Source organism: Pezoporus wallicus, unplaced genomic scaffold, assembly GCF_028554395.1.
Source record: "Pezoporus wallicus isolate ANWC-B61680 ecotype Strahan unplaced genomic scaffold, APGP_CSIRO_Pwel_v1 contig_2352, whole genome shotgun sequence".
In the NCBI taxonomy this organism is placed as follows: domain Eukaryota; kingdom Metazoa; phylum Chordata; class Aves; order Psittaciformes; family Psittacidae; genus Pezoporus; species Pezoporus wallicus.
Window position 1 is genome coordinate 7145 of NW_026642489.1, and position 72089 is coordinate 79233.

Sequence of the window (72089 nt, forward strand, 5' to 3'; positions counted from 1 at the left end):
CTGTTATACCTTAGTTACCGGACTGTTCTTATTTCAACCTGTTAAGAGCTACATTCTTTCGATTCTCCTCCCCATCCCTCTGGGAGTGGGAGGAGGAAGGCAGGGAGTGAGTGGGTGGCTGCATGGTTCTTGAGTTATCAGATGGGCTTAAACCACGACAGCAATTGTTTAAATGAAATTTTCATTTTGATTGGGAGTATTGTAGATTTAGTAAAAGGAAAATCAGAACATAGTAAGATTCAGCATTGTTATTTACATAGGCTGCAGTATGAGAAGCTCAACATGACCCAATCTGTATGATTCTATGACCCTTGCAAAATTCTGTGATTCTTGCAGCCTGGAAAGCCAACCATATGCTGAGCTGTATCAAAAGGAGTGCTACCAGTAGGTCAGGGAATATGATTCTCCTCCTCTGCTTTCATGTGACGCCATCTGGAGTACTGCGTTCAGTTCCTGGGATCCCCAGTATAAGAAAGACATAGATCTGCTGAAGCAAGTCCAGGAGAGCTATGAAGAGGATCAGAGGGCTGAGGCACCTCTCCTTTGGAAACAGGCTGAGAGAGCTGAATTTTTCAACCTGGAGGTGAAAAGGCTCCAGGGAGACCTTACAGCAGTCTTCCAGTACCTAAAAGGGGCCTACAAGAAATCTGGAGAGGGACTTCTGACAAGCGAGTGGACTCATAGGACAAGGGGTAATGTCTTTGAACTGAAAGAGCATAGATTTAGATTAGATATTAGGAAAAAATATTTACCATGAGGGTGGTGAAACGTTGGAATATAAAAGTTGTAGACGCCCCATCCCTGGCAGTGATCAAGGCCAGGCTGGATCGGGCATTGTCAGCCCTGGTTAGTGGAAAATGTCCCCGGCCACGGCAGGGAGGTTGGAAGTGGATGATCTTTAAGGTTACTTCCTACCCAAACCATTTTATGATTCTATCATGATACTTTGTGCTAAATTACCCTATTATTCATTGTTTAGTAAATCTATGTGTTTTTTAAGTTCAGCATCTGTTCACATGTTTTTGAAGTCTGAGGCTAAGTACAGAAAATATAGATATGCTGATTCAGGAGTTCAATCTCTAAGTTAATATGACATTCAGAGCATAGCTCATAATTTTCAGAGGCAAATCCCTTATAAATGTCTGCATATTGCAAAATGCACAGAAATAAATACACTTTGCAGCATGCGTTACATGAATAAAAGTATGATTTTTTTGCAAACTGTCCCCTTAAAAAAAAACAAGAGCATACTTAGGTACATTTAATTATGAGGTATTTCTCATAAACTGAACTAGTGAACAGACAATTCCAGTCCTTCCCTTGCATCACCTCAAAAACATATTTTTATCTTCCTATAATTAAGGAAAAGAATGATGAACAAATTTTTCAGATAATTAGTTATCAGAACAGTCAGAAGATGAAACCTTTGAAATCCTTAACAGGTAATTGGATACATTTATTCAGTGTTTTTCCTATCACAGCACAATTCTTGAAGCAAATAAAGAATTATACCAGGAAGTCTTCCTCCCTGATCTGTTTTATCCTTCTCTATAGTCTAAAATAAATTTTATTTCTGCTTATCAGTTAAAAAAAAAGTAGTTTTTTTTTTCCCTCTCTCTCTTGCTAGAATGTAAAAAGATATTAATGACTGTTTTCATTTAAATCCAAAGACATCTTCAATCTCTTGAAATCTCATTTCCTATTCCATTCTGGTGATGCACATTTTAATGATCTCGCATATCTCTTACACCTTAAAATTTGCCTGAATTTAGGAAATCAAGAGAAAAGATATACATGTATAGCTTTTACTGCCTAACGACAAAAACAAGAGGGAACACAATTTCCTGTATCATCTGCTGAGATGGAAAACAAGAAAAAGAAAAAGCTGGGTTTTTTACTCATCTATGGCTAAAATCCACCCCTACTGAAACCTACATAATTTTTTTCCATTGATTTCACTTCTTCACTACCCTACAGTCTTCTCTATAGCCTTTCAGTGCTTCCATGAATAAGACAGAAGTCTCACATTGAAATTATTGAGATCTTTCCATATGAATGGAGTTTTTGGATGCAATCCAACCACTGTCATTTTTCTGTGTCTGATGAAATCAGTTCTTACCAACTGGAATATCTGAAGTGCAGAAAAGGGCATTCAATGTCTCACTGAGAACACTTACACAGTCCTAGTGGTCATTAATGAGTGGAGAAACATCTGACAGACAGCTGCACCATATAGGGAAACATACAGGAAAAAGCACGGGATTTTTGCAGAAAGATATGATCCTTTTTATTTCAACCTTCAAAAGGAAACAACAATACCTATGAATGCTACCACAAATTCATGATTAACAAAAAATTAGGCATTACCATTCTTGATCTAAAAAGAATTTGAAGGATCAAAATAGAAGAAACAGCGTTTCTATTTAAAAGTCCTTAAACAGTTCCGAAAGACTTCTTGGTATCAAGTTCTACAAACACCAGACAGCCCAAGAAACACAAACAAATTGGCAATCAGCCAAGGGAAGTCTGTCATTCAAAATATCTTCCACATATTTAATTATGCACTATATCTATCTGACCTTTGATGATACGATATAAATGTCATATTGTAATTACTAAACCAGTCTCACATGGAAATTACAGAGCATGTGTACTGCTCTGTTTCCATTTACTGTAAAGGATTTTGAGGTGACTAGTTCAGCTGTAAACTATTACTGACCTGAAGTTAGGAGAGATGAGTCCCAAGTTCAGTGAATAACTGAAAACAAGAACATCCAAAGAGAAAAAACCCCAAGCAACTTCCATTATAATGTGTCATTATGCTCACTAAACAACACCTATAGTTACATATTGCATTTGGGACATTAATGGCAGTGGGCATGACATTCACAAGTCTGTATTTACAGATACCTGAATCCCTACAGTAGGATAAATAACAATTTTGAGTCACAGATCCTTGTTCTGAGTAAGTCCCACAAATACAAAGTGCAATTTGATGAATTTTTTTAGGTTCTAATTTATTTTGCACACCTCTGAACACGTTTGTAACCAACAATGTTATAAAGTGTCATACTCTACATGTTTCTGTTGTATTTCCCTATTTTCTTTCATTTTAAAATGACACAGAATGACGTGTGTAAAAACTGCCCATTACCCAATGGGATATTTGGTTTTGCTTCTTCAGTCTCCTTTAGCATACCAATTGACTGAATCACTAATAAATCATTAATGATTGAATTACTGATTAAACATTACTTAATATTACAGAGTTTTAAACATTTATGGAAAATTATTTGTCTTTATAAAGCTTTCTACATATGATACTTCACACCGGCTATGTTAGCACACATTGTTACGTTGAGTTACTGGATTGGTGTGCTTCAATAAATCAAACTGATTTTCAAAGTTCTTACCATCTTTTTTCCTCCATGATCTTTTTTTAAGCTTTGTCCCAGACTGCCTCTAAAACCTCTTATTCTTTCAAGCAATTCAGACATGCTAGCATACTTTGCTTCTAAATTATTTTATCTCTTTGCTGTAACAACTTTACCCTTAAATGGATTTAGACATTCTTCCATGGATTTGCCTTTCTGTTTTGTTAGCCTAACAACTCTCATAACATTGCTGCCAGCAAAACAGAAAAATTTTTAGCATAAATACATCTAGGCATGTTGTTTTACTTCTAAGTTAACAGCACATGCTCTCTATTTAACTACTTGAGCACAACTTGGTATCAAAGCTCTGGAACAGAGTCTGATTTTACCATCCAGAGTAGGGAACTTCTGGAAAACATAACAGTTGCCTCCATATCAAGCACCTGGTCTTTTTTCCCCAAAGAAAACAGGATGTAGAGAAAAGTTCTGAATTCAGACGCCCATGTACACAGAACTGGGGCGCACATCTAGATGTGTAACATGGGAATAAATCCCATATTCCAGACATCAGAAATAACTTTAAAGAAAATAAGACAAATTCCTAAACTAGATGGCATACATATACTTTTATCTAGTACACTCTTCCAGGCACTCAGACACACATAAATATTTTATCTATTTTTGCTGTGATTCTGACAGAGTTTAAAGACCAATCACAGTCACTTTCAGTCTGTACAAGACATGTAAAAACCTGTACAGAATAATGACGAGTTGTACATGTGTACCTGAATCAATTTTTATCACACTCAAAACTTCCTTATGGGCAAAAAAGAAACTCATCTTTTATTCAGACGCAAGAATTTATCGCTAGTTTAAGTAATGTTTAGCAGTCTTTCAAAATACAAGTAGCTGTCAATCTAATTATAATGATCCTAACAGTTCTTATTCAAATTGTTAAATTATTCCCAATTCCCATAATTCAGTTAAGAGTATTTTGCACACAGACTTTCTAGTATCTTCCCGTATTCTCCGTTGCTATACTCACCTTTCTAAGCACTTGAAGTCAAAGACCGAAGGCCATTTTTCCTACCATGGGATGCTGTGGTGGCTTGCCAGTATCCAGAATCCTTTGTCAAGAGGACTATGGTATAATGGTGGCAGCTTATTTTCTTTCTTCTTCAGTCCTACCATGTGTTGTTTTTCCATGTTTCCAAAAAATCTGTTGCTAGCACTTCTTTATGCCTGATGCATAAATTTAGTTTCAATGATTATTAAGTTTTATTGACCCTCTACCATATGTGCTACAATTACTTGGATTGCATGTCTTTTGCATTTGAACATTCCTATCAGTAGTGGTTTCACTGGTTTACACTTTAAAGCAGGTAAATGAGAATCAAATCTGCCAGGTAAACCTGTCTTTCTCAGAAGTTCTTCATAATTTGTATCTTTTTTCGTATTTTATTATTTTGTGACAGAAGAAAAAAACATTTTTTAACAGTTTTGCAGCCCCTCCTATGACCCAGCTTTTATCTTTGAACTAAATGTTCAGTTGTGAATTATAATTAATTTATCTTAATATAGTGGAGGCTTTCCAACAGCTATCAGTACTGGTCAGCATGTATCCCGTTAAAATTAGTGTAAGTACAGTTATAACAAGGCTGGTTACAGCTGTGAAAACAGCACCTGTAAAGTTTGATGGCCTTTTAAAAAAAAAAAAAAAGCTAGAGTGAAGTAAATGGCCTCTACAAAGTTTGTTAGAGGAAGAACAAATAATCTGAAGATAGTAAAATATAACAAAATCCAATATAATACTTGAGATTTGTATGACAAAACGTAAGATTTATGGGATTTATTTACCTGTGTAGGAACTGTGGTTCTGTTTTTTTTTCTGTTTAGGGTTTTTCTGCCTGATGCAATTTCTTTCTTTTATAGCACAGACTGTCACTGTAATATATGTAATATAAAGCCTCTGTTAGTTTTGACAGCAGTAATTCAGCGATACTTAATACTTTCCTACAGGGACAGATTTATCAAAGAGCTACTGGAAGCATTCAGACACCCGCAGTAAAAGTCAAAGCGTTATTAGCAGATATACAGCTTAATAATACCCTATTTTTCGCTTGGAAAATTACCATAATTTACAATAAAACTTCACCATAGTAAATTTTACCAACACTGGTGAATACAAATACCACCAGCAGCATCCTGAAGACACCTGAGTAATGAAGAAGACCACATGGCACCACTTACAATATTGGACTTCATATCATATTATGCCGTAAGATATATTTGTATGGAATGTGTGCATTGTGTTTCAGGGTAACCAGAGATACACTTCAGACTGCAATGGAACTTCCATTGTAACTCAAATGTTTTGTTTTTTAATTCTATTATTAATTCCACTATAAGAATTACTTCTAAAACAGATTTAAAATATATTTTCCATCAAGTTCCCTTTAGGTTATCAAAAAACTAAAAAAACACACACACAAAAAAGAGAAAGTGTCCAGGATTTGCCTGACTGCATTTATTTGTTTATTTATTTCATGGTAAAGCTGCATGAAATCTATGGTTTGGGTTTTTTTGGGTTTTGTTTGTTTTTTAATTGATGAGTTAATTTTAGAAAGTATGATGAACTGGTTTGCTTGTTGGACTGTATAGAAACTGCCAATAAAGACAAATACAAGTCACCTTCTGTTCTTTTGCTCATGAGCAACAGCATACATCCAAATATATGGTACTGCTTTGAGATGCCCACTGAGAAAGCAGCTAGAGGGTGGAGCTAGTAATTCATGAACAGGAGCTGACACATGGAACTGCAAGCTGGTGCTGGGGCAAGCCAGCAGATTTCAACTGAAGATTTGTCCTAGAGGAAGGACTGATTTTATCTTACAGAGCTGCCTAAGCTACTTTTAAAGTAACACAACTCCATTATTTTTCTTGGTTTGGAGTCTATGTGAAAGCAGGTTTCAATACGGATTGTGTTTTTGTTAAAATGGTTGAGGCTGGAATTCATCTGCCATAACATGGTGTGGTGGTTTAAACCTGGTAGGCAGCTAAGCTTATTCCCCACTAATAAACTCTGAATGCCCCCTTGCACACACACACGAACTTCCTCCTTCCTTCTCCCCCCTCTCCCCTGCCTCCCCCCCCCCCCCCCAGCTTTTATTGCTGAGCACAACATCATATGGTACAGGATATCCGTTTGGTCATTCTGAGGCTTAACCTAAAACCTTCATCCCCAATTTACCTCCTCCCCACCAAAGCGGTATAGGGGAGGATGGAAAGAGGGGGTTGTGGTCAGTTCATAACACCTCTCTTCTGCTCCTTCTTCACACTTTTCTCCAGGTTGGCTAGGCTCTCCACAGGCAGCAGGGACCGCCTGCTCCACCATGGAGCTCCTCCTCCTCTTCAGGCTTTGGTCTGCCATCTGCTCTTTCACACTTTTTCTCCCACCTCCTGTCTCTCCGTAGCATTTTTACCCTTTCTAAAACATTTTTCTCCCGAGGTGATACCATCTTGGATGAGGGGATCAGCTATATTCTGTGGCCAGTCTATTGGAGAAGTCTGCAACAACTGTGCCCAACACAGGGCACCCCAGTCTCTCCTCACAGAGGTCACCCTGTAGACCCCCACTACCAAAACTTTGGCACCTATATCCAACACACTTTAGCAGATCTTTGCTGATTTCATAAATGGCAAGACCACCTTCTCCTCTACTGTTTGTTCCTGCAATATCCTTTGGTCCTCACTATTTTTTGTTCCGTCATGTGATGAATGAAAAATGGAAATTTATCTGCCAAAGACTATCCTCTCCCCCATCACACAGCAGGAGAGAAGAAAGAAGGCCAGAGATGAGGATCACTGCATTTAACAGCAGCACAGACTGTTGGAATGCACAAATGAAAGGAATGCAATGCTGAATTTTATGGTGGCAACTCTTCAGCATCAGTGAATAAAGACAGATAAGTAGCATACTTTCCTCATGGTTGAGTCGATCTTTCTGATATCACTCATCATTCACCTTGTTTATTCTTCCATAATTACTCTGTAAGATGATCATCTTATAACAACTCTAAATTCACACATTATGTATCATCTGGCTTGTGGATCCTTTTCACTTGCTAGGTAATGAAAACTTACATGCATTTATCAAACACACAACTTCAAAATGTTATGGAAACATTTCAGATCCAGTAAAAGAACTTCATGTCATTTATATTTTCCATTGGAAAGAACAGTAATGAGATATGCATAATGTGCCTGTTATTAATACATAGCAGATAAACCCCCTTGCATTATAGCTTTAAACACAGGAAAGGAATACTGAAAGTTCTAATGAAAGAACTGAAGACAGAGACTCAGAGGCTGATGGATAGAAGATATTTTTAAGATAAATCACCATTTTAAAGGGAAAAACAGGATAATAAAATTACATCATTTTTCATCACAGAATTATCAAAATAAAGCTTTTCATCTTCACTAAGCTGACAGTGCTATTAGAACTCAAACCAGGATATAATGAAATTGTCAGTTTTCTGTATGTTAGATCTGGTCCATCTGTCTACAAACCTGCTTGTTAAGTTTGTTATTCGTTTGTTTTTTTTTTTCTTTCATGTGCAAACTCTTTAAAAACCAAGTCAATGAAAAATCCCCCCTTTGTATCTCTACTGTATCTGGTCACATGCAGGCAGAGAACAAAAATACCTGAAGACTATCTGTAACATATTAAATGAAAGACAACTGAGTGGAATAAGAATGCAAACAAACCCTGAAACAGCAACTGTTTTGAAGAAACTGCAACAACAGAGTGATCTCTGGAGGAACATGAAGGAAAATAGTAAGCTACATAGCAGCTGATAGTCTTGATTGGCAAGAGGGGTGCTCAAGGGGCTTAAAAGCTGTTCATGTTGGCATTCTTGGTCAGCATTTCTCAAAAAAAAAACACAACCAAATTTTCCTGGCATGTGACATTCTTGCAAAATATGCAGCAATACAGAAGCCTAAAGAGCTGCTGTGTTGATGTTTCATAACATTAAGCAGTTGGAAGGAGATTTACAATAACAGCCATAGCAGTACAGTTTCTAGCAGGCTTTTAATACAAATTACCTACATTTTTTTTGTAGTCTTACATAAATATTTATTTGTGCAAGTTGAACATAGTCACATAGCTCAGTCTTGACAAAGACGTGGATTACTTCCGCAGTTCACACACACAGTATGCTAGAGATTGGAAGGGACCTCAAAAGATCATCCAGTCCAATCCCCCTGCCGGAGCAGGAACACCTAGATAATGTTACACAGGAATGTGTCCAGGCGGGTTTTGAATGTCTCCAGGGAAGGAGACTCCACAACCTCCCTGGGCAGCCTGTTCCAGTGTTCCGTCACCCTCACTGAGAAGAAGTTTCTTCTCAAGTTTAAGTGGAACCTCTTGTGTTCCAGTTTGTACCCATTACCCCTTGTCCTATCATTGTTTGCCACTGAGTAGAGCCTGGCTCCGTCCTCGTGACACTCCCTCTTTATATATTTATATACACTAATAAGGTCACCCCTCAGTCTCCTCTTCTCTAAACTATAGAGACCAGCTCCCTCAGTCTTTCCTCATAAGGGAGATGCTCCACTTCCTTAATCATCTTCGTTGCCCTGCGCTGGACTCTCTCCAGCAGCTCCCTGTCCTTCTTGAACTGAGGGGCCCAGAACTGGACACAATATTCCAGATGTGGTCTCACCAGGGCATATTAAGCATATAAAATATCTTGCATCACACACCAAGCACAAAGTACAAGGTACAACAGTTTCAGGGTATTTTTGAAACAGTCTTTGTGCATATGAGGTTAATTCTCTTTAGCAACATGAGTCTCCATCAAAATCTAGTAACTGAAGTGCTTCAGGAAAATGATCTTATAAAGCCCACCTTTAGCTGCCTGCCTCCTAGGCAGAATTGAAAACCTGCAATTGTGAATATGCAATTCATATATGATCCAGATGTAAAACTGAACAACTCAGAATGGGATCTAACACAATCTGAATGATATATAAAATCATTCAGAGCTACCTAATAGAACTCTCTTTCTCTCCTGTGACTCTTTGAAAGTTCTCAACGTTCTCTGCCAACTAACTCAAGAGTAAGAAAGGCTGATCCCTCCCCTTTGAAGAGAAGCTTATCTCTCTACATTGCCTACAAAGAAACACAAATTACAACCTAGTTCAGCTATGAGATGCTGAAGTTTAGTGGGATAAATCCCACTTCCTGTAGTAACTAGTGAACAGAAATAGAAAGATAATCTATCAAGAGAGTAACTTAATTGCTAAGTTTTCTTACGAACTCTGGATGCTCAAACTACTAAATTGATACAGAACCAAGAGCTTTTAAGGTTGAAATATTTGATTCTCACTCAATCTGACATTCTCTGTGTTCATGACAGAATCTGGAATTCAACAGTCCATATTATTCTGTTTCCTTTAATCCTTGATTTTCTGGATCTCTATGATTATCTCATAATTGAAGAATTAAAATAGGAAGGGTAGAATGAATTTACCCTAACCCAAGTGCCTAGAAGATTTACACTGGAACCTAACTCACTGTCTGTATTGCCAATGCATTAAAATAGATGTTCTTCAGAGAAGAATTCACCTCATCTCTCTCAGATTTTACTAAAACCAGAACCGTTAAGGCTAACACATAGGTTTATGCACTTAACTTTTTGTGATTTAATAATTAGGTGACACTAATTCTACTAAATCAAAATGATAGCCTTTCCTCTCACCACTGACTTGTAGTTTGAAAATGCTAATATTGCTAGTTCATGCCTTGTCTGCTCAGAGAGTAAACAGAAACACTTTATGACTAGTCTTCTGAATATTTTAATTTGTTAATCCACTGTAATGCGTTCAGATTTTTTTCTCCTCTGTTCTACACAATGTTCACGACTAAGATTTTTCTTTAGGCTTACATAACTTGGTAATGCTTTTAAAAAATGTTTATTGCATTAACATATGCAACACAGTATTTATTACCTTTGGAGATTAGAGAAGTGGCACCCAGTCACTCTAATATCATAGCATACCTGAAGAACCACTCACCCTTTGCTTTATTAGCTTTGCCCTTGAGAAATATGGTAATATGCTGGTAAATGATGGTGAAATATGATGGTAATATGCTGGCTATATGCTGGCAGCATGCTGGTAAAAATAAACCTGATGTCTGAGCTTGTGTCTATTTTATTTCCTGTTTGTTCATCTCAGAAATTATACCTGGATTACATTTAAAGTAATCTGGGTCACAAAATAAGGAGGTGGAGTATCTCATCTACTAGATAAAGAGAGTATCATGTCACCTATCTTTTTATTCCCTAAAAGCAGTTTGACTTTACAAAAGGCAGATTAATTGAGAGTGAAAATGTAATCTTGAAATACCCAGTGAGTGGCTACAAGCTTTTAGGAATGATCATAGAAATGTTACACAATTAAGAAGTTGTAAATAAGCTTTATAATTTCCCCATGCACACATCAGGAAGAAGCTGTTTGCTGTGGGAATTATTCACAAAAGATGAAAAACATCTTTAGTTTCTGTGATGCTATGATTCTCTATGTTAGCCCCCAAGGTAAGAAGGGTTTGAAATTAAATATATGGCAACTGCACGGCATCCAACATTACCTATTTTGCCTAGAAATACAGTATATAGAACAGAGAAACATAGACCTCCTTTTTTAGCTAAGAGGATAATATGGGTTTTAACTAAAATGAGGGAGAGCATTAGACATAAGTGCCTACCAGACCATGAGGAATATTGCATGAGGGAAACTTTAAAAAATGATCTTCTTTCATCTTAGCAACTGTCCTAACATATACTGAATAAAAGAATATTGCCACATGACCCCTACTTCCAGATACAACAAATCACATTTCCATTCAAATGAAAATAAAAGACAACAGATCAACATAATTAACTCCCACGTATGCGCAATGAATGAAACTAGTGTGCACTAATTTAAGTTCACCTCAGAAATGCATCAAAATTATGTTGGAAAACATAACAGAAGAGTACCTTTCAAAAGATCCTACTCTACTTTAATTCAAACCCTTCTGACCTGGTAAAACCTAGTACTTTTATTTGCTCATCACTGTTATTACCTAATCACTCATTTTTTATTTTGGATTAATAAACTAAATATTTATGTGAACCTGGTATTGTGTATTCCCACATTTAAAACCAAATACTGTGTGAATGATTTTTCTCTGTATTTCCAGTTTAGCTTTACAATATTATTTCATGCAGGACTTTTGCACTTGAATCTGTCACAGGAATTTGGTATAAAAAATATGTATGAAAAATGGAAAAAGGAAGATAGGAAAGACCGCAGTTTCTTGAACATACAGAATTTTCAGTCATCAGAGTTTCAATCAATATAATCCTGTGTGAAGCTTTTTCTCCCAAGTCTTACACAGCTGACTGCTGATGGCCTCAGAACTGAGTCAGATGCAAACTATCAGCCAGCCTCCAAAAACATTCTATAAGGCTTTTGTTTGCTAGCTTCTAGAGATGATCTAAAAGGATCTTTATATCCCAAGGAATTAAACACAGCTTCTTCAGACTAAGCAGATTGGCAAAGTTTTCTCTCTTGAATCAAGAATATTCTATATTAACCCTTTATGTCTAGTGTTCAGCCAACTGTCAAATCCCAAACTTCAGCTAGACTTGAGTTTTATTAGGCATATCTATTAGGATTCTGTTTGCAAAACTATTTGATATAAAATAAAATGTTTTAACTAGCTTAAGAGGATGAGATAATGAAATTAATTAATTAACAGGATTTTTCACAGTCTCATTACTTTAGAAGATACAAAACCCTATTTGGTTTTGATGAGTAAACTCAGAGAAGGAGGTGCTTGTGAAAACCTTCTAAAACATGATTTAACCAGTATATGTGTTTGGAGTAGTTCTAGCAAGAAGGAGAGGATGGATCTGAAAGCCAGACGGTCAAGAATGTCCTCATATGGACATTTTTTAGCTTGGTACAGCTGTTGTGCAGTTATGCACCATTTTGTAGCTTCTGTCACTGGTAACCTTTCTACTCAGAGAAGGAGATCAGTGACAAATGCTGATCAGGGTTGCAGTGTTACCCTGTAAAACAGTACGTTCATAACCAAAAAGAAACCTGTTTATAATCCGCAGCAGTAATAATTATGGTAGTTTTCTTCCCCATTATTCTTTCAGTCATCACAGACTCATGCTCATTTGAGTCAAGGCATACCAAAGTTGTCACTGATACTGGAACTCACATTGTACAGTTGGAAACACCTCTAAGATCTACAAAATTGACATGATGTACAAAAAATTAATTTATGATACAATATAAGCCATCTAAAGGTATGACGAAGGAAAAACTTATCTTTTCATTTGCAGAGTGCCTTTGTTGATTGAGGAAAGAATAAATCTTGAGCCAGCCTGGAACAGTTCATGGAACTTTTCAATGGCCCTCTACCTGCACCTGAATGTTCATCAAGGCCAACACAGGTAACCATGGAATTTCACACATGTAGCAGTACATAAAGGTATAATTTTACTAGTGTTCATAGCTTGCTTTCTCTGTTTGCTTGCTTTCATCTTTTACTCTTCCAGTTCTCACTACCTAGGCTAGGTTTCAGATTCCTAAGATGTCAGAATAGTTAGGTATTCTACTTTCTTGAGATATTCAGAAATTATTTGACAGGGCCCTGAACCGCATGCTGCAATTCTGAATTTAACACTTGTTTTAGCATAGGTATGGACTAGATGACTTCAAAAAATCATTTCCAATGTAAACTATGACTTTAAATTTTCTTCTTCAAAAATAGCAACTTACAAAAAAAAAATTGTTGAGAACCTTTGTTATTAACATCTTCAAGTTACTGTAACTGCATTGTACAATAGAATCAAGTATATTATGGAACAGCTGTTCTCAGAAATAGCTGGTGGGACAGTGAGAAGTTGTTTTTGACAGGTAACACAGATATATCTGAGAGCTGACATTTACCCAGAAGTTATTACAATAGTTACTTGAGTATTGCAATGTTCTTTGCACAAAATTCAACTAGGGACTATACAGCACTATTTCTGTATAAACAAACATGCACTGACTCATACTTCCAAATACCTCTGAAAAAAGCAGAGATGTGTAGGTTTGAATACGATTTCTCAGGTAGTGCAAGCTAAAAAGTATTCCCTCTTTAACTGTAATGACTTTTAATGCATGAATATTCATGGCAAGAAAAGTTCGCAAATTATGCAGTAAAACTTGATTTATGTTAAATGTGAAATATTTTTCATTTTTCAGTAGGGAATATACATTTTTAAATACTTTGTTCTCTTTAAGGTTCATCCTAGATAATGAACCAATTACCTATCATATTTAATCTCAGGGATATTTGTTTTCATCTAAAAAAAAACCCAGATTTAAGGAAGTTCATTTGCAATGGCAAGTGCAGTTCAGCATTTTAATGTGGAAGACTGTAACAGTAATTTATCTGAACCAGAGTTTGGTTTTGTGATTTAATAATTAATGGAAGAAAAGGATTATCAACTTCAATCATCAAAATCCTCAAATGGAGAATATTAGTCTAAATCATCATTATGATGCATAAAAGTGCTTGCAATATTGTTGATATGAAATTCATGATAATCCCTTTGTGTAAATTTTCCCAATAAATATGCGTACATTACTAAATAAAATAAGAACTATGCAAACATATTAAAAAATACACATTTCTGTTTTTACTGAGAGTTTACTTTTCTGCAGGCTGTTTGCAATTTCTTGTTATCTTCATATGTTATATACGTTCTCTATTTATTTTCCATTTTTCCAGTGTTGTTTATATTTCCTTACAGCTCCAGTTTGAATGAAATTTCAGGAATTTGTAACAAGAACAGATTTAAGAGGTAAGAATCAGGTTTGTTTCTCTTATGTTAAACTTCCAGTAATAATAAAAATAATTATTTTTCTTCTAGTAAATAAACATAAGAAGTCCAGCCCTCTCAAGTTGTCTGTTGATTATCGGTATAAATAATCGCAACAATCACAAAGTAGAGGCATTATGAGTTTTTATATTCTGCCATGGCCTCATTTTTACCTATGTTCAGCTCAACATGCAAGTATATACAGCTGCAGCTAAATTGTAACTGCCTAGATTGACTCATCCAACGGGGTCAAAGGAACACTCCTCACAGACAGACAAGAATTTTTCTGTAGTAAGTTGAAGTCTTAATAGACTAATTATGTTTATATATGTATGTAATTTGCTTAGGTCCAATTATCACAGAAAAAGAAAGAAAATTAAAAGCACTGTTACAGAGCAAAAAATTAGTAACAATGAAGTTAAAATAATTGTAAACAAGCTTCCTAGTGTCTACTCATTTTCTCTGATGTGCTCAGTCTCCCAGTATTCTTTTGTGCACTTAACAGCTGAGTTTTAAACACGTGATGAGTTTTACTGGACCATCAGTATACTGAGTCATTCTCAGAGAAGAGTGTGACGGTGATGGTGAGGTCTTCCTCCTCATTATACAATTTGTTTGGGACTACTTGTCCTGGGTTCAGCAGTAGCAGTCATGTTTCTCCTCCTTGGTAGCTGGTGCAGTGCAGTGTTTTGACTTTCGGCCTGGGAACAGAGCTGATAGCGATGTTTTATTATGGCCAAGGACTTTGTGAGCCTCATATTCTGCCAGGGAGGAGGGGAAGCTGGGAGGAAGCAGAGACAGGACACCTCACCCAAGCTAGCCAAAGAGGTACTCCATACCACAGCACATCATGCCCAGGATGTAACTGAGAGTTAGCCGGAAGGTCTGGGAGACGGCAGGGTTGGAGGAGGTATGGGTCGGGGCTTGGTTGGGCTGGGGGGGGGGGCGAGTTATCGGTCGGCTGGTGCTGAGGTGTTGTATTCTCTTCCCTTCTTATTTCCTTTATCATTGTTATTATTGGTGGTAGCAGTAGTGATTTGTGTTATACCTTAGTTACTAAACTGTTCTTATCTCAACCCATGGGATTTGCTTTCTTTTTGATTCTCCTCTCCGTCCCTCCGGGAGTAGGGGGAGGGAAAGAAGGAGGGGAGTGAGTGAACGAGTTGTCTGGTTTGGTTTAAACCACGACAGTTCTCTTGGCACCCTACGTGGGGCACGAAGGGTTGAGATAATGACAGATCTGACTGGATTAATAGTAACTTGTCACAATGCTGATCTATTGGCTCTCAGAGTTGTTCCTCTTGATCTCACAGTTTCAGAATGTAGTACATTACTTAGAGCCGGTATTTGCTGTGTTAGTGTTTATCAAGTGTGGGGCTTGGGCTAAGGTTCTTGTCTCACTGTGCTTTATGGCCATGACTTGTAATACGGGTGGGCTCCAGCAGCAGGGCGGGACGGACGTGGCCGTGGACTTGTACCTGGCCGTCCGGCTGCTCTTCACCGTCCTGGCCCTCACCCTCACCTCCGCCTTGGTGAGGCTGTGTGGAGCCGAGGGGGAGCGGCCCCGGAGCCGGCGGCTGCTGAAGTGGCCCGGGAGAGCGGCCCCGGGGACCAAACGGCGGCGGGAGCTTCCCACCTGGAAGCCCCCCGTGTCCTTCCGGGTAACAACCAGTTAGACACCCCCCCCCCCCCCCCCCAGGCATGACATGCTGTGGTGTGGAATATATATCTCTTTGGCTAGCCTGGGTCAGGTCTCTGCTTCCTCCTGGCTTCCCCTCCTCCCTGGCAGAGCATGAGACTCACAAAGTCCTTGGTCAGGGTAAACATCCCTTAGCAAGAACCGAAAACATCAGCTTCACCAACACTGTTCCCAGGCTGGAAATCAAAACACAGCACTGCACCAGCTACTACAAAGGAGAAACATGACTGCTACTGCTGAACCCAGGACATAGTCCCAGTCCCTTACTTCTATTTCTTTCTGGATTTTGCAATCCCAGCTGCACTGACCATTTTAATCAATTCTCAATTTAAACCTACCAGGTCACTGTGTTAATTTTAAAATATATTTTAATTTTTTTTCCCCTTTAAACTTGGAGTTTTCCTATGACTTCTATATTTTCATCCTGTATACCTTGCTTAAATCTTATCTTCTGCTTTGTACTACTTGTTTGCAAGTAGTTCTTAAGCTGCATTCTTGTCTTGTGTTCACAAAAGTATCTGAGTGCCTTTTGGTTCCCATATTTTGGCCAAAGGTCTTCACGTTTCTACTTTTCCACACCATTATTATTCTTCCCGCTTATATTTCCTGTTTCAATGCAGTGTATTCTGTATTCAAAGCATGCAGAATCCATGCTGGGAATACTGTGTAACAAAACAGAAAAGAAGCTGCTTCTGGAACTTCAGCTAAGATGCCGGATTGAATACTCTTTGATATATCCCTTCCTAGGAGCCTCACTATATTACTGGTTTGGACTCTTTTCTGCCCCATTCAAACAGAGAATATAGCCTGTTTCCATGTTTGATAGCCACACATCAAGTTCTTGCACCTTGTGAAAGGGACATTACATGAAAATAGTACTTTCCTAACATACTATTTAATTTCTACCAAGTACCTGATCCCCACAAATATATGCAAATACAATGTATTTAAAGGAAGATTGACAATTCAAACTCAAATTCTTGAGACTTGTGCTTTGACCTTAGCTGCTCTATTACTCCACTTTCCTCAGCTAGACAGGGGAGAGAAAACATAAAGACTTAATACTGACACACTACAAATGTTTTGCAATTCACACAGAAATTAAGTTAATGAAGTTCTGCAAGGGATAAGCTTGGTGTATTTTGGAGTGGACTTTGTCTGGATTCAGACACCTCAGGCTTAGTCCAGTTGGTTGCAGGAAGACATCTATCACCATTTTAAATTATCTTGCATTTTTCTCCTATAGCTGAGAAGGAAATGGGCTCCTTATATGTACTGTATGATCTGACACAAGGTGGATATTGCAGCTATCCAAGGACATCTCAAATGAAATACTGAGGTTTAGGAAACTGAAATCAAGCCACTAACTTTGAAGGTAGGCTTAATTTTAGATTAAGATGTCTGTGTTCAGACATTTGTATAGATTGGTAAGAATGGGAACCGAGACATCTAAGATTTTTTTAAAATACTTTTATTGCAGGCTACATTTTGGTGTCTGGTTTAGGATCATCTTATGGAGAACATATTTACAGATTAGTACTCTAAAAGTCAAAATTCTTTTCTGCATGTCAGAAACTTTAATACAGTAAGCACTGTTATATCTTACTATAAGACTAAAACTTTTAAGTAATTATTTAAATTCTAATGAGGAGATATGTTTAAAAGATAAACATGAAGTGACCCCAACACATATGACAATATACAAAATAGATGAGAGAACCAGAAATCCTAAAAAAATTTGAAAGTGTGAGGAAAATAAGAAAAAAGTTTAAAGTGAACATTGATTTAGTCTATGGGCTGTTTAGAGGCTGCTCACCTGCTAGCCTGAGAAATATTTATTCTAATACCTTTTACTCTCTAAAAAGACATTGAACTATCTTGATAGATTTGCACCTGCAGAAATATGTGGACTATAATTTACACTGTAGGTATAGCTGAAGAATGCGTGCTACACTTTTGAGTACTAAAGAATGTCAGGTAAGAGAACAGCATATTATCATGTCTGACATCTCCTGATGTAGTAACAGAGAATTCATTAGTACTTGTTCTTTTCCAAGCAAAAAAAAAATAATTCTTTGAGTATTTTCACTATAAGAAGTAGCCTGGCTGAAGGAACCTGATGATTCTGTTTCAGGTTTCTATGAGGTGGAACCTTCCAAGTAACCTTTGGACCAGAGTTGTGCTCCTCACAGCTGTTCACACAACAGAGAAACAGAGGCACAGTTAATATGGAAAGTGCCACCAGGAGAATAAATAAGAGATGCCTAAACCTCACTATCAAGAGTTGTACATAAATGAAGAATCTAGATTTTGTTAATTTAAAGACTGTGGTGTGCCATAAATACAACTATCTTGTCTTAAAACTTTGAAAAGTTCATGTTCTCTACTTTACCTGGTATGTGGTCCTAGCATACAGCTGTAAATCAATGTGCCAGTGCTCAAGTAGCACTCTGAGGAATAACATCAAGGTGAATAAACCAAGCTTGTAAGTCTCACATCTGATTTCAAGAAGTAGAACTGTTAATAAACTGAGACACACATTCCCCAAAGCAGAAACTGCCATGAGGATTTTAGTGCAGGGTAAATCTTCTCGAAAATGGCAATGTAGGTGTGGAAAGTGGTTGCATGAGACCTGGTATTTCAACTCATCTTCACTCAGGTTGTATCACATACGCTGACACCATAATATTTTTGTCTGATGATGATCACAAAGACACCTGTCGTGGTTTAAACCCAGTCAGGTAACTTGTTCACTCACTCCCAGTGAGTGGTGCCGAGCTGACAACAATCGAGGTCTGTGTCCCCCCCCCACCGGGGTTCTCCCCTTCCCCACTCCCGGAGGAACGGGGAGGAGGATCGAAAAAGTGCAACTCCCATGGGTTGAGACAAGAACAGTCCAGCAACCAATGTACAACACAAATCACCACCGCTACTATCAACTACAACGATAAGAGAAAATAACAAGGGAAGAGAATACGATACCACCGGCCAAGAAAACGAGTTCCACCTGGAAGCCTGTGTCCTTCCGGGTAACTCCCAGTCACCCCCCACGCCGGCCATGACGTGCTGTGGTATGGAATACCTCCCTGGCTAGCCCGGGTCAGGCGACCCGTCTCTGCTTCCTCCCGGCTTCCCCTCCTCCCTGGCAGAGCATGAGCCTCACAAAGTCCTTGGTCAGGGTAAACACCACTTAGCAACAACTGAAAACATCGACTTTACCAACACTGTTCTCAGGCTGGAAGTCAAAACACAGCACTGCACCAGCTACCACAAAGGAAAAAAAAACATGACTGCTACTGCTGAACCCAGGACAACACCCTAGAAAATTTTTCCAATATTTAGCTGTATTTTTTTTTTTTTTTTGCTACAGTATGTTCAAAATCTAAATCCAATGTACTTTGACTTTACGCATTCAAAAGCGTTATCAGTTCATCTCTAAATTTTCTAGTCATTTAACTATCGTAGTTTATGAACTACGAACAGTCATAATGTTTATAACACAATTTATCTTTTTTAATTTTAGCCATCTTTATTTACATTTGAACTGGTCACACTATAAGGAAAAAGTAGGGTGAACTGCAGATGTAGGTGTCCCTAATGTAGTAACAAACATTCATGTATATCACACCTTTTCTATTTCTGTGACATGGATCAATCACTGATTTATATCTAACATATGGTCTACTGTAACATCCTACATTACGATCTCTATCCAGCTTCTCTTTTATATATCACCATTAAATTTGTCCCCTTAGAGCACAGTTGTCTTTATATTGGAATTTATTGATTTCAGGTATTTTTCTTTGTATCTTGATTGTTTTGAAGTTTAAATCTCTCCCCCACGGGTACTCATTATGTAACTCAACCAGATTAAGCATATTAAAACAAACAAGGAATCAAAACCAGGCTGAACCTACTACCTTAATTTCAAATAGCCTACTCTGGTGTAATCTGTACATATGACAAACATATACTCTAGATCAGCTGAACAGTACTTAATTCTAAAGAAATTCTTTGTGTCTTGACAGACTATTTGTGTTTTCCCAAACTGACAAGTACATAACTCTATTACTTTGAGTATGTGTTTCTGTATTTTTACTTTTGAATCTCCACACTAATTTCTTTCTTATCTCTTAACGCTTACAAGACTGTCAAGTGAAATTACCACAAAATTCTGTACCAGTCATCTTAAATCAAATTAAATTCACCAGTTATTTAGGATTCTTTGAAATAACATTTTATATTCCAAACTTTGATGTCTTTCCTTTTACATTTTGCTACTGATGATCCCATACTTGTTCTGAAATACTGGTTCTATACTATATTGTAATTAGAGATCAATTAATAGTGTAGGATGAACTAGGCAGCTTCTCAGTATACTGAATTTTTTTTTTGTGGTTCGTTATGTGGCACAAATTGTTAAGTGTTTTTTGAACACAAGTCTGAAGCAAAAGTGGAACTGAAAGCAATCTGAAAATGCTCTACAACTTTCAACTTACGATGTCCACGTTTTGATTAGCATTTTAATACCTTAGCATTCTTTCCAAGCAGTGCATGTTTAAATAACTTGAACGCACTTCATAATATCTGAAAAAAGTGTACATAGTGCTCTTTTTCTGATTTCCTCCTGACCCTTCTTTTCAAACGTATCAAAAGGAAAACATTTGAATAGATAATTTTCAATCATGTTTCAACAGAAAAGGCTGACAATTTTGTACAATACATAAGGGAGTTAGGGCCTGGAAAAACGCCCTAAGATTTTGTCCTCGTCTCAGGCAAAGATTCCTGTCGAATTAAAGAAGTGATCAATTTTCCCCCTTATTATGTCTCCTCTTACTAACAAAATACACTGGCTTATGCTCCTATCAAGCTGATGGAATGACAGAAATACTGCATAATGCTGCTAATCATACATAGTTAATGGAAGGTAATGGAGCACAAAATACGTTCATTAATGAAAAGGTGGAGAAGAGATGCTTTTATATTGTTAGCCTAGAAAATCCCAAATGACTAAAAGTATTTGTCTGTAGAGTGCAGGATACATTATTAGGAATTTGGAACTACACAATGACTCACTTAAAAATGCCCTTTCCCCTTTAACTTCTCCTCTCTCTACTTGGCTTAAAGCTTTAGAAACAGTAGGTTTCGCCTTTCTTTTTGTGAAGATTTTTACCATTTAACTCTAGGGCAAGACTTGAAAGTCTTTTTTATAGTGATAACCTGTATACAAACATTCTTATTCTTGGTTTAGGGTTGTGCAGTGTATTGTGTTTAATATTGCCACTTATTCTGATTGTGATAAAATTAAAAAATTAGTATTAAATGTAAGTTTCATTCAAGACCAATCTCTGGAAAAGGTTTAACATTTCCTTTTTTTGTTGTGTTTGTTTTTTTTTTCCCTATTCTACAGTAGTTTTATTCTTATATAACATTTTATACTTGTATCATTTATAATGAAAATAAATTTACTTCCTAACTCTGTCAAACATAGCAGATTGGCTCCCTTTATGTATGCGTGAAGGGAGCAAAACTTTTTTTTGCTGGGTTATGGCTACATCATACCCATCCTTGGACTTTAACTCTGATGTCTGAGTATGAAGCCTTTTTGACTTAGATTTCCTCTTAAGTCAGTGAAATAATTGTCTGAGTATCTTTATGTATGGTAAAGAATGATAAGACTTATGTGCTCTGGCAAGTACTTCAAGTTTTTTTGTCTTTGATGAACATAAACACAGTCTGTAATTAGGAAACTAACATGTTAGGATTCTATATTAACTTCTTAAAGCAATTAATGTAAAAAGTCAACTGTCATCGAAGAAGAGATAATACATTGAGAATTGTAAACCTAGTTTGCTGGAGACTAACTTCCTTTTGTATAAAAACCTTTAGTTTTCTAATCACTTTATACTTGCGACCTTTAGATGTCATTATAATCAGAAATTTAAGAATTATGTGTATATTTCAAGGCTTCAGAGGAATCTGGGGTCTTCCGATGTTGGTATCAATGTTTTCTTTTCTTACAGATTTTATCCACTTTGTTTTCCAGTGTAGGGTGCTAGTCATCTTCCATATTTTGTTAGAAAGACTTTTGGATGACATAAAAATAAGGACTGAAAAATGCACCAGCTCTTTGCTCAAACACTGGGGCTTTGAAATATTAACAACAGAGTATTTTGAGACTTTTCTTGAGATAAATTTGATATTTGCAAAACAATAAAGCCAGAAGAGATTTAAACAGTTTAGAAAAAAAGCCATGTGAATAGTCTACAGCATTTTCCAGGCAAGTGACACTTTATTTTCTAATGTTACATTACTGATAATAAGTAAAATGTTTTCAGGCGACCTCTGTGAAACAAGAGAGTACAAATATGTGTCTGGGATTTATGTCTGTCTGTTTTAAATCAATGTTAACTAGATTTCTAAAATCTCTCATGTCTATTTTGCAAAGTTACGCTTGACGTTGAGAATGAAAACCTTATTTTCTACAGTTGGTAAAATAGTTCACATTTGAACTGCATAGTACTGTATTCTCAAAGAGATCAAAAAAACATAGGATCTCATGTTCTTTTACAAATTCAGTGATTTCAAAATGCATAATATCCATAATTCATAATATTGCAATTCTGGGCCTTTTAATTATTTTAGACTAAACTCTCTTAACTTTTCCTTTTTTTTTTTTTATTTTGAAACACAAAAGCAAAATATGAATAAAATCACAGAAAGGTATTTAAGGATGGTATGAGCTTGAGGTCCAGGGCCTACTGACCATTTCCTGGAGTTATTAACATTTTTAGCTATAAATGCTTGATCTTCAGCATCAAAATGAAGCGCTATGTTTCAAGGTCTTCTCAGGTTTTATATCTTCCCGAAATTCATTCACATAGTACAATAGTTTTTGTAAGATTTAATTCAATTAGAAATTATGTCTGAAAAAAATAGATGGTACAAGCATTCTACTTTTAACTGGCAGAAGACAGGTAAGATATCTGAGTTATTTCTTATTTGTCTGTATGCTCTAGTTTAACAAATTGAAGAAAAAAAATACATACTGAAAATGGAAACAATGAATAGCCACTTTGATTTTTTGTAAAGATCTCTGAATTGCAGTATTGTACAGAAAGCTATTTCAGTAAAACTTATTTTCTTCCCAGTAATAAAAGACCTGGCCATTAACAAGACCAATTGAGCTAAAAGGAACTAACCACAGGTGCATACAAGGAAGACCATTCTCAGAATTTCAGGGCTAAGCATCTGATTTAACTTGAGGTGTGTAATAGTAACCCATGTTAGGGTGCCTCTCTGTGTCTGTAATCTGTCTCTTTTGTGTATGCCTGTCAATTAATTTGCATGAACTCCCAGCGTTTATGGAACTTGCTACTTATCACTTGAGTGTGTAACTTGATTTCCTCTTTTCATAGCAAATTCTTTTTTTTTGCCGGCTGTCAATCAGATGTTATCTGTAGATTAATAAAGGCAACATATGTAATGTGCCAATCTTTTTTTTTCCTTCCTTTTTCTTCCAGATTCAGGGAAACACATACAATGTATTTGAAAATAGTATTTCCTGCTGCTAATAGTAACTACTATCTCACACTGCACATCAAAATGTATAAAGTATCTTCTACTTGCAAAAAAGCAAATTATTGTTTTGTCACAACAGGCGATGAACAAGCATTAAGAAAATTCAGTTATAATCAGTTACAATTCAACATAAGCAACCACTTCCTCTAGGAATCTCTTGTTACACATTACATCTTTCCTGGAGTAAGGATGGTAGCTGAAAGTACCTTCTGAGAGTTTTGGAAGTAATGTGTGAAGTCATGCAAGTATCACGCTTTGAAGAACACACAGTTCGCAAATCACTCTGTAATAGAAGTGAGAACATGTTTAAAAAAAACCCAAGCAAACATTAAATTTATTTGTAACTTCTGTTACTGGACTGGTAATTCCCTGAGGTTATTCCTCTCCAGATGCTGGACTTCTCATTTCTCCTTGTTGAGAATCGTAAGTTTCTTCTCTATTTATGCAGCCTTCCAAGGTCCCCTTAGAGGCTGCAGATGCTTGTGATTAATTTCAACAAAAGCAATAAGCATTATAACCTCCAACATCTGACCCTCAGAACAAAAAGAAGAATAAACAGTTAAAAAATGTATCTGCAGATGAATGTGGGGAATAGGAAGTAAAAAGCAGGAAGTGAAAAAAAAATGTCTAGCAAATGATTAAGAGGCAATGGAAAAGACATACTTCAGATGTTTTTTCCTAAAATATCAGTGTCAAAGGGAACAGACAGAACATGAAAGGGGACTTTAATGTTTATTTTTTCTTTTTCTATGCACTATTTGGTTGTTACATACATGAAGCTGTGTTTTGAAAAATGTCACTTTTATAGCTAGTGGTAATGTATTTTTAGAGAAAATACTATGATTGGAGAGAAATTATTCACTATCTGGAAAAAGACTGATCAAATTCAACCTGCGTTAATGTTGGGAGGAACTGCTCTGCTTTAATGACTTAATTGATTAATTAATTCATGTTAATTCAGATGTCCTCTTTTCAGGTTATTTTAAGCACCTAATGTCAGCAACTCTGACTGTGATTTAGTAGTTTTTGGGAGCTACATTAAAAAGAACATACTTGCCCAGTTCTGCCATGACATCAAGTGGTTTTATTACACCTGTTGATGGGGGCTGGCCACTAAAACCTCTAGTTTGGGCAGTATTTATTTTTAAACATCTGATGTTTACGCATAGAATTTGTTTATTTGAAGAGCTAGAAGGGAAAAGACAACCCTGTAAGAGTCAATGGTGCCTTATTTTGGTTGATAAAGGTATACTAGCAGGTCTCTGTGACCTATTGTTCAGAGCCAGGATTCGAGTCAGAGTTCCTGGTGCTGCAGATGGAGCTCAGAGGTCTATAATCTAGCAATTTGGATATAAATGTGTATATTCCTCTCTCTTGTATTTAATTAATTAAAGAGTTCAAGTTGATGATTGGAATTCATACATCCTTGTTTACTGCCTCAGATTTAGGTGTGTAAATCTATGTTTTCACTTTAGGCTCCTCTTCACTTGAAAAAGCATAATAGGCTCTTGAAAGATATTTGTTAAAAATGGACCTGACTCTGATGACATTCTTTGTTACATTTTGAGAGTCCAGTTTCATTCTCATGCGTGTGATAATAAACTACAAAATTCTCAGATGCTTCTTGAAACAGAATTTTGCTTTTATAAATCATCTTATGACTGGCCCACTGCACAGTGCAGAGCACTGGCAAAGTCTGATTTCTAAATTTATGTGTTTAGATTGCTTTACTAAACTATTAGCTTCTTGATTTTATATTTTAATGTAAATACTACCGATCTGCTATTCTATAGTGATGATTACAATTACCTAATAATTGTACAATCAGTATAACATTATATAGAATTAATAATTTGCTTTAAGTATTAGACAGACAGATGTTAATTCCTTTACAATTATGCAGTATGTGTTATTTCAGTCTCAGCCTGCATGCACATAATCCTTTTTCTATTGGAAAATGCACTTAATGCGTCTGAGAACAATACAGCAATGCTTTAGCTGTTGCAGAGTCATGTTTACCGCAATTCAAGAACTTTTCAGTCTCATGCTCGCCAATGAGGAAAGGCAACAAGAGGCTTGGAGGAAGCAGAGACAAGACACCCGACCCAAACTCGCCAAAGGGGGATTCCATACCACAGCACAATAAATGTGATAGACATGGATTGAAGGAAATGTAGTAGTTGAAAAAATCTCTTGGGAACAGAACTGTGTAGAAAGTTCCTGCATAGCTGTGTTTGGTTTTGCCACGTTCATGGAGGCATTCCAGGGCACAGTAATAACCCAAGCAGAACGTTCCTCCTTTGGCTGTTTTCCTATGGAAACTTTCTGCTGCCAGCAATAGATATACATTTAGCTGTTGAAGTTTAATGACAGATAAATCAAATGTAAAATGAAAACAGGAATTTAGTAATTCTCAACCAGTTGAAGTACTGGTGAAGTCAATGGATGGAAACTCAATGGTGGGTATATCACAAAAATCATAATGAATTCAATAGTGCTTCCTGTTCAAGGAAAACCATAAAATCTCTGTAAAGCATGCATATCTGAAAAGATAAAGAAGCAGCTATGGTGAAGTAAAGTACAGCAAAACATTGACAGAAAGATTAAATTCTTCTACCATCAGGTTTTGTTTCTATAGGGTTAGCACAGGCAAGGTGGCTGAGATAATCTGAAAATAACCCCAAAACCAAACAACACAAAAACAAAAGCAAAGAAAAATGCAACATAAAATATTCAAAATATAACATACTGGGCTTTGATGAATTAAATTAATATGAAAAGTTGAAGCTGAAACCTAACAAAACCCTATTCATTGAGTAGTTAAGTGGTGGTCGATATATTCACACTTGTACATAACAAAATTTTATAGTGCTTATAGTGGTGAAAGTTTGAAGGAATAACGCTTTTGACAGGCCTAGCTGATTGGAAATTATGTAGACTGGCAAAGCAGCAGTGGAAGTGATTTGGTTTTGACATAGAAGTATAACAAGTAATAAAAGTCCGGTGATGCATGAATATGTTATACTACTACATGGTAACAATTTTGAGACTAGACTGTTGTAACACTGAACTAAGAAATTAGGAAAATTATTGTAGCAATAAAGGAAGCAGATGGAGTATATTTGAAGTCTTTGTGACCCTGATAATATTACAAATATAAAAGTGATCTGAGTGTAAAGAAATTGTGATTTAGCTCAACAAAGCCAATGAACTAATACTGCAAAAGTATTTTGATCGATTCCTAAAAGAATATTCAAGGGACTCTGAAACTCAGTTTTAAAGTTTTTCCTTCTTAGCAAAGAAAGCCTTCTAAAATGATATTGAGAAAATCAAGTGCTTTTTTCATTCACTGCCTCTGCATTTAGTAAACTGACTACGCAATTCAGAGCTGTTTTTAGCACAAGCATCTATAAAAGCTAAACTGTTTCTTAGTTGAAGTAACAAGTTAATACAACCAACTTCCGCTCTGAAGTTTACAGTATTATGCAAAATAAAATAGTAACCATATATTTAAACAAATTCTTGTATTATATTTTGGCTTAAATTTTTAAGCATCAACCTCCATTCATTTCAAGAGAGCGCTATTTTAACGTCAGTTTTATGCTGGAAACCAGCGGTTTCAAACGGATACAAAAAAATGTTATTGGACAGCTGATTGCTGGATAATATGAAATGAGGAGAGTCTTGTTTCCCCTTCAGGCATGAACATAAAAATCTCATGCACCTTTGAAGACTCAGAAATAAGAATTCAGCAGGATTTATTAATCTGATATAGTATTTTAATGAAAACCCTGTAAGTAATGGGGCGGTCAGCTGCATATTTCATGTCTAATGGTTTTACTTTCTAGTGAAAAAAAAAACACCAAAATAATAATTAAAAAAAGCAAACAGAAAATTTAAATAAAAGGAAAAAAAATGAAGCTGTCTTAGGTTTATCCAATATATCTGAATTGTAGATAAAAGAAATAAAAAAATGTAGAAAGCAAACAAAAAATAAAAAAACCCAAACAAATAAAAAAACCACAAAGACAAACCCTGAAACCTACTACAATAGAGAAAAGGAGACGAGCAAATTTTAGTCATAGGCTTTCCATTTGAAAGACGTGTAGTTCAAAGGATATTGAACAGAGAGATAAGGATCCTCGCATGGTATATGCTTGTCAGAAGTTTGGAGATGAGGCTTTAAGTTCATTTAATAACGTAGCAAATAGAATTAGTATCTTGCAAATAATTCTAGTTGAAACAGCCACTATAAATCTTTCAAAGATAGTATTAATGAGCTGTCTCTTAATACTGAAGGCTAAAAGATGAGCTGAGGAGTTTTGGACATGCTGTAATCTGGAAATAACTGCACTCAGCAACTGTAACAGACAGAATTCCAATCATCTATTCTTGTAAATAACATGCAAAATACATAAATAAATTTTACAAAAAATAGTAAAAGGCATAGTAGCCTTCATAAAACCTGGAATAGAAAGACTTGAACAAAGGTACTTATAGTAGAGAATCAAACACTGTTTCTTATACTACTTTATCACATGTTATCCAGTAAAAAATTTGGCACCAGACCTGTGAATTTTTTAAGGTCTTTTTAACTGTGAGATCTACCCTGACAGTGATTTATGAAACTAGTGTTCTAAGTGTATATCACTACAGGCAAAAGCAGGGCTTTGTCTTGTGCTGATTATACACTATTTGTGTACATTATACACATTTCTATTTGTTTCATTCTGAAATAACTGAGTTACAAGAAAAGTGGAATGGGTCTGTTGTACAGGAACAACTCGGATGCTAATCAGCCTTTTCAGATCACATCTCACCTTTCCAAAACATTGAAATGTTCCGAGTTCTTTCTTTCATCTTTTCTTATCTAAAATTGCTTGTGCTATCTGCTGGTACCACAGGTTTTTCCCTTTTACATCTTCTTGAATCTCATACGGTAGTATGTCCAACGTGTTGTACTTCTGGAATGACACGTGTTTTATCAGGAACTTAGAGAAACGTGCTAATTTGAGTTGTTTAACTTTATTTACTTATTACAAAATTTCAAATTTGGGTTTTTTGGTAAACTTCTTAGACTTACTTTTCCTTGGACAAACTGAGGAGAGTGAGTCATGCTGGCGTTTTATCCCCAGTTGATGTAACTATCTGCTTGATGATCTGTGCTGTCATAAATAACATGAAACAGAGAGTGGACTCTAAAAGGCCCTTGCAAAGCAAAGGACAAGAAGGCTTTTGTTGTTGTTCTAACAGTCTTGCTTCTCTTTACTAGGCATTTGCTTACACCACCGTTGAGCTCTTGCCTGTGAAGAATGACAGCCGTACCATGCCTTTCCATAATCAAATACATGTCCAGATTTAACCAGCTCCTTCAGAAACTGTTTAGCTGCACTGCTGAATTGCTCAAAATTTCTGATGCTATCAGTGGTTCACCAGTTACACCTCTCAAATTGCCACGTACTAGCAGAAAGATTCTTATTTTCATATACTTAAATTAATTTCAAATTGGAGTAGTGGGTTGTTGCTTTTTTTTTCTTAATGGTTACTGCCTCTATGCTGTACTGGAATACAGAAAGCTAGTTTAAGTTCTCTTAGCTCCCTAAACCCAAGAATTAGAAGCTCCAATCATAGAGCTACACAGTAACATAATTACTTCTACACAGGTAGAGCAAGATACCTGGTCTCCAAACACCAAACCAGAAGCAGTAAATAAGTATATATTATATATATTTCTTTAACATTGCTAGTGCAGCTTTAAAGAATACTATTATGATACAGAGAAATATATTTTAATTGTGATTTATCTTCAGATGTTGTGAAGTACAAGAAAATATCTGATAAATTTTAAACTAAGAAGAAATTCTTATATAAGTGTCTAAGAGTCTTGATCAATCATGCTCTGGAGATACACATTTCTCTCTATTGACAAAAAGAACTCTAGGTTAATTCTGATTTAAAGTCCCACTTACTGATACATAAAGTAGAAGAGTTGAATCCCACCTCTCACTTTCATTTTTTTTGTGTTACACACATATTTAGGCTTGCACACATGTACACCTTGCCAGGCACACATAGAAAGAAAAATAGATAAAAGAAATAAAAGACATTTGAAGGGTATCTTCAAGAACTAATACACAGCTTATTCAAAATATTACCACCTTGGATCTTTGAGGACTTTTTTTTCTTGCAGCTTCTATTCCCACGCATATATAAACATGCTACATCCTGACATGTTCTCGGAGTAGATGCGTAATTCCTTTGCCCTTGCTCCAAATCAGTCAGAAGCTTGCGCAACCCCATTAGTGTGTCACAGAGCCCGTGCTAATATGCTTTATTTCTTAGCACTTGAATGTGGGTTTTTTTGCCTTCAGGTACCACCTTCAGAACAAAGGTTGTAAACTGACGTCCTTGAAGAGCTGAGATGAAATCCTGATGTCATCTGAACCTCTGCTGACTTTGTTATGGTCTAGATTTCTCTTGCACACTTTCAACTACTTAGAATAATTTATATTTGAGACAACTACTGAAATTATTGCTGAGATGTGGAAATTAAGAAAACTGTAGCACTCAAAATTTTGGTTTCTTTTAAAACATGTTATACTCAAGATAAGAAATATCATTATGCAAATTCAAACCCAATCATTATTCCTAACATATTGTTTGAATCGTAATACCATATGCCAAAGACAAATATCAGAGAAAAATGAGGAATTAAACTGTTAAAGCACCACACACTCAAATAAAAATCAAAAATAAGAGAAAAGCAGAATTATAAATAGAAGACACAAAGGTTTTCACCACTAAATTCTACATAAGACTTGAATAGTAAACTTTCTGCTAGACAAAATTATATGTATCTTATGTATTTATAGTTTGCAAAAAACTCTGTATGATTACATCTGAGTGTTTGAAGGGATTAGTGTTTGTCAGATTTATGGAAAAAGAAAAACCAACTATAATATGACAATTGATTTTTTCCTTTGACCTTTTCAGAATGACACATTGACTATAAATGCTAAAATATTAGTAGCAATAAATCTTGGTGTAGAAAGTTATATTAGAAATGTAACACTTTATTAATAATAGACTAGCTGGAATTCAGCAAGATTAACAAACAAAAAGTCAAATAACACATCCTGGGTTTAGTTAACATGTTACTGAATAAGGGCTTTGTTTTTGTTTGTGAGGTTTTTTTAGGGTGTTTTTTGGGGGGAGGGGTTGTTTCATTATAACTGACTGAATAAATACAGCATTTAAATATGGTAATTTACTAGTGGATGGGTGCCACGAATCACTAATCCTGCTTGCATCCTAACACCAAATGTCTGAGAAGTCACTGAAATCAGAATCCAACTGAGGTGCCCTGATACCCATTGTTTTTAATTATTCTGGCCTTTTAGAGTAATTTTTTACTGGATTTAGGGAAAGATGCACATACGTGTGGATCCTGGTGCTCATTTGGGTAGAAAGGTTTGGGAATGGCATGAAATGCACATGCAAAACTTAAGAAGAAGGAAAGTGAATGGAAGGGGAACTGAAAGAGAAGGGGATTATTCAATAATGAGTTAACACAACCAAATTGTTAAAATTATTTGCATTTTGTGGGTGATCAGGTTTACTGTGATATAAATAGAATGAAAATGTGACATGTGAAGAGATTATTGGAGCCATGTTTAGGATGTTTCTTCCTTCTCCTAAATACCCAGCTTCTGAGGTTTCCTTGAGAATCTTGGGAAGGTTACCTCATATGCAAGTATCTGACTCTTAAACTACAGTGTGAAGTGCGAAGCCCTTCAGACTATATAAAAACAAGAGAGAAAAAAATCCTGGGTCAGGCATCCCGTCTCTGCCTCCTCCCGGCTTACCCTCCTCCCTATCAGAGCATGAGACTCACAAAGTCCTTGGACAGGGTAAACATCACTTAGGAACAACCAAAAACATCAGTATCACCAGCACTGTTCCCAGGCTGGAAGTCAAAACACAGCACTGCACCAGCTACTAAGAAGGAGAAAAATGACTGCTACTGCTGAATCCAAGACAGTTGCTCACAGCCTTGAGGCCTCTACTATTGCCCCACTCCCCTGCTTCGAAGGCCTTTGCTGTCAAATACCTGCACTCTTTAAATTGCAGTTTTATCCTAAGCATTGTAGGCAGTTCATGCCATAAAGAGTAACTGGATTTTATTACTATTTGTGTAATAAATGTAAAAGCATCATACATTTGTAACACAACAGTAGAAAAATGAAACAAAACCTAAAAGAAATATATAATATTTAGCTGCTCATTTTGGAAGGAGCTGTTATAACTAAACAGACTAAAGCAAATCTTCAAGCAAAAGCAGACCAGCCCAAGTTCAGATAAGGCAAGCCTGACAATTCCTTTTCTAGAAGTCTTCATGAGTTAGCACAAAGCTTATTACGACAATAGCAGTTCTGCTTTGGTACTCCAGTAGACTATAATATGTTGTCTCTTACAGACCTTATAGATTTGTCATGAATTCTGATTATCAGGAAAAATGTACACGATCTCAAACATCTGTCACTAATGTGTGTGTGATCATTAACAAACTACAGTCACTCAAGACTGTTTTAGGATTGAGAAAAAAACAGTAATGATAAAGTTTTGCATTATGTCTTCAGTACCTCCCTGAGAATAATCTTTGCTTTAGGACATTTATAGCAGCTGTTAACATACAATACCACATGGTGCACTCGTATAATACTTTCATACTCATTTCAGTCATGGAAATTTAAATACCATCATGTCACATTTGGAAGTGATCATGTGATGAGACTGTTCCTCCAGTTCTCCAGATTGCTAGCCCTAAGGTTCTTATGTGATCAAATCTGATTTTGCAATTAAATAACCAGTCCCTAAGATGTTTTAGTTTTTCATGGTACACATCCATAGTTTTATGCAAATGGTCTCCCAGATCATGATGTTATATTGCACATTCATATTCCCCTAAGTAACCTTTAGCTGCATAGGTCTTAACAAGATGTAATGTCTGTTATGAAGGAAACCAGAACTTAGGAGGAAGAGAGAAAAAAGCTGAGAAGATGGAAAGAGAATGATGGAAAGTATGATGGTATGATGCATATTCAGATCTCATGCCCAGCATGGATTAGAACACAGCAGGTGTATACAGACAAAAAGCTGAATAATGATACTTAGCTCTATGCCTATAAATACAGGAATTTTTTTTTTTGAGTTCATAGTTTAAACAATGCTTGTAGAACAAGCTACTATTTTTACCTAATCACTCAAATGTGGAGGCAAGTTGAAGTTTTGGCAGTACTTTATAATATGAGAGCCACAGAGGTCAGATTTAACATTGAAATTGAGTAAAGTTCAAAGAACATGCACAGTGTGAGGATGTACTCAGGAAAGAATGGGATGAGAAGGAGAATCAATGAATGTCTCAGACATCTGAGCAAAGCTTCAGATGTCTAAACTCTTTTTTCTGGTACTCAGGGGTGTACTCCTTTTACATTTTCAGTGAATTTCCCACAGTATCTCAGATCTCACTGGAATTAATGGAGGCATTTATTTCAGTTAGAGAAACGTGGAAGAGGGAGAATGAATAGCTAACCCTTAAAAAGTTTATACACCCATTTAAAAGCTATTTATGCTGCCAGTTTTACTTAGTCTGAACATGCTTCACCACCCTTGTCATGCTTCACACTTCATAAACTCCCACTAAGTTTTCCAGGATTTCCTGGTCTGATAGCTACTGGTAGTCACTTGCTTAAGTATCTCACAACTGATTCCAGTCAAAGATCAGAGTTCCTGCATAAAATTACTGTGCAAGTAACTGATCAAGAAAGTAGAAAGGCAAACAAAATCAGTCCAATGAAAATCGGTTTCTATTCAAATCCTCTGTGTCAGACACTTGAAAAAGACAGGTTTGTAGCAATGTTCAGGCTTAGAGTCCATAGGACCAAGCCTAGTGAGGGAAACCACGATCAGACATAGCCCTTGGGTGTTCAGGTAGGACCATAGTGATGAGACTGGTCTGTGGTCAAACTGCGAAAACCATACACACATCAGGAACGATGGAGTCCAGTACTGGTATAGCTGATACAACTGAAGAGCCAGGCTGAAATGGAGCTCCTGGGCCCATGGGTAGGATGTTTAGGTGGAGATCCCAGGTGAGGCTGATAAGGGATATTCAGGTTTACTGGTGCCCTAAGGACAACCTCTGTTTCTTCTTTGTCTTCAACCTAAATCTCAAAATTACAGCATTTCTCAACTGGTATTTTATATACATGCTAATACATAGTTATTATGATTTTTCCATAATAACGAGCGGGGTGAGGAGAGAAATAAAAGAAAAGGTTCATTTTGCTCACATTTTATCAATTTTATTAAAGATGAAAGGCTTCCAATGACTTCAAGTACATTTCATTAGCATTTCCTTCTAATTAATTTTCTTTTACTCTGACTCTAGTGTTATCTATGACTTTTCTTACAAACACCTTATGCAAAATAGCAGAAATCAAATAGATATAAAATGCAAATAAAATTTAATATAGTCTGCTCTTATTTGCTCTAACTGCTAATGCAAGAGAAACAGGTATCAGTCCTTAATCCTAGGGAAATGGCTTGCATCCACTGCTTGAATGGGCTTTCATGCACACTTCAAAGATTGCCTTTTGTAGAGCAGATTGTCAGCACCCCTGTTACCACAGCAATGTCAGGAACAGAAAACGGTTCTATGTGTTATTATTATTATCATGCTTTCAGCAGTTTAGTTCACTATCTTGCCAGTGTAAAGCAAAAGAAGGACCCAGCAGTTGCTTTGGTGCTGGCACAATGTGCAGCGGAGCTTTCTAGTGTGGCGCACAGTGGCATTTCCTAAACCAAGGGGACCTCATGGGAAACAGAGATCTTACATGACAGTGGTTGCTGAGACCTGGGCTGGGCAAGGAGCAATGGCGGCCAATTCCCTTCCAAATGTATAAAAGAAACCCCTGTGGAGCTCTAGTGATCACAAGGGCTGTGAACAAGGCAGGCAAACAGAGTGCAGTGTGCCAGCCAGGATGTGGCATGAGTTTTCACAGCAATTCACATGGGAAGAAGTGCAGGAAAGACACCGTGATGAAGGATGAGGAACAGGCTGAGGTACTTAACGCCTTCTTTGCCTCAGTCTTTAATACTAAGACAAAATGTTCTCAGGGTACCCAGTCCCTGAGCTGGAAAACAGAGGAGCTACCATAATCCAAGGAGAAATGGGCAGTGGCCTGCTATACCCCCTGGACACATGTAAGTCTATGTGGCTGGATGGAATCCACCCAAGGATACTGAGGGAGCTGGGAGAAGCACTCACTAAGCCACTTTCCGTTATCAGTAGTCTTGGCTAACCAGGCAGGTCCCAGTTGACTGGAAGTTAGAAAATGTGACACCCAACTACAAGAAAGGCCAGAATGAGGACCTGGGGAACTACAGGCCTGTCAGCCTGATGTTGGTTATGGAGCAGATCATCTTGAGTACCATCACTTGGCATGGACAACCAGCAACTACACCAGCGGAACAATTTCGTTAGCCTATTGCTTTCATAATCTCTTGGAACAAACAATAGCGGGGGGGGGGCAGGGAAGGAACAACACCACAGAAGCCATGAACTGCCTTTTACCCTGTGACTGTCACTTGTATTCTGAAATACAGAAAATAAGAAAGTTTGAAATATCAGTTATTGATAATGTCAAATTCTTACGCGTATTATATATTTTGAGAGTGACATAATAAGGGAAATTAAAAAGTGAATTTTCAGAGAACAATTAATCCAAGGCTTGACAGGACACTGAGAAGTTTCTGTCTTCCTAAGGAAGAATAAGCTAAACCTAACTTATCTCAATTACTTCTTAGGACTGATTTGGTTTGACTTTTGAGCTTGAAGATGGAATTTGATTTTGAATCTGATTAACATGCATAATTTTGAAACACTTAGAATCATAGAATAATAGAATCACAGAATAATTAGGGTTGGAAAGGACCTTAAGATCATAAAGTTCCAACCCCCCCTGCCATGGGCAGGGACAACTTACACTAAATCATATCACCCAAGGCCTTGTCCAACCTGGCCTTGAACACTGCCAGGGATGGAGCATTCACAAACTCCCTGGGCAACCTATTCCGGTGCCTCACCACCCTAACAGGAAAGAATTACCTCCTTATATCCAATCTAAACTAACCCTGTTTAGGTTTTAACCCGTTACCTCTTGTCCTGTCACTACAGTCTCTAATGAAGAGTCCCTCCCCAGCATCCCTATAGCCCCCTTCAGATACTGGAAGGCTGCTATGAGGTCTCCACGCAGCCTTTTCTTCTCCAGGCTGAACAGCCCCAACTTCCTCAGCCTGTCTTCATATGGGAGATGCTCCAGTCCCCTGATCATCCTCGTGGCCTTTCTCTGGACTTGTTCCAACAGTTCCATGTCCTTTTGATGTTGAGGACACCAGAACTGCACACAATACTCCAAGTGAGGTCTCACGAGAGCAGAGTAGAGGGGCAGGATCACCTCCTTCGACCTGGTCACGCTCCTTTTGATGCAGTCCAGGATACGGTTGGCTTTCCATAGACTAGGAGAATTTGATCAAAACACGGTATGTACTTGCTGCTGAAATACAAAGCCAGTGTTACAGATCATTAACATCAAAACATGATTTTCAGCTGCTTATGTGCATTAAAGAAATCTAAGTATTTCTTGAATAAAAAAAAAGGAAGATTGTATCTGCTAAAATAAAACTATATGCAAAAGGAATAGCTAGTATTGTATTTGTGTATGACTAATTTCCACCAAATGCCAGTCAGAAAAGGCATCACAAATGAAGAATCTGTACCAAATCATTCATAGATAAGACTTTAAATCACATTATCTGCCACATCACTAAGATGCTTCCTTGATAATACTATAAGTTTCCTTTATTTGTCAAAAAAGCTGTTCAGTGCTTTCAAGAAAACAATTTAGATCTTTGCAATGTCATATTATGCATTATAAAATCAATAACAGAATAGCTGAGGCTGGAACGGACCATCAATTGTCATCTGACCCAACCTCCTTGATTAAGGAGTGTCACCTAGAGCACATTACTCAGGATTGTGTCCAGATGGCTCTTGAGTATCTCCAAGAAAGGAAACTCTACAGTCTCTCTGGGCAACCTATTCCAGTGCTCAATCACCCTCACAGTGAAAAAGTTCTTCCTCATGTTCAGACAGAGCTTCCCATACTTTAGTTTATGCCTGTTGCCTCTTGTCCTATCTCCTGGCTCCACTGAGAAGAGTCTGGCTCCATTCGCTTGATACACTCCTTTCAGATACTTGGATCATCGATAAAATCCCCCCTGAGCCTTCCACCCTCCAGGCTGGACAGGCCCCACTCGCTCAGCTTTTCCTCATGAGAGAGATCATCCATAGCCTTAACCATTCCAACAGCCATAAATATTAACTTACTTGAAGACATCTTTACTAATGCAAATTTAAAATACCACAAATTAGGACAGTGCTATACAAAACCAACCCACACATAAATCCTTTTCAGTAACACAATCCCAAAAACGGATGGTAACTGTAATGCTTGTTCTAACCTTGACGCAGACTCTGGCTTTAATGAATTTTGGTTATCAAGGTTTTCCTGTTCTTAACAGAGACAACCTATACATCACTGGAGACAGTGTTAGAATGAATACTTAGATTTCAACTAGTAGAACACTGTATTTAAATAGTAGTATAATCTCATTAGAACTGATATAAATTGTGTTAATTTTTAAATTAAAGTTGAATTTAGACAGTGATGAAATGTATACGCTTCACACTGGAAAATTTTGGAATGTGGTAATGAATGGCCTAAATGCCTCCCTGTACTGTGATAAAGCACCTGATAAAAAACAAAAAGATAGAAATTAAGACAAAGTGGGCCCATAAGTTATTAATGAACAAGCTCAAGTGAAGCTGTGGAAACCAGTTAAATGTAGAGAAAGGTATCCAAGTAAGAAAAGCAAGGGAGAATGATAAAGTTTCTGGGTTGTTGATTTTAAAAAATAAAAACAGTGTTCTTCTCCTCACAAAGTAAAGCAGTCAAAGGATTAATGAGTCTCAAAAAGAAGGAAGTGCTACAGCTGTCAGAAAACCTACTGGCTTTCCCAGTGTAATTTACTCTTTATGATCTCAAAAAAGTGCAGCCCAGATATTTAATGAAATTTTTAAACACATGATATAGAGATTATGTTAAGAAGATAGCTCAATAAATACATTTGTATGTATCTTAGATTTGTCTGTTTCTTAAGGAAATATGGCTGTTCCTTGAAGTGTTTCCTAGTAAAGGAATCACTATGAGTATCTTAAAAAATTGTCTTTTTCATTTTGTTGTACAGATGTTGTAAGTCTCAGGCTTCTTTATTAGACAGGTGTATTTCTGTTGCAGAATGTGTCTTGCTCCCCCCTCCCCCTCCTCTTGTGCCCCAGTTCTAAATCCAGAACTATACATTGCTGTAGAAATCATTAAAACAATTTTAAAGTGAATCTAGTATTTGACAGACAGTTACACTGTGACTCTCCCTCAAGACTGGAGGGACATGCTGAATTGCTCAGAGTTAAAATTCTGGACACAGAATTTTCAACAGCGTGAAGCTTAGGCAGTGTCTTCTTAAGACATCCATATAAATAAAACTGAACCCTTTACAGCAGTAGTGGTTACTGAAGACCAGCACAAGCTTCAACAAATACTGGACAGTTGGGTTTTTTTGTACTAAATTTCTGGAGCTGTAGAAATTCAAGGTGAGCATTTTTACATCAAGATTTTTAAAGCTTGTTTTAAAACCAATGTTGCATTTCAGAAAGGTTTAAAAAGATCTTTTCAAAACAGAACTTTAATCATTTGCCACTGTTTGATGAAATATAAAGGTTTTGACTGTCAAAGAGGGAAGAAATCTGTGACAAGTTCTTACATTCAAGCATAAATGTAAAAATACTTTTATTGTTTAAAATATTTAAAATTACGTTCTGCTTGTCTTGATTTTACTGCTTCAACAATTAAGCATCTTACTTTTGTTACTTCTTATTTTTTCACCCGATTACACATTTATGGTCTGGAGCTTAAAAAAAATTCTTTGTTTGTATAGATTATTTATCTACTGTTTCACAGGCAATAACACTCTAAACTTTAATGGCTATCTCTTCCATTACACATCATCATTTAAGGCATTCCTTGTTACATTTCCCTATGGACATACAAGGATCTCAGACTGCTGTTATTTAGACTGAACCAGCAATTAAATAGAGAAGGAATTTCTAATGAAGCTGCACCTTACAAACTCTTACAGGCCAGAGGGAATCCTTCAGATGACACTTTTCAGTGAACAATGATTCCTCATTCTCTTTCTTTACCATGACTGGCAAACTTATTTAAGGTCCAAATGTTGGAAAAAACAGTCTATAGGATCAGGAAAAAGTGAATACTATTTCTAAACATCAGTAGGACTTCACAAACTTCTATGCAGACTTTTTATTTTATATTGTGCATTTGTCATGGTTTAAACCCAGTCAGATAACTTGTTCACTCACTCCCAGTGAGTGGTGCCGAGCTGACAACAATCGAGGCCCCCCCCCCCGCCAACCAGGACTCTCCCATTCCCCGCTCCCGGAGGAACAGGGAGGAGGATCAAAAGGGTGCAACTCCCATGGGTTGAGACAAGAACAGTCCAGCAACCAATGTACAACACAAATCACCACCGCTACCACCAACGACAACAATGATAAGGGAAAATAACAAGGGAAGAGAATACAATACCACCGGCCAAGAAACAAGTCCCACCTGGAAGCCCGTGTCCTTCCGGGTAACTCCCAGTTACCCCCCACCCCTGGCATGACATGCTGTGGTATGGAATACCTCCTTGGCTAGCCTGGGTTAAGCGCCCCACCTCTGCTTCCTCACGGCTTCCTCTCCTCCCTGGCAGAGCATGAGCCTCACAAAATCCTTGGTCAGGGTAAACATCACTTAGCAAGAACCGAAAACATCGGTTTCACCAACACTGTTCCCAGGTTGGAAGTCAAAACACAGCACTGCACCAGCTACCACAAAGGAGAAACATGACTGCTACTGCTGAACCCAGGACAGCATTTTATTGATGTGACTTCTACAGCCTTAAGTCTTTGCTGATTATCATTAGATTTTATCTTATAAAACAATGTAATTTATGATATTTGAATAGCAAGACTTGTTACAAAATATAAATGAGTATTTCTTAATAACTTCTGGAATGACAGTACGACTTTGTGCTTTTCCCTTCTAGTAATGTGAGACAATATGATACAGACAATGATTAAATGACTATGGAGGAGACAGGTGCATTTATTCCACTTCCTAATTACCTCATATTAATTCTTTCATCTCCTAGTACTATACATACCATTATCCAAAAGTGCCAGAAATAAAAGTGTAGCAAAAGTACAGCAGCAAATTGATTTTGCAGCAAATAACACCTAAGTGATATGGAAAGCTAGGACATAGAAACATAATGCAAAAGAGCTTCAAAGTGTTCAGTAACAACAAAGCAGCTTTGAAAAGTTGTGAGAAGAACTTACAAACTGTGGCATAAATACCCCTGTCCTTACTGCAAGGCTAACACAGAAATGGCAGAAATACAAAATGCATGTCAGTGAATAAATTGTCCTTAGCTAACAGAATTTTTCTAAAGCTTTGTAGAGTAGTTCAGAAGATACCAACATATGATGAAGCTATTCAACACCAGCAGAGTAGATATGTACATGTAATACCAGCAGAAAATAATCACTACACACATGTTGTGTTAATTCATTTACACTAGCACTGCAATTTCATAGATGCAACAAACATCAGGGGCTATGGGAGGCTGGGGAGGGGAGTAGAGCGATAATTGTTGGCTGTTACTGAAAATGTAACTCTTGTTAAACATGGTGATATCTGATTCCATATTCTTCTAATAAATGTTTTAACACTCAATCATGGGAGTTTGCTATTTTCTCTAAAAAAGAGAAGATGACAAACAAAACTATAAAATGTGAATTAACTGTATCTTACTTTCCTTGTATCTTTCAGCCTGAACAGAGGAAAAAGACCTGAGACAGCACTCAGAGCATCCCGGACAGTTCATCATGTCTTAATGTAAGTTCACTAGCTTTGCTCTGAACTATTGCAGCTATCTTTCTCAAAGAAGTGTCTGTTATAGATGGGACTAGCCCAGAATAGCACACACAAGTGCCGCAGAAAAAATATGGACTCAGTCAGAGATCAATATGATCAGACCAAAGCTGCTTATTGCAAAGTCTTAGCTCCTTATATACTATTGCTTACATACAGTTACAGTGATTTGACATATTATGATTGGATACATGTCTTGAAGACCCTTAGCGACTAACATATAATTGGTTAAGCACAGGTGTGAGAACTTGACCTCGAAAGCTTGCCAACAGTCCACAGTTCTCATAACTCGGTGAATTCCAGCTTCTTCTTATTTTGCTTGTTTAAGCTTCCTCGGGCCTCTCATGGCCTTGTTGTATCTTTCAGGATTATTCAGGGTTCCTGTACCTATTATTTATTCTCCCGTGAGAGCACTGTCTCCACAGACAAGCCAATGGCCTTGGAGCAGATGTCTGGCCTTCTTATTTACCATTGCAGACACAGCTTCATGTATAGTCATAATTTCTTTTTAGGTTAGATCGGACCCATTAGCATTAATATTCTTGGGTAAAAAACTTACTGGGAAGCATGGAAAATAATCCTTATAAATAGAAAATAAAAATTGGAAAGAAAACTCCCTCTACTGCCCTGTGAAGATAACATTTCACTAAAAGATCTCATTTGTAAAGCTATAAAGCATCCCTCCAAGCTTTAGAAGAGACAGACTTTCCAAATGTCTTGCTCCATATAATTCTCTTTACTGTACATTCATCATTCAGCAGCTTTTTGGCGCCCAACGTGGGGCACGAACCCACGACCCTGAGATTAAGAGTCTCATGCTCTGTTCCCGCGCCATAACACAGCATGATGTGCTGTGGCTCTTTGGGCGCCAAAAAGAACTGTCGTGGTTTAAACCCAGTCAGGTAATTCGTCCGCTCACTTCCCCCCCTTTCTTGCCCTCCCCCTGCTCTCGGAGGGACGGAGAGGAGAATCAAAAGAATGCAACTCCCACGGGTTGAGATAAGAACAGTTTAGTAACTAAGGTATAACACAAATCACTACTGCTACCACCAATGATAATAATGATAAAGGAAATAACAAGGGAACAGAATACAATACCTCAGCACCAGCTGACCGATAACTCGCCCCCCAAGCCCGACCAAGCTCCGACCCATACCTCCTCCAACCCTGCAGTCTCCCAGCCCTTCCGGCTAACTCCCAGTTACATCCTGGGCATGACGTGCTGTGGTATGGAATACCTCTTTGGTCAGTTTGGGTCAGGTGTCCTGTCTCTGCTTACTCCCGGCTTCCCCTCCCCCCTGGCAGAGCATGAGGCTCACAAAGTCCTTGGCCAAACCAAAACATCTCTATCAGCTCTGTTCCCGAGCCGAAAGTCAAAACACTGCACTGCACCAGCTACCAAGGAGGAGAAACATGACTGCTACTGCTGAACCCAGGACATTATCCACCCCTTATTCCATACCATTCACGTCATGCTCAGATCCCACATTTTCAATATACCATCACTCTTGTCTCGGTGCACTCTTATCTTAGTGCATGGACCAGTCCCTATAAAGCTGCTGCGTCCATCTGGTCCATGTCAGGCTCCATCTCTTGTAACAGTCTTCCAGAGCAGGAGAGACTGTGTGCAGTGTTCACACTCGTGAATAACCTGGGCAATAGTGTCCATTGTTAAGTCCACCCCTCGATCATGAGTCCATCTCTATGTTGCATCTCTGCTCTGATGGCCTGAAGTGCCATGGGCCCACCAGGCTTAAAATAATTCACTGTCCCCTTAAGCAGTTTCTGCAGCTTGTTGCTGGGGACTCCATACAGCTGCCTTCCATCTCCAACGCTTCCAAAGCACTGGAGGGGCCCAGTGGACTAGATACTTGCCCATACTGTCCCACACACCCTGCCACTCATGACTCTCCAGCCTTGGGGAAAATCTCTTGGTCCCCCTATATTGTTGTCTAACCCCAGACAAGACCCAAACCTGACTCTGCTTAACTTTTGAGATCAGACAAAATGGCTGTGGGTAGAACACAGCCTGTGTGTGTGCCAACATGCTGATCCCCATCACAATCAGCAGGCAGGTCCCAAGGATACCCAAAGGCCATTCAGAGCCTTCAGAACTCTCAAACGATGCTGCTGTGCTTGTCACTGGGGCTGGTGTAGCTGCTGTGCTTGCCGGCTCTCCCACCGCCAGCTTCTCTTTTCCTGAGTCCAGCTCTTCCTCCTCTGCCTTGCTGGGAAATGCTGCGTGGTCTCCTGCATCCTCCTGGGGCTCGGCAGGCGGCTTCCGGGGAATGCTCTCGGCCGTCGCAGGGCTGGGCTTCTCCGCGGGGATGGGCTCTTCCGCGGGGCTCGGCTCCTCCTCCGCCTTATCCCGCTGCTCGGCAGCCGCTTCCTTCTGCTGCTCGACCGCCCCGGCCTCCTCCACCGGCAGTCGTCCCCTGGCGGCCTCCGGCCCCGCTCCCGCCGCCGCTTGGTCCCCGGGGCCGCTCTCCCGGGCCACTTCAGCAGCCGCCGGCTCCTGGGACCGCTCCCCCTCAGTTCCCCGCAGCCTCACGAAGATGGAGAGTAGGGTGAGGGCCAGGACGGTGAAGAGCAGCCGGACGGCCAGGTACAAGTCCACGGCCACGTCCGTCCCGCCCTGCTGCTGGAGCCCGCCCGTATTACAAGCCATTGCCATAAAGCACAGTGAGACAAGAACCTTAGCCCAGGCCCCACACTTGATAAACACTAACACAGCAAATACCAGCTCTACGTAAGTTACAACGGTCTGAAGCTGTGAGATCAAGAAGAACAACTCTGATACCCAATAAATCAGCATTGTGACGAATGACTATTAATCCAGTCAAATCTGTCGTTATCTCAACCCTTCGTGCCCCACGTTGGGCGCCAGAAAGAACTGTCGTGGTTTAAACCCAGTCAGGTAATTTGTTCGCTCACTTCCCCCCTTTCTTGCCCTCCCCCTGCTCTCGGAGGGACGGAGAGGAGAATCAAAAGAATGCAACTCCCACGGGTTGAGATAAGAACAGTTTAGTAACTAAGGTATAACACAAATCACTACTGCTACCACCAATGATAATAATGATAAAGGAAATAACAAGGGAACAGAATACAACACCTCAGCACCAGCTGACCGATAACTCGCCCCCCAAGCCCGACCAAGCTCCGACCCATACCTCCTCCAACCCTGCAGTCTCCCAGCCCTTCCGGCTAACTCCCAGTTACATCCTGGGCATGACGTGCTGTGGTATGGAATACCTCTTTGGTCAGTTTGGGTCAGGTGTCCTGTCTCTGCTTCCTCCCGGCTTCCCCTCCTCCCTGGCAGAGCATGAGGCTCACAAAGTCCTTGGCCAAACCAAAACATCTCTATCAGCTCTGTTCCCGAGCCAAAAGTCAAAACACTGCACTGCACCAGCTACCAAGGAGGAGAAACATGACTGCTACTGCTGAACCCAGGACAGATGGTAAGCAGTACTGGACCTTGCATTATTCATATTTCTTTCAGTATGACAGTGCCTGATTCTTAGTGCAGTTTTCTTAAAAAAATAACTAATTGATATAAAATTCAATATGAAAAAGTTTGACGCAAATTGAAAATTAAATACAATTTATTTTCTGTAAAATGTAGATGAAAATTTGCTTATATTTACACAAAAATGGAATAGACCAATGCATATTTCTCTTTCCCAATAGCATTTAAATCCAAAACGGTTTTTACTGTTCTTCCTTCCTGGTACTGCATTTGTTGATTTCAAATTGAATTTTTCCTGTTGTTGGTCAACAGCACGGATTCTTTGGATAACTAGTTATTACAAAGACTGAGGAAAGGTAGCCTCATGCTTAGGTAACCAAGACCCATAAAATGAAAATGTCAAGTCAAATGTCTAATTTCTTACAGTAAAAGAATTAATGGAAAATTCAGGGCATTAAGTCAGGGCAATCATTATATCTAAATGAGAGTCTGGAGATCTGATGTGATGTAAAAATGTGGTTAAGTGTTTTTATTAGAGGTTCTGTAGATGTCAAACTCCATAAAAACAAAAAAGCAATGTAAAAGAATGGCAGGAGGTAATTTGTTAGAATATGTATCCCAAGTTATCAAGCCTGAAAACCTTTATCCAAACATTAAACCTCATAAAACGCTCTGCTAAACAGAAAAAAGGGCCTCTAAATGGAGGTCAGTGCAGACACCCAGCAAGAATTTGACCTGGTACGGCTTTGTAATAGGAACTGTAAAATGAGGACATTATATACATACTTAACAGTTTCTTATTTTCTAAATGCATTATCATAATGCAGTTGATCGCAGACTTGGAAATGAGAAGAATACAGTTTCTGAAGTTCCAATTTACAAAACAGCACTTCCCATAAATGCATGAAAAGCATAAAATTGTATTTTCTTATATTCAAGAAATCACCTCTAAAATAACATTGGTTTATTTTTTCTTCTTGTAGAAATATTCAGTCACTCTCTGTAAACAAGTCTTTGATGTGTATTAGATTTTCATTGCTACTTAATATAGCATTGACAAAAGCCAGCAACTGCCTATGGAATAACTCAAAACAATTCCACTGAGTCTAAAAGTAAGCTAAAAGTCACTGGACAGCTCATGAGAATATCTGCCCATCACGTTAATTTACTTGAAGAAAGCTATCTATGATGTAGTCATTTTCACCTCATCAGGATGGGGTGAGTCACATTTTGGCAAGTGACTTTCGCCCCTTCCTATAAATCTGTCCTAGGGTAACAAGCTCAGATGTCTCCAGAAAACATTTACTAAGATGAATACTAGCCCATTATTCATAGTTATGCAAAATATACCTGAACTGCATCTGCTTTGCTCCTTTCTAATTTTGTTCATGGCAAGTCTCGCAGCAAGCGGTGTTTAAAAAAAAAACAACCAAAATCTTTTATAAGCTAATACTGTCCTTTCTGCAAACAGTTCTTAGATGAAACAAGGACTGATTTTACTCCTAGCTTTTCTTATTGTCCTGTAGAAACAAAGGTATGTCATCATGATTTCTTTTTTCTGTTTGTTTTATCACTCATCAATGTTATCTGATTATCCTAAGTTATGGAAAACAACAAACCACCAAGCAAACCCAAAGCAAACTGAAAACCCAGTTATTTTGCTCAGTGAAATGACTTAGAATCATAAAATCACAGAATCATAGAATCCTTAGGGTTGGAAAGGACCTTAAGATCATCATGTTCAAACCCCCCTGCCATGGGTAGGCATGCCTCATACTAAACCATGTAACCCAAGGCTCTGTCCAAGCTGGCCTTGAACATGGTCAAGGATGGAACATTCACAACTTCCTTGGGCAACCCATTCCAGTGCCTCACCACCCCTGTAGTAAAGAACTTCTTCCTTATATCTAATCCAAGCTTCTCCTGTTTAAGTTTGAACCCATTGCCCCTTGTCCTGTCACTACAGTCCCTGATGAAGAGTCCCTCCCCAGCATCCTTACAGGCCCCCTTCAGATACTGAAGACTTCATTGCTTTTCAATTTGATGCACAAATTCAAATGCAACACAAAATAAGACTAGTCCATAGTCTAAACTGATTCTCTTCGATGTGCCAATGAGGAACTGATTTTTTTCTGATTTAATCCTGTGGTTCTTTTTTACTCTATTTCCCCAACAACATCCTACTGACTAAAGAAAGTTAAAGCCAACCATGTGACTTAGCACATCTAAATCATCTCATGGAAATCTGACATAATAAATTGGTTATCCAAAAATACTACATTTTAGACTCCTTTTCAGCTCCATACAGAACAACTGACACCTCCAAATCTTGTTCATTTGCCTTTACAAGAGATGCTCTCAATCAACATTTTAGGTGCCTATTTCTGTACTGGTCATATGAGGAAAACAAAATCACATGCTCAAACTTAAGCCTGAGATGGCTGGAGCTAGGTAAGATGAGCCCTGCATACTGGAAGGGATTATGATTCTTTAATGCTCTCTCACTCCAGTTCCCTCACCTTGATGGAAGAGAAAAGGGGCAGAAGAGAGGATGCAGAATTTTCAGGAAGGACAGAAGCTGTGGGCTCTGAAGTCTGAAAAAAGCAAGTTTTTCAGCTTGACTGAAAGAGAATGCAAGAGTTAAAGCGAGCAGTTCTGACCTAGACACTGCAGAGGACAGTGATAATTGCAAAGTAATTCTTTTTGGGCTTAACTGAAAAAAGAACAAACAGACAAAACAGAAACTGAGTCAAGACAGGACTTGGTTCAGGATTTTTTCTTTATGACTTGGTTTTCATTCTGAGAACAGAACACAAGCCAAAATGCAAATACAATTTGTCAAATAATTTTCTTTATGTATGAGCATATAAATATTGCATTCTTTTGTAGGCTGCTAATGGAATCCTCCTATAATGTCTGCCTTGAATTAGAAGAGCTGGTTTTCTTAATTATAGATATGTCAGTCCACAACCACAATTTCATGAGTCATTAAAATGTTGCAGAAACTTCCATAATTCCCTTTTTGTTTTTTTTTGTAGTTCAGCTACAGTATGTTAGGTTAATGAAACTGGTTGATCTCTCACTCTCAGAATTCCTTACAAGCTGCACTCTTGTGATTATAAAAGAACAGTCGTGAGACCTAATGTGGTGAAGTTTCAAATTTATATTCACAATAAACAGAAAGATGTTCTGATACAGATGGAGATATGCTCCTTTCCCATTTTGAGGGAGTACTGAGACTTTGAAATCTACCCAGTTTTCCCTCCTTCTCCTCCCTTTTTTGGAATTTTTACCCTTAAATACTTTCCCTGAGGTGCCACCATCCTATCTAAGGGGCTTAGCTGTATCTTATGGTGGCACCATTGGAGCTGGCTGGAGCCAGCTCTGTCCAGTATGGGGCAGCCCTGGCCTCTTCTCACAGAGGTCACCCTTGCAGCCCCCTTGCTACTAACACCTTTGTACCTGCACCCAACCCAGCATCGCAGTGGTATTTTAACATCCTGTCCATTAAACATCACCCAAGTATAAATTTCCTGTGACATGAGGAGTGAGCAGAATACATTCTGATTAGAGTATGCGATAAAAAGAGTCCTGTCACTTCCACAGGAAAGGGGTGCTTTATTCACTTGTAGTCCAGCTGAGGACAGTAATGGCATTTGGAGTCATGTGAGTACATTTATAGCAACAGCTACAATTCACCATTTGCAAACTACGTGATCACTCGTCTGTATTAAGCGTCCCAGGGTATTTGTGAATAATTGCTGCCCACACTGAGGATTTGTTCTGACAACAAAAACTTGGACAATTCTTACAATAGGGTTATACTTGCACAGTTCAGTTCACTTTAGTCAAAATTGTTTTTGAGTGCTTAAAAAACAATGCATATTGTATCCCTATATACCTATCCTCTTCTTGAGGATGTAGGGCCTTGTTCTAGTCCTGGTATTTGGTGAATGCTGTCAGTATGCCGAGGATAGGTGTTTTCTCCCATCTACTCCCTTTATTCTGTCTCTTCTTTTGGTTTTGCACTTTCTAACTGAATACAGTTTTCTTCTTGCTGGTGGCTATTTGTTCTTCCTAAAATCTTAGAATAGCTGTGTAGTTTTCACATTAATAAAGCACCTAAAACCCTGACAATCTGAACGTGCAATCAGTGAATTTTTAGATTTTTCTGTTTTATATACTCTTTCACTATAGGTATATTTATATAGTAAACAAGGACTTGGGTTGGCCTATTTGTATGTTTGGGTTTACTTTTTGTAACATACTTGCTGTATTTTGCCCTGTTGAAGAAAGGAAGGTCAAATTATGCACATACTCAGGCTCAGAAGCTTTGTAGTGTGTGCTGATCTTTAGCTTCCATGGAAATGGGTGTCCATCAGGCACTGATGCCAGTTACCTGTCTTAGTTGACCTCAGCCTCTGACCCGATGTCAATCTGACCTCAGTGCTTGATGCTCTGTACAACTGCATGACTGTTGAAGGCAAAGAACAAGTACTTATTATATTCACTGTTGTCAGTTTAAGCACAGTAGCATAATGAATGGATTAAATTTTCCAGAAGGCTAAGGCCATAAAGAGGTAACTATAACTACTGCTAGTCTTCATGCATTGGGATGCATCTGAATCTGTTTAGCCAGTCGGATTATATAGAATTTTTGTCAAGCTGTTGCTATGTTACTTCATTCTATGTACTACTATGCAATTCAGAAATATAGTCAAACTGACGATAAAATTTACTGTGTCAAGCTTCCTGCTGAAAAAAATGTACCAGAGATGCAAGTTATATTCACTGTTCCTCAGTACAATTTGTTTTCATTCGAATTATGACAACTGACACTTTTTTCCCCAGATTTCATAATAATGCACCTTATTAGACACTTTACCCTAAAAACAAACACTAAAGACAAATAAAATTTCAATTTAGTTAGAGAAAGAACAGATTTTTAAGAAGTCCCACAAGAAAGATCCTGCAATAGAAATGTCACCTATGACTTTAGCCATGAACAATCCAGGAAAATTGAGACTCATATGTTCTTCTGGTATCTCTGTCCCTTTCATATCAATATAATGATGTCTCATGATAAGTAATGTAACAGGCTGCTGATATGCTAGGAGAGAAGCTTACATATATCCTGTCTTTAATCATTCATCACTGCTACTTAGTTTATTTCTATATCGTGCTCTCATCTATATTGAGGTAATGGAATATAAACAATCTGTAGGACTGCAGTGGACTTGATGCAGAAAAGAGCAAAACAGAATCCTTTGTCATAACTCCACTATTTCCAAGAAATTATTTTATTTTGAAGAAGCTGAGACATGAAAAAAGGGGAGTAATAAGTTAGAAACTTACTGATGACATTGTATATGTGTAGTTTGCCTATACAGTTAGAAAAAACAAAAGAATGAACAACTTTCAAGTTCTAAGGAATATCTGTAGAGTGATGGGGGGAGGGGGGAAAGCATAGTGACATTCTACAAAATAGAAACAGCAAATTTATTTTGGGGGGGGGAGTTAAAAATTATAGTAGGAAGAACTGGTAAAACCAAAAACTTCACAGTGAAGAAAAAAAGCTGGATATGTATGCAGCCACAAGAAGGATTTTTCACCAAGTGTAGACAGCTGCATAGTAGACATCTATGTCTAAGGCAGTATATTGGTTTTGTCTGGGATAGAGTTACTTTTCTTCATAGTAGCTTGTATAGTGCTATGTTACGGATTTGCGATGACAACTGTGTCAATAACACAAGTGCTATTAAAGAGAAAGGGTAACGGGCTTAAGTTACTCCTGGGACAAAATTGGACAAAAGAGGAAAATTTTTCACAGTGAGAACAACCAGGCATTGGAATAATCTTCCAGGGAGAAGTGGTGGATTCCGCAACAGTGGACATTTTTAATGTCTGTCTGGACAAGCTGCTGGGCCATGTAGTCCAGACCATGCCTTTGCCTGGAAAAGTTAGACCAGATGATCCTTAAGGTCCCTCCCAATCTGATATTCTATGATTGAATGTTTTAGCTACTGCAAAACAGTCCATATACAGTACCCAGGCCTTTGCTGCTCCTCACACTTCCCAACCAAGTGAGTAGAGTAGGGCAACAAGAAGTTGGGAGGAGACATAGCTGGGACAGCTGACCTCAGCTGTATGACAGTGCGCTTAACAATAAAAGGTGAAGAGGAAAGAAGGAGCAAGCGAGGGGGAGCATTCAGATTTATGGAGTTTGTCTGCTCAACTAACCTTCACACATGATGGAGCCTTGCTTTCCCAGAGACGGCTGAACATCTGTCTACATCCCAATGGGAATTAGGGAATGAATTCCTTATTTTGCTTCACTTACTCATGCACCTTTTGTTTTTCCTATTAAACAGCTTTCATCTAAACCCACAAGTTTTCTGAATTTTATTCTTCTGATTCTCTCTCCCATCCAAATGGGGTGGAATGAGTGAGTGGCTGTGTGGTGTTTAACTGTCTTGCTGACATTAACCCAACGCATAGTCACTCCAGCTTCTCCTAAGAAAATGCAAATGAACAGATACTTGTCTGTGATTCATCGAAAACAGGTGCATTCTGTTGTTCTGATAAATTATGTCTGAACATTATGAATAAGGTGGCCAGTTCAGATGTGGGCAATAAATACTGGTGAAATGAACTCTAACCAGAAGGCATGAAAACAGCACACTCAGGAGAGTAAAGCAAACATTATGCACTGAGCCTTGTTAAGTCTTCTGGGTTAGTTCTCTAAGGTTAGCTCTAATTAACTATAACTTATTTAATTATACCCAGGCAACACATATAACCCTTGAAACACTGTCAATGCTGGCATGGCAAAAAATTTCCTTACCTAAGAAAGATAAGCTTCTTTCTGAACTTTATATTTCTGTGTTTTTTTTACCTCAGTATCACTGTAGCTTGCTCAATATTACAATTATTGTTTCTGAGGGAAAAAAAAAAAAAAAATTGTTCTCTTTGACCTACATGTGAGCATTCCGAGTATCCATGGGTCTGGTGCAGCAGTCTGAAAATAAAACTGTACATGACAAAGTTACAGGAAATTTCTACAGAACTGTACTGATTAAGTGCCACAGAAGCCACAAAGGGGACAATAAAAATATAATGCCAGGTCAGCTCAATATTTTTCAGTGGTTCATGAAAGTTAATGAGGAATCAACAGAATGTGTTTTGTAATCACCACACAAGTGATTAGTTCAACGCCACACATTCTCAGTAACGAACAAGACAATAGTAATATTATACTGATGTTAAGAATACAAAGGGGAGATTATCTCTTCTGAAGATCATTATGATTAAAGACTGAATACACCAAATTCTGTAGCAAGATTGTTTACTGGAGAGTAAAAGAAGGCCAACATGTATAAGTTTCAACTTCTGCTTAACGCAAGTACTCTGATCTTTAATGGTATAAGCTTTCCTACTTAGCTTCCCTTACATATATTTTTATTAACATGGAATTTCATTCATCATCTTCCATGTCTCTCTTTCAAAATTACACCCAATAACATTTTTCTATGTTTATATTTTTTGTTTTGAGCAAAAGGCATTTTAATCTTTCAGTATCTTGCTTTTCAACATCAAAGTATGATGGTAATAACATTAATGAGAAAAAGTACATAGAAGATCTCTGAGAATTCTGTCATAACGTCAATAGCTCCGTAAGATCACTGCAAGGGTAAGGCAGTAAAATAAACAGGTACTCCAGCTTTGAAGCATTACTGCAGCTTCCTACAAAATTTTGAGAAAATGAGCTCCTCAAATAAACCTATTAATCCCGGTAGACTGAGTACTAGTGTTTTAGTCTGAAGTTATAAGGAATTTTGAAGGGAATCTGAACGAAGTTATTTACTCAGGACTGCAGGAAGATGATGACTACATAACCACCGGAGGCCCCTTACAACCTGAATTATTCAGTGATCCTATGATGAATACCATCAGTAGCATATTGTGAAGGAGAATCGTGGCAAATACTGACAAAATACCTCTACTGTGCTCAAGGCTTCATTTAGTACACTCAGGCTGTTGTAAGAGTGGGAAATTCTTACTTTGCTCTCAATTCAGGAAAGACTACAAAAAACAAAGGATATTAAGATTTGAGCATGCTTTTTCTGTTTTTCAGTTCAGTTTGACACCAGTTTTCAACAGCATGCATATCAATCAAGCTCTGTTATTCTGCCTTGTCATGTTGCTCAGGCTCACAAAAGACAGTCTCCAGCAGCACAGATAGTCTGGGCATGCATACTATTCTCAGTTTATTCTTTCCAGGGCTTCACTCCACTAATCCTTCAGTGAAATTGGCTGGAAGGAAAATGAACTCACCCCATACACCTTCTGTCCTGAGGGAAACAGAAAGTGATGTTGATTAGTCTTGATACTGCTGCTCCCTCACAGATCCTGTTCACCCACTCACTGCTATTTGTGGTGTTGGATGATTTGGCACCCCCTGAAATCTCTTCCTATATCTTCCCCTATAAAAAGAACTGTAGGCTGTTTCCCATTACATGTTTGCCTCACTAAGTTATAGGTGATTTGGTGTTCCCAGTAAATGAAGTTTTGGTTTTCTTAAAAGTTTGTGACGTATTTTTAATTTAAATGCAGATTTTTCACTGTTGTCCATTACATTGTGCCTTCTTACTAGATATGCTGTGTGGAGTGCTACAGAAGGGATCAAGGACTGCAAAGATTCCATGGTACTTTGTGAGCTGGCAGCATGCTGCAGAAATACTATCTTCTTGTGGGAAGAAAAGTTGCAGATTTTTCTTGTGCAGGGTGGGAGGATGGAAAGTTTTTTTTTAAATGACTCTGGAGCAGAATGTGTGAGATGTGAGAAGCTAGGAAAGTGCAGTCTTCACAGGGCACTTCAGCCAGAAGCTGAGGCATATAACCAATGATCATTTCTCACAGGAACCGTAAAGGAAAAGGAATGTAAAGAAGTCAGAAGATTGCTTCATCAAGGGATAGGCTTGGTGTTCTTTGGCAAGAGTGGTGAAAACTTGTTTTCTGATCTTCAGGGCCTAATAAGCTGGAACTGCTTACCTAGCCATTATGAAGTTTTTTTAGCCCCCCCCCCCCCCCCCCCCCCGAGACAGACCAACTTCAGCATTTTCCCACCAGGTCCTAAAGAACTTCAGAGCAAAAAATCTTTCCTCATTCTCCCTGTTGCTTTCTCCTGCTTGGCATGCTGTAGCCATTTTACCAGTATACTTTTCCCCAGCTAACTGCTGTAAGTAAGCTGTCTTTCCCTGCTGAGACAGGAATCGCAGGTATATGCCACCTTGCAGAAAAGGTCAAAAAAGACAAAGAGAACCAGGAAACACATTGTCAGTTACTATGTCTATGCAAAAGACTGATAGATATAATTCAGTTATGAAGAGGTAAACTGAAGCGGGGGGGGGGGAACAAATGAAGAGAGGCAGGTGTTGGCAATTTGTTGCCTTTATTCACCCTATGACATTTGCCAATAGTTACATTTCTCAAGTCCCGTTTAGTCCCAACTTGGATATCCAGCATTTCTGTGTACCCCGTTTGAAAGACAGTACACAGAAAAAGGTGTGGTAGATACAGCGATCTTAATCTCTTGCATGCATGGTCACCAAAAGTAAAAAATGCTTTTTTGTTCCTGCCCCACTTTAACCACCACAGGAATAGAGCAGAGAACAGAAGCTGCCCATAAATGAGACTGTTAGAAATTTTGTCTACCATATTACACAAACAATGTCACAGAACCACTGAATAACAGGGGTTGGAAGACACCTTTGCAGTTCATCTGGTCAAACACCCACTTACCAAGGATGGAGACTAAAATGATCTAATGGGCAGTCCCTCTAGTGTTTTACCATTCTCATGCAGAAAAAATTTTCCTACTACCTAATTGAAATTTCCGTTGTTACAATTACCTCTTGTCCTTTTATTGCACACCTCCAAAGAGATACTAGCACCATTGCCTCTATACAACAGTATCTTCTTTTTTAATGAGGTTGAACAAAACCATTTTCCCCATGTGCTTCACTCTTCAAGCTGGGCTGCCAGCACTCTGCTGAACTAACTCTCATACATCTAAGTTTTTACTTTACAGAGAAACCACACCTGGGCCAGATATGGCCTTACAAATGCTGAGTAGAGGGGAAGAATTACACCCCTCAACTTCATTATCAACACACTTCCTAATACAGTCCAGGAATCTGTTAGCCTTCTTTTATGCAAGGACATTGTCCTGAATCATTCTTCACTAAGAACCCCAGGCATTCTGTGAAGTTCTTTCTATGCAGTTGGTACTACCTTGTTATTCTGTCCCAGATGCAAGACTTTGCTTCTGCTTTTGATAACTATTTCTGATTTTATTTGTATTTGGTCTTATCTATCATTTGGTTTTCTGTCAACCAAAAGGACATTTCAATGTCCATGTCACATGCTGACAAGAGTTCAGCTAAATCAGACCCAAGCTCTACTGTTGTTCTGTTATAGCCTAATAACTCAGCAGTGTAAACTATATGCAATACCTGTGAAAGTGGTAACAGGTACCTGAATGCTGAAATTGTACCTGTGAGAATAAAGATTCTGGCATTGTAAGGCTTCAAGTGTCCTTTCTGTGAGGCACCCATTAACGTCCATTAATCTACCAGTTTGTTCCACTGTGATGAGCATACAAATGACACCATAACCTAAATAATCATATATACAAAGTGCACTCTGGGCCCCAACAACATTTCTCAAAATATAGGAATGCTCAGAGAATAAATGCAATAAAGCTCTCATCAACATTTAATGCTCCAAGAACGGGGCTTGGATGATGCAACGACCATGATCATTACTTCACTCAAGGCAGTCTTGCTCATTCCAGACTGGCTTCTCATGACATTGCTGTTCATCAACACTACACATTAACAGTGTAAATTCTGGAAAAGCGAGTGATCCAAACAGTACTGCAAAATGAAACATTTAATGTGCTGACAAGTGATGACAGTAAAACTATGCAGCACACTAGCAGAAATAGAATGGGAAAACTTCTTCTCTAAAGGAAAATTAACTGAATCCCATATATCTGGGATTTACTCAGCTATTCCTAGAGAGGAAGTAATTCACATTCAGATTTCCTTATTTCTTTGAACATAGTGTGATTATTTTTGATTACTGTGTGCTGTGAAGATATTCTGGAAAATGCCACTAAATTGATGGGCATGCTTATCTCCAACATCCATTCAAATTTTTAAATCCATAAGCTTTGATTTCCTTTTGGTATCTGAATATACAGAAGCGAATCTTTTTAATTCAATCTTTTTCCTGAAGCACTAGAAACGTAACACTCTTGCTGTATTTGATGCAATTCTATAAAGAGGTTGAATAGAAATACTTCTTCAAATTTCTTTTTTGCATTCCTATTTTCCTGGCCATTTGTACTGATTTCAGGTGGGACAGTGTTCGTTTTCTTTGTAGTAGTCTGTATGGTGCTATGTTCTAAGAAGTTTGCATCCACTTCACATATTCAAAACACTGAAATGATGGCAAGAACACGGCCTCTGTCCAGAAAAAGCAGGTAAATCGTGGTTCAAAGTCTCAGATTTCTCTTGTATAAAGCTTAATTACTTAGTGGCTGCTAATCATAGAATCATGGTCATGGTGGTAACATTTTGGTTTTCTTTATTTGCATTATTGTTATCCCAACCCATTTCTCTCCATCTCCTCTTCATCCATGGGAGGGGAGAGGAGAGGACAAGCAAGCATCTTCATGTCACTTAGTTGCTGGATGGACTTCAACCATGACAATAAGGTTCCTGTTAACCCACTCTTGCAGCTATCCCTATCTTCCTGCAGGGTGACTCTCCATTCTTAATTGTCCACTTCCCCACTCAGTTTGGTATCAAATGGCAAACTTCACCCTTCACCAGGGTACAACTAATCTTTCTTCCAGATCACTTATGAAGATATTAAATAACTTTGGTCCTCATAGCTATCTCTGGGGAACCCCTCTACTGACAGGTGACAAGTTTTAAAAGCACCACTACCCATTGAGAGCAGCCTGTCAGCCAGTTACGCATCTACTGCACAGATCACTTGTCTAGACCATAAGGTGACAGTTTCTCTAGTAGGAGGCTGTGGGAAACCCTATTGAAAGCCTTGGAGAAATCCAGGGAGGCAATGTGCATTGCTCACCCTGTATCAACAGAGTAGGTTACTTTGTCCTAGAAGGCAGTTAAGTTTGTCAAACATCTGAATCCCACCATTTCTTTATGCTTCAGTAACTGTTTACTCAATTTAAATAAAATGCATAAGATGTCCAAGGAACAGGGACTGGAACCCAGAATTCCTATACAACTTATACCCTACATATTGAATCAAGAACTTAACCTACGTTTTTTGCAAAGATTCTTTCTCTCTCCTGTGTATTTACACCAATAGAACAGCCATACAGCCTAGCTTATGTTACCCTCCTAGGAAGAGATGTGAATATGCATTTTTGCAAAAGAAAAAAAAAAAAAAAAATACCACAAAAACCGACCAACAACAGTAAAAAAAAAAAAAAACACTACCAAAACCCACACCAAAAAAAAAACAACACAAAACACCAAAAAACCTAAACAGGGAAGATTTGCTTTCTGCTGGAAGATGTGTACATCCACATACTCTAGAAAGCAAGCATGCTGTGCAACTTTAGCCTTGGCTGAGAAGAGAACTAGGAATTAGCTTTAAGAGCATAAGTAGCGTAGAGTATAGGCCCAGGAGCTTCAAAGACCAGATTTCACCTTCTGGATCACTAAATCAGCAATAAGAAACTCCAAAAGCACTCAGGGCCTAAAAAAGGACTCCCGTAATTTCCATGTGGAACACTTGAAACATAAATGTCTGTAATTTGCCAGATCAAATCTTACAAGACTCTTTGGCTAGGGAAATTTGTGATTAGATAGAAACTTCTCGACCTGTCTCATACTTCCCAGGTACTAGAGCATAACATGATGCTGACAGTCAGTCTATCAATTTCTTCTTCAGGGTTACTTGGTTAGTATAGAATTCCACAATTTATTAGCGCATTTCTTAGCTTATGTTTCAGTCCGGTTTTGGTCCCTACAGGCTCTCCAAGACACAGTAGTTAAATTAAAAATTATACAGTCTGAGAAAGACGGTGGGTTTTGTTGAGGCTTTTTTTGATTTACATTTTTTTTTAATTCAAGTTTAGCTTAAGGACACCCTGCTAAAGTCTATACACGGAACACACAGCAAATGATTTAGGAGTATTTTTCAAGGCCGCATCCATCTAATTTTGGAGTACTTTTTCACAGGACAACTGTAATCACATTTTCTGTATATAGCAAAAGTTTATTAGCATGCTTTAGGGGGAAAAAAACAGACAATTTCAAAATCTTGGTTGAAGAGGGATTCCTCATATGTTAATTAATTTGGGTTAATTAATTTTACTGGCAAGAATGTACATTTTGAGTCCAAATTAGTCAACTTTTTCATTTGAGTCACTGGATCATGCAATGTTCTTTTCTACCCTTAAACTGAAGATCTATTTTTCATCACATTTCCACAACACCATTCGTAAAGATACGATAATTCTAAATATCTGATTTGGTCTAATCCTTTTTTGTCATACATAAATACTGTAGATTTTGATAAGCCATGAGCGGTCATGAATAATTTAACAAACTTTTCAAGAAACAAGAAGTAAAATTATTCTGGACAGCTAGACAGCCTAGAAGAGCTTGCTGGTGTTTAATCCTACAAAGGTGCTAAAGAAAATCAGCAGGGCAGCTTATTACAGTGACTGATTAAAAGTGTTGACAGATGTTGGAAATCAATGGGAGGACATTTCAAGTGGGTTACAGGTACAGTAATGAGAAGATAAAATGCGATCAGAGAGGGTATAGCATCATGTCTCCACATGGCCCCTGATATAAAGTGAAGAGAGTGGGAAGACTCCTGTAAGAAATAAGAGTAACTCCTCTCCTGGTGAGGAAATTGAAGAAACCTGTAGAATCAAAGCATTTGGGCCCTGTCAGTGCTCTAGGGGCTGAGTTTAAATTGCTCTGTTTTGTGTAAACAATAAAACATTTCCTGGCTAGAAAATATGCATGAAGCAAAGAAGGCAAAGGAAGGGACTGGATGTACTAAAAACAGTCTGCTATAGGTAAATATCAGGTTTGAAATCGTCTAAGGAACCTGCAAGGTGGACGAGTCCATGGGACCTGGTAAGATGCATCAGGAGGTCCCAAAGGAATGGGCACATATAACTGCCAAGCCATTAGCCACCATATTTGAAAAGTCAGTTTGGTGAAGTTCCTGCTGACTTGAAATGGGGAAATATAGCCTCCATTTTTTAAAAAGGGAAAAAAAGGAAAACCCAGGCCACTCAGTCGCACCATAGTGCCCAGCAAGACCATGGAGCAGATCCTCATGGAAAATATGCTATGGCACATAGACAGCCATGATGATAGCCAGCATGACTTCATGTCCTGGTTTAAACCCAGTCAGGCAACTTGTTCACTCACTTCCAGTGAGTGGTGCCGAGCTGACAACAATCGAGGCCCCCCCCCCCCCCCCCCCCCTCCCCGGAGCTCTGTCCAGCAACCAATGTACAACACAAATCACCACTACTACTACCAACTACAACAATGATAAGAGAAAATAACAAGGGAAGAGAATACGATACCACCGGCCAAGAAATCCTACATCGTCGTTTGACCCCAGACAAGACCCAAACCTGACTCTGCTTAACTCTTGAAATCAGCAGTGGGCAAAACACACTCTGTATGCGTGCTAGCATGGTGATTCCCATCACCATCAGCAAACAAGTCTCAACAGCATTAAAAGGCCATTCAAAAAATTCAAAACTCTCAAATGTAAATGGTCTGGGGGGAGCACTGGGAGGGTAAAAGGATGTCTCCTTCACAGGTTGAGCACCTGAGAAGGAGAAAAAAAGATGTGTAGTTGCTAAGCACTTCTATTATATACCTCCCAAAGTATAAAGGTGGTGACCACACTGGGAACATAAGCCAGATCAGTTTCATGATCAAGGATCCTATTGTATTACAAGTCATTACCATAAAGTACAATGAGACAAAACCTTAGCCCAAGCCCCACACTTGAAAAACACTAATACAGCAAATACCGGATGAACGTAAGATACGATATACTGAAATTGTGAGATCAAGAGGAACAACCTTGAGAGCCAATAAATCAGCATTGTGACAAGTGACTATTAATCCTGTCAGATCTGTCGTTATCTCAACCCATTGGGCGCCATGTTGGGTGCCAAAAAGAACTGTCATGGTTTAAACCCAGTCAGGCAACTTGTTCACTCACTCCCAGTGAGTGGTGCTGGGCTGACAACAATCGAGCCCCCCCCCCCCCCCCCCCCCCCTACCGGGGCTCTCCCCTTCCCCGCTCCTGGAGGAACGGGGAGGAGGATCGAAAGGGTGCAACTCCTACGGGTTGAGACAAGAACAGTCCAGCAACCAATGTACAACACAAATCACCACTGCTACTACCAACTACAACAATGATAAGAGAAAAGAACAAGGGAAGAGAGTACGATACCACCGGCCAAGAAACAAGTCCCACCCGGAAGCCCGTGTCCTTCCGGGGAACTCCCAGTTACCCCCCACCCCCGGCATGACGTGCTGTGATATGGAATACCTCCCTGGCTAGCCTGGGTCAGGCGCCCTGTCTCTGCTTCCTCACAGCTTCCCCTCCTCCCTGGCAGAGCGTGAGCCTCACAAAGTCCTTGGTCAGGGTAAACATCACTTAGCAAGAACCGAAAACATCGGTTTCACCAACACTGTTCCCAGGCTGGAAGTCAAAACACAGCACTGCACCAGCTACCACAAAGGAGAAACATGACTGCTACTGCTGAACCCAGGACACTTTATCAAGGTCAAATTATGCCTGAGAAGTCCGGTGGCCTTCTACAAAGGGACTGTGCTGTTGGTGGATACAGGAAAAGCAACTCATACCATTTACCTGTAGCCCTGTGCAAGGGACGATTTACAAGGGGGGGGATGTCTTTAAGCCGAAAGGGGAGATTTAGGTTAGAGTTTAGGAAGAAGTTCTTCAGTAGAAGGGCTGTGAAGGGCAGGTACAGGTTGCCACAGAATTTGTGGCTGCCCCATCCTTGGAAGACTTCAAGGCCAGGTTGGATGGGGCTTTGAGCACCTTCAGCACCCTGGTCTAGTGGATGGTGTCCCTGCCAGTGACGGGGGGGTGGAAGTAGATGATCATTAAGGTCCCTTCCAACACAAACTATTCTGTGATTTTGTTGTATGAAAATGAAATGCAATTAGCTTGTCAACAGGAATGTTATTAGATTATATTGTTTGTTCATTACATCCTTATCTTGTACTGGCTTTCAGGAGCTTAAAGTACAAGTTTTTTATGCTAATATGATACTTTGATACATATCAAATTAATTTTAATAGCTAATAATTTATTATTGTATTAGGTTCTTTATGAAGTCGGCATTACATTAATGATAAAAACAATTTAACATTTTACTCCTTTTTGAAAGTGTTAGTGAATATAGGAGATTTTCACATGCAAGTGATGTGGTTTTGTTTTAGGGTTTTTTAGTATTGCTGTTTTATCGGTTTTGTATGATATTGAATTTAGGAACTATACCTTGGTTCTTATAAACAGAAACATTTGTAAGTTTGAGAGCGAGTTTGTTTTCTTTCTGTGGGGGATAATTTTGTTTTAGTTTTCATTACCATTCATTCATCCCATTTGTCCTGGGTTCAGCAGTAGCAGTCATGTTTTTTCCTTTGTGGTAGCTGGTGCAGTGCTGTGTTTTGACTTCCAGCCTGAGAACAGTGTTGGTGAAGCCGATGTTTTCAGTTGTTGCTAAGTGATGTTTACCCTGACCAAGGACTTTGTGAGGCTCATGCTCTGCCAGGGAGGAGGGGAAGCTGTGAGGAAGCAGAGATGGGGCGCCTGACCCGGGCTATCCAGGGAGGTATTCCATACCACAGCACGTCATCGCCGGGGTGGGGGGTAACTGGGAGTTACCCGGAAGGACACGGGCTTCCGGGTGGAACTCGTTTTCTTGGCCGGTGGTATCGTATTCTCTTCCCTTGTTATTTTCCCTTATCATTGTTGTAGTTGATAGTAGCAGTGGTGATTTGTGTTGTACATTGTTTGCTGGACTGTTCTTGTCTCAACCCGTAGGAGTTTCACTCTTTCGATCCTCCTCCCCGTTCCTCCAGGAGCGGGGAAGGGGAGAGCCCCGGTGGGGGGGGGGACACGGACCTCGATTGTTGTCAGCTCGGCACCACTCACTGGGAGTGAGTGAACAAGTTACCTGACTGGGTTTAAACCACGACACCATTCAATAGGTTTGCACCATTTTATTTCTAGAAAGAGTTTTGATGGTAAATGCTATTCACGGGGCGGGGGGGGGGGGGGAACGGGACGACTAAAAAACATGACAATAATCTAATACACCAAATATCAAGTTTTAAAATTCAGCTACTTGCCTTCAATTTGTAGGGATTACTTGGCCATCTGAAATAATCCATATAATGAATGTCTAGTGTGAGAGTTACAACATTCTGGTAAAGCAGATTAATACAACACCTCAAGCAAAACACTTTGATAAGGCCTGTAAATACGGGATCAGATATTTGTATTTGAGTCTTTCATTCTGGTATTTTATAAAAACAGATCTTTCAACTCATAAAAATCAGTTCTTTCTTTATTGTTGTCAATTTTGTCTTTACATCCTTAGTGTCTGATCTATATTTACTTTCCTGTTTTGAAAAATGTGGTTTTGTAGTCCTTCTAATAAAAAAATATGAAACCTACTTATTAAGAGAATTAAGCATTTGTCTGATTATATAATTCTGTAAGTTATTTGCACCTTCTATCTTCAAGACATGTGCCCACTGAGCTGAACATCCTAGTGAAATAAAGGCATAGAAATGTAAGCTCCAGTAATAAACACTGTCTACATGACAGTTTTCAATTTCTCTCCCTTTGCTTCTCAAAGGACATTATTTGAAGTCCTGTACTCAGTCTGCGACTGTATTCCTATGGAAGACAATTATCTTAGAAACATTCCCCCGAAAAAAAATTAAAATTTCTATGTACGGCACTAAGCTCAATACTAAATTCCTATTTCATATTTAAATACTATTTGCAAACTTTTCGTATCCTTTGTTTGTTTTGAAACATCAAGTTCCAGTGTAAAAGATGAAAATACCTATCCATTTCTTTTTTTCAAGGTCATGAGTGCTCTCCAAGGTTCCTGAAAGCTAAAAAACTGTGTCCTAAAATTTTTAAAGGCACACGTCCAGCTAATATAGCATGCTGTAAATGTAGTATTTATGTCAGCAAACATCATAAAAGCAAGGAAGGATCTTATGCCATAAACCTTTTGGTAGGAAACCAAAGGCCTTGGTCAACCTCTACTGCAATCCACTACTGAATTTTTTTTTCTCTTCCCCTTTTGTAATAAAAAACTTAAACACCTTATGCAATCCTTTCTCCCCCCCCCTTTTATTTTTTAATTGCTTTATAATCTATTATATGCAATCACCAGCAGTTTTCTCTCTTGCCCTATGGTGGTATAGTTTCAAGGAAAGTGCATAATGCATTTACACATTCTGTTTCGTTGATATATAAAGTTTTCCTCATGAAAATGTCTATTTATAAGTTACTTCAGTACACTGAACTAATGCAAGGGAGAAATAGATATCCCTTTTAACTGTCAGACCCTTCTGAATAACACATGATCAATATGTTAAGTTCATTCCTCTATGGACGAAACTTAAAAAAATTCATCTGAAAAAAATTCAGCTGAAGTAATGAAGACATTCAGCTAAGCTATTATACTATTATCAAAACCAAAGTAAGAGTCTGCTTTTTGAAAGCAAACCTACAGAGTTTGTGAAAGTGTGTTAGGATAGTGAATTTAACAGATTACAGCAAACACATTGAGGTTTTTCCTCCACTTTCAGCTTGTACCATAATCCATTTTTTTAGTAAGCTATAAAGGTTTCTTTTTAACTGTACTTAAGTTTTACTCAAACTTATTATTTCCACTACTGCCTTAAGATTATTATTTTATATACCTTCTAAAGTATTTGGTTTCCTACTTGATCTAAAGCATCCATGATATAATAGCCAACAGTGCAAAATAACAGACTAGATAAAGAAAACAAAATGCAGGTACAAAATATCACAATTTTTAGTGTGTCCAATTCTAAGAAACATCTAGGGGCCAAGAGTGAGTTGAAACACCAGGCCTTTGACAGGTTACCCTGCTTAAATGTCTATGGCTCTGTTACATATTCCCCCCAAAATGGCTTCTCCATGACAGAGCAGCTCTATGGCAAGCTTCTGAACTGGGTGAACCTGACTTTGTCGGTATCATGAGGCTCAAGAATCCCCATGATCCTTCTCTTGTATAGTGTCACATTTAGTATTTCTGACAGCGCTTCAAAACGTTATGATAAATAATGTTTTGCAAAAAAGGAAGTTCCATTAAAATAGGAGAGAAGTTATAAAGGCTAAATACTAAACAGAATCTCAAAATCACACATTTTGTTCTATTTCAATACTTTTGGTGCCACCAACTAAAGGGATATGATCTTTTTTTTCCTCCTTGCTCTTGTCATCATAATCCTGACAAACAGAGTTTAGGTCAGGTATGTCCACATTTATTATCCCCCCAAAACAGTTACGCTTACTTTTTCTTGTCCACAAAGAACATGCATTGTGCTGTACATTAAACCCAGTCATAAAGTATTAGAAAATACTAAGTTGTGTTTGTATAGAATGGAACCGTCTCCTGCCTTACAATTTGTTTAGGATTTTTCCAAGCACCAAGAGACCTGCAAATTGACCTTCATAGCCGAGAAAGAAGGGAGTAACTGCATGTCCATGACAGGTTCTATATATTTCTTAAATATAGGGGGGGGTTAGAAAAGAAAGCAGATTTCCAAATTCCAATAGCAGTACACGAAGGTAACTCAGTTGGGTTAGAAAGGACCTGGATCTGAATATAGGAAACTATGCATGTCTTTTACCTCTAACTAAACTATAGAAGATGACATAAAAATCTTTGGAGCTAATGTAAATACCAGATGAATATTTGTGTATTTTCTTATTTATGAATTTTCCAACTGGAAATCTTTCTGTTGCAAAATTTCAAATGTTAATAAGCAAACATTGCTAATTTAACACTGAATATTTTTGTAGGTGCAGGTAGAAAAATAATCTGTTTTATGTAAGCCAAATTTGAGGCCTGACATTTGTTTTGTCTTACACAGGCACACAAGAAAACAAAAGAAAAACAAACAAAGTTTTGAAAGTTTTGGCTTTCTTTTGTTGGGGCTTTAGGTGAAAATGAACTTTTGGCAATCCATTGGGTTTGCATGGAAACCTGACACTACCATCAGACAGGTGATGATGTTTATGTAAAGTGGGACACTTTGGTTCGTACATGAAATTAGAACACTAACCTTAAAAATAGCACAATGTGTTGAAGGTCATCTGAAAATTACAGAACAGTGCTTTTGATTTTAGACTGCTCTGTCTTGAATAGGTATGGACTCAAATGTATCCCCTGTATTTTAACAGGCAGAACCACCATTGTTTTCTGAAATCAAACATTCTATATTTCTTGGCAAAATTAACATCTCTCCAACCAAGTATTTTCACCTGGAAAAATCAAATAATTAACTGAGCAAATAAAGTGGACCAATGTCAAAATATTTAACTCTGTTTTTATTTCTACTGTAATTCTTTTAATCTTATGTTGGCTTGAATGGGTGTTATTTCCCAAATATTTTTTCTTAGATATTGAACATTAGTAGCTACTTTGTTATATATCTTACATTTCAACTTAGTATGTTGAATAATAATGTTAAAATAAATTGTTTCATAGAAAATTTTGTATACTGACCTTTTTTTTGAAAAATAAATGAGCTTCCTTGTGCACTCAAAATTTTTCACCATTTCATTTTGCTATGAAAGAGTTTAAATAGAAACATACAATGAAACTACAGTATTTTTTATTAATTCTACTGCTTGTAGAAAACTGCAGATAAAGTCACAGTATAATTTTGAAACCAATTATAAAATTGCAGAATAGTTGAAGCTTAAAAGTATTTATGGAGGTCATCTGGTCCAACCTCTTGTTCAAACAGGGACACCTACAGCTAGTTGCCCTGAACTACAACCAGAAAAAAACAAAATGTCACAAGAAAAAAGGCAGGACTTCACAAGATAAACTTTGTTCTTTCTCAACGCAATTTTTTCCCCTCATTTGAAGAAACACAGGTTTTTAAATCTTTCAGCATAAGATAAAATCTTTTTATGTAAACGCAAGAATTCGCTATGTATTTAAAAAAAAAAGTGATTGTTATTTGTTTTCTAAATTGTTAACCTGATGTAACTAAAATTTTCAATATATGTGTGAACTGTTGTTTGGGTTTTTTTTATTCGCTCTTAGTTTGTTCCATCTGTTTTTCTAGATGTAACTCTATAAGCTTGGGGAAAAGTGGCTTGAAAGCTGCTCAGCAGCAAAGGACTTGGGGGTAGCTGATGGATGGCTGCTGAACATGAGCCAGCTTGTGCCCAGGCAGAAAAGGTGGCCAACATTATCCTGGCCTGTATCAGCAATAGTGTGGCAAGCAGGGCCAGGGCAGTGATCATCCCTCTGTACTTGGCACTGGTGAGGCCACACCTCAAATTCTGTCTTCAGTTCCAGGCCCCTCACTACAGGAGAGACACTGAGGTGCTGGAGCAGATCCAGAGAAAGGCAACAAAGCTGGTGAAGGGCCTGGAGAGCAAGTCTGATGAGGAATGACTGAGGGACCTGCGAGGGGCTTAGTGCGCAGAAGAGAAGGCTCAGGGGGAACCTTATTGCTGTCTACAACTACCTGAAATGAGGCTGTGGTGAGGTGGGTGTTGGTCTCTTCTTCCAAGTAGCAAGCGATAGGACAAAAGAAAATGGCCTCAAGCTGCACCAGGGGAGGTTTAGATAGAATATTAGGAAAAAGTTGTTCCTGTTGAGAGGGTGCTTAGGCACTGGAACAGGCTGCCCAGGGCAGTGGTGGAATCACTGTCCCTGGGAAGTTACCAAAAATTGTGTAGATGAGGCCCTCAGTGACATGGTTTAGTGATCTTCTTGGGGTAATGGTTGGAGTTGATGATCTTAAAAGTCTTTTCCAACCTAGCTGCTTCTATGATTCCACTTAGTAGCAGTGACTGCATTAGCTGATACAGCAAAAACGTATACTTCACTCATTTAACTGCCTCAAGACTAAACTCGGAAATGTCTTTCGGAGCAACAGAAACCCCCCAAAAATAAGAAAACTTAAATTTGTTTTAATAATTGAACATGACAAGAACCAGCTGTCAGGGACTTGATTTGTCCCATGTAATGGAAGACAATTAATTGGTATGCCTAAATGACAGTAAGTGAAGTTTGAGAAAGTCCCTAGGCTGCTTCTGTAGTCAATGAAGGCAGTGAATTATCTTTAGAGCAATCAAATTCTTACATGGGCTATTTTTTTTATTTCTTTCTCTTGATTGAACAGCAAAGGAGCCCAGAGAGTTATTAACCTAATTTAGGTTAGCTTACTCTAACCAGAAAATTAACATTATGATCAAGGTATGTATCATAACTTAACTAGATATACACAGTCATTTAAATTAAGTTTGGCTATATGAATTGTATGTCTGCATTAGAAAATTGAATAGGGTCAAGGCCCATTTGCCATACCTGGGAAAGTGCCATAGCACTATTCATACCCACATTATTAAACTTTCTTCTCCTCAGAAGACTTGTCTATGCCATCTATGCCATCTATTGCAAGTGACTTCTAACTCTTAGTATGTGTGAAACAATGGCCAGGAATTACTGGGAAATAAGTGACTCCTAGACTGACCAAATCTGTGTTATGGGCCATTCTAACATTTTACAGCTTGGACACTAGTGCCTGAGGACCAGCTTGCTATTTTAGCAGTATACACATAGCTTCCAGGTCTGATTTCCTAAATATTAACCTGGGTCTACATATGATGCAAATTTTCTTAATGAAAGGCTGTGATTTCCAAACTTTAAATCTTTATTTTCCACATTTTTTTTGGTAAAATCGAGTTCAGTTCCTCCACTCAAAATATGTAAGTATTCAACGTGGGAAGGACAGTGGGGCCCTGAGACAGATATATACAAACTGAAGCCAGGAACTCTGTATTTTCCCTTTATCCACCACCCTGGCATGAAGATTCAGAAATGCCCTTCTAGGAGAATGCATTAACCGTTCCAATTTTGGATATTAATTAGGATGTTCCCCTTGTAGCTTTTTTATTATAGTGTGACAATTTAATAGTCAAGAGTGATTTGAATAGACAAACAATTATACAAGGATAATTTCAGTTACGTGTGCAAGGATATCTCTAATACCCTTGAGAATGTGGGTTTGCAGTTACAAGCAAGCCCTAATTACAGGTTTTGTAAGTGAGAATTTTTCTGGTTGTTTTTCTGTATTGCAATTTTGATGAAAAATTATTGTCCTTTCAGCTATAAATCATTTGTTGCAGTGGCTTCCTACATATTCACGAATTTCAATATCCCAGTTTCCATTATTTATCATGATTTTGTCAGAAAAGAAAATATCAGTATTGAACAAAGTTTTGGAATAATTTATATATACATCAGTGCAGTGATATTTGTAACTAGTACCTACTCTTAATGAATACTGCTCAGTTCTGATGTTGTATTTCACTTTCAGTTAGCTTTTACACTAAAAATAATTTTTAGAATTAAAATCTGATAACAGTGAAATTGGGAATGGAATACTTATAGTAACACATTTCTATCCTAAGGTGTTCTTTAGGGGAACTTCCTTCACAGTATCACAGTACTGCTGTCTTCCATTTTTCTTTCGTTTAACTGCCAACAAAAACCCCTTAGTATTACCAATTTCAAGCACTGGATACCAATGTGTAACCTATTATATTCTAATTATATTCTAAAGCAGCTTCTGTACAGGCTACAATAGGGTATTAAAAGTAACTTTCTGTCTTAAAATTTTATTCTGCTTAAGAAATGCCATGTTGCCCTCTTCTTGTGCAAGGAATGAAATTCTGACAATCCCTAATAGTTGGAAGAGCTTCTACTCGGGTCATATTTTTCAAAGTTATCCTGAGTGCCTCCAGGATTTCTCTCAGACTATCTACAAAATAGACACCAGCCTAAGTTAGCAAGGAAAAAGAATCTGGCTTACGTATGTGTTTAATAATTTCTAAAATTACTTTCCACACCTTGTGTAAATGATTTAGAAAAAAATAATAAAAATATATTAACACACAGAAGTCTAAAATAATTTCTCTTTAGAAAGAGCTGATATTCTGTATTTAAACTGGGTCCACCAACACACAAGATTGTAGGTATTGTAAGCTACTCAGAATGCATCTGTCTTTACTCCTCACCACAGAATCAATCACCTCATATACTTCATTCTTGTGAGTTCAAAAATAAATTACTTACTTAGGATAATGTGAAGCAAGATTTTGGCTACATCCTATTGAACCTACCTTATGAGAAAACACCATACAAGAATTACATTCATTGAGCTGGTGGTATGTTTTACCGTGTCTCAGTTTTGTTGCTGAGCTTGCACAGCACAGTAAGGATTTATTTGTCATTATCATCACCTGCAAATAAATGACACCTTAAATCCTATCTAGGTGCAATTTCTGTGATGGATATAAATGCTCAGTGGTAGAGTAGAACAAAGTATGATCCTAAGTATGTTGCAGTTTCTTGTCCAGGGATTTATAACAGCCATATCAAATGAAGTTTATGCTCTATGAATTCTAACACATGTTTATCTTCCCAAACTCATTTAGCTTATACAACATGCCAAAATAATCTACCTCTTCTACTGCGTTGCACTGAAATTGGAATTTACTGCAGATAATGCAAGTAAGCTCAAGGATCAAGTGCAGAACAATGTAAGGATGATATGGTTATAGCTTTCAAATCGAAGAAGCTCAGCAAAATGTTGATGCATATGAGAAAATAACTTAAAAAACATAATTAAGGGTACCGCTATTGTCCTTGACAATTTAGTAATTGAAGTTTACTCAATGACTGATTCAAATCTGACTGCTATTGCTTAGCACTAACTCTACAGCTAAGATCAAAATGTGTAAGGAGACAGTAAAAATAGAAATGTCAGACATCATTTTGCTGCAATACATAGATAACACATTAGATCTAGGATAAAGGCAATGATTCAGTGTTAAAGTACATTTACTTGTATATTTAGCTAAAGCTGCCTTGGCCAACATATTCAAATTCAAAAATTTTATTATCTTTTGCAGCCATAGCTCTTATTAATAGTCGTACACACCTAAATCCAGGATTTTGATGAACAATGGTATCTCTCATTCTAAGGTGCTTCTCATGTGTTCCGAGTGTTCAAGTTTGCAAATTAATAATTTTTTGCAAAGTAGCAAATTCTGTACTAAAAAAAAATACTGATCATTTATAAAACCAGACAAGCAATCACCTCTTAAATTTAAATTAATACCATTGAATCTTGTAAATACAAACAAATGGCAACAGATGACTGGTTAAAAAAAAGACCCACCATTGCCTAACAGTGGGATGCTGTGGTGGGTTGACTCTGACCAGCAGCTAAGCACCCATCCAGGAGCTTGCTCACTCACAGAATCAGATAGAAACAAGCTGAAAACTGCTGGGTCAAGATAACAATAGTTTAATAGATTAAGCAAAGCTTCACATGTAAGCAAAGCAAAAGAAAAATTTATATACGTCTCATGTCAGATAGATGTTTAGTCACACCCTGGAAATCAGGGTCTCAGTAAGCGTAACAGTCACAGAAGCACGTAAACACTGTAACCACAAACATTCTAACTTCCTACTCTTTTCCCTGATCTTATTGCTGAGCACAATATCAAATGGTATGGAATGCTCTTTTGGTCAGTTGGGGTCAGTCATCCTGGCCACATCCCCTCCCAGCCTCTCATGTAATACCAGCCTCAGCTACTTGCTAGATAGGGCAGAATTGGAAGAAGAAAACCTCGATGTCATACAAGCACTGTGCAGTATTAGCCAGAACACTGGTGTGTTACCAGCACTGTTTCAATTACAAATCCAAAATACAAACCATATGGGCTCCTATAAATAAAGTTAACTCCATCTCAGCCGGACACAGTACAGATGCCAATGCAAATGAATAAGAAAATTATTCAAAATAAAATAAATAAATGTAATGATACTTCTAATGGCAGAAAACTTTCGAGCAAAGGATGAAGTGCTCTGTAGGTTACCACTTGAGCTGTATTTTATTTACAGGAGTTGTTTCTGGTAGTTTTTGAAATGGTCTATCTTTATTTCTATAAGGACTTTCACATATTAATTGTGTGTTACATAAAGAATCTGCTTTTTCATCTTGTATTTGGTCTATACTAGTTCACTAAATCGGGTCTCTTGAAAAAGTATCATTTCCTATTTCTCATGTTTCTTTGTTATCACCTGTCAGCTATTTCTTTTCCAGGCTCAAGTATAGTATTCTATTTAGTTTTCCTTTGGACGGAAGTCTGATCTTCATCATTCTTGTCATTTTTAGTTTTTCTACTTCTACTGTATTTTTCCTGTATTGGAAATACATGCACTGATTCCAGGGTTTGTTATCTCTGCAGATTAACAATTTATGTATGAATAAAATTACATGTAAGGTAACTAAAATCTGTGTTACAGTCCAAACATACAGGCAAATTTAAAGGTGTATGTAGCTTTGATCACTTGTGACCATCTTTTCCTTAAAAAAAAAAAAAGTTAAATTGCCTTTTTTCCTTTGCATTCAGTCAAAATAATTGAGAAATGTACAGTTCTATTACATTGTCTTAACATCCATTTAATCTCCATTGTACTTTTTAAGTGCTTACTGTGCTGTCAGCTATGTCACAGAACACTAGCATTTTGCTACAGTGTGGGAGAACTAAAAAATCTTTTTGCATTTCCTGCTACAGCAGCTGGTGTCCTAGATAGCACACATTTCTGAGTTTCAGTTGAGCTTACTCCCTTAAATTGGTTCTAGATGATAGTGCACTTCCAGCTATAAATTTCAGTTTCTATGTGTCTGTTCAGCATAGAATATAAAATACTCCATATCAATCTGACTTCTTAAAAAATGGAAAACTTCATATTAAAGTCTTAGCTTAATCAAGTTTATCTAGAAGCAGAGCTGATTTGAAGAAACTTTTAAAGTGGAAACAATCATAGAATGGTTTGGATTGGAAGGGGCATTTAAAGATTACCTAGGGCAACCTCCCTGATATGGGCAGGAACACCTTCCACTAGACGAGGTTGCTCAAAGCTCCATCCAACCTCACCTTCAACATTTCCAATGATTAACCACCCACAACTTCTCTGGGCAACCTGTTCCAGTTTCTCACCACCCTTATTCTGAAAAAAAATGACCATCTTTCTTTAAAACTCCTAAAGTATTGAAAGGCTGCAGTAAATTGTCCCTAGACCCTTCCTTTCTAAAAGCTGAACAACCACAACTCTCTCAGCCTTTCTTCACAGAAAAGCCCAGTTCTAGCTCTGACCATTTTTCTGGTCCTCTGCTGAACCCTAATAGATCCATGTCTTGTATTAGGAACCCCAGAGCTCGGTGCATTACTTATCATCTCTGTTCATATCTAGGGGTACTAATCAGATTTTATTTCATTGCAAATGGATATAATTGGGGAAAAAAAAATGTGGTAAATTAAAATAGAATGTAGAAGCAGCCCACCACGATTCTCCAGACTGAAAGTACTATAGACTCTGCTACAGACCACAAAAATTAAGGTTGTCTGTTGATG